This window comes from Triticum aestivum, chromosome 7D (assembly GCF_018294505.1).
Source record: "Triticum aestivum cultivar Chinese Spring chromosome 7D, IWGSC CS RefSeq v2.1, whole genome shotgun sequence".
In the NCBI taxonomy this organism is placed as follows: Eukaryota; Viridiplantae; Streptophyta; class Magnoliopsida; order Poales; family Poaceae; genus Triticum; species Triticum aestivum.
Genome location: NC_057814.1, coordinates 483539500 through 483611588, shown reverse-complemented (window position 1 = coordinate 483611588; position 72089 = coordinate 483539500). Strand labels below are relative to the sequence as shown.

At 44.2% G+C, this 72089-nt stretch overlaps 2 protein-coding genes and 1 long non-coding RNA gene across 3 annotated transcripts; 1 reads left to right on the top strand and 2 right to left on the bottom strand.

Moving 5' to 3' along the window:
* The first annotated feature begins 34283 nt into the window (after positions 1 to 34283).
* Positions 34284 to 42859, top strand: LOC123164019 (uncharacterized). The gene is made up of 7 exons (XM_044581441.1): positions 34284 to 34643; positions 39661 to 39879; positions 40488 to 40574; positions 40746 to 40892; positions 41689 to 41715; positions 42214 to 42309; positions 42410 to 42859. Exons 1-7 carry the CDS (start codon positions 34299 to 34301, stop codon positions 42608 to 42610), a joined length of 1122 nt encoding a protein of 373 aa, XP_044437376.1. The 5' UTR covers positions 34284 to 34298; the 3' UTR covers positions 42611 to 42859.
* LOC123164020 (uncharacterized) lies at positions 37327 to 38539 on the bottom strand. Its single transcript, XR_006482134.1, has 2 exons — positions 38020 to 38539; positions 37327 to 37693 (listed from the first exon to the last, which is right to left on the bottom strand). It is a non-coding gene; the product is annotated as an uncharacterized lncRNA (long non-coding RNA).
* A 214-nt stretch (positions 42860 to 43073) lies between the features above and the next one.
* LOC123164018 (nudix hydrolase 15, mitochondrial) lies at positions 43074 to 46376 on the bottom strand. Its single transcript, XM_044581440.1, has 4 exons — positions 46167 to 46376; positions 45098 to 45240; positions 44094 to 44213; positions 43074 to 43760 (listed from the first exon to the last, which is right to left on the bottom strand). Exons 1-4 carry the CDS (start codon positions 46333 to 46335, stop codon positions 43536 to 43538), a joined length of 657 nt encoding a protein of 218 aa, XP_044437375.1. The 5' UTR covers positions 46336 to 46376; the 3' UTR covers positions 43074 to 43535.
* Between the last annotated feature and the right edge of the window lie 25713 nt (positions 46377 to 72089).

Here is a 72089-nt window from a genome sequence, read left to right as displayed (position 1 = left end):
CTCCATGAGGCTCCCCTCTCAAAAATATCTTCCCGCTTCAAGGGTTTTTCTGTTTCATAACACACGGTTGTTATCTCCGGACCGTGTGCGATGTTTCTTGTTCCCAATCCCGCCTGCATCAAAAATATCTGCCCGCCTCAAGGGTTTTTCTTTTTCATAACACACGGTTGTTATCTCCGGACCGTGTGCGATGCACTATCATCAAAATTTTCAATAGCCCGGCATTTCACTCCCGCGTAGTAAAATTTTCAGTACCCGCGTCATTTCCTCAAACACCCCCCCTCCACACACACACACACCACACCAAAACCTCCTCGGGCGTGCGCGCACACACACACACCCTCCCTCGCTCGAAACCCTAGCAAAGTCCCCGCCGCCGCCACTGCCAGGCCTCCATTGTCAACATCTGCCGGTTTGCCCGTGCAACTTACCCACCAATCTCCGTACCCAGGCCGCCTTGAGTTTCTTAGATGACGCCTGCCAAACGCCCCCTTTCCCACAGATCCCCATCCCCCACTCCAGAGCGTCCCAGCCTAAGCCCGGCTACACTTCCCGTGGAGCTCGAGGAGCGACTGGCCCAAAAGAGGTGTATAGCGGTCTCTTCGCCCGACGTCGCCGAGGAGGCTGACAACCATTACTGGCGGCAGGCACTCAAGCAGCGGGCTAGAGTATGCGGGCATGTCTCGTCCGCCGGCTATGACAACGAGGTCATCAACAGCGACGCCCTGAGGCGGGCTGTGTCACAGGTTAAGTGGCCCACCCCCAACCCCTCGGGTTCAACCGCTGTCGATCTCATCCATGGCCCCGCCGCTGATCTCCTCTGGCTCGCTGTCAACAATTTGCCATTCTACATCACCGTCGAGCCCCTTTTGTCATTTCTGAAGGACATGTTCTGCAACGCTGGCTTGGAATCCATAGCTTCCAAGTGAGACCTCATCGACGGCGACCACGAGGAGGGCACCCTCTCGGGCTCTTCCAAGGGGAAAGAGTCCATCTGCTCTTCCAAGGTGAAAGCGCCCGTCTGCAACATCAGGGAGGGCACCCTACAGCCGTGATCTTCCAAGGGGAAGGAGCCCATCTGCGACAACATGGAGCACGTCCAGGGTCCGTGCTCTTCCCACGGGAACGAGCCCATCTGTGACAAGTGAGGAAACCCATGATTTGTTTATTTCAATTGTTCACAATGTGATGCTCTATATGTGCAATTATTTACTGTGCAATACATTTCATCAATCCAGTTTTAAACATACCGATAGGAATGCATATATTTGCTTGCTGTTAAGCCTGTTATAGCTAGCATATGCCTCTTTTAAAGTTTTTTTATTGTTCGGTTGTTTGTAGTTAGCATATGTTCAGTTTCAAATGCTATCTTTGGTTGTTCGTAGTATGCCTTGTTTATTCCAGTTATTCACAACGTGATTTTCTATATGTGCAAGTATGAACTGTGCAGTTCAATTTCATTAGTACCAGTTTCAACAATACCACTATGAATGACTATATTTGGTTGCTGCATCTTGTAGTTAACACGCCTTTCCATTTTTATTTAACCATAACCAGTGTACTTAGACCGGCACAATACCAGTTTGAATGACCATGTTTGCTTGTTGTTAAATGTTAGGCCTGTTGCAGTTAGCACACCTTTCCACTTGTTTTGCTTTACTAGCGTGCTTAAACCTGCACACTGAAGCTATCTTTTGGAGATTATTTTGTCTGCCATGTGTAATTTTGGTTGATGTTTAGCCTGTTGTGCTTAACATGCTTCTTGATGTACCTACACAGGACAATTTTGGGAACGACTGTTGTTTTCCATCGAGGTTAGTTTCATCCCAAGGCTTACATCTGCTCACTGTTCAGGATATCCGTAGCTGGTACCGTATAGGCTGGCAGCTGATAAGGGACTAATCGGTGAATCGGACTTTTAACTGAATATATCTGCAACCCATTTTTCCTTAGGTTAACTAGGGCCATATGTAATATATCTGAGGCTACATAGCAACATGCACTATACTTAATGTCTAAATATGCAATCCTAGGCTACATAGCAACAAGGAAGAGTGTTACATTAATGTTCTAATGATGTCTAGATATACATAGAAGAGTGATACGTCCATTTTGCATCATGCTTTTATATCGATATTTATTGCATTATGGGCTGTTATTACACATTATGTCACAATACTTATGCCTATTCTCTCTTATTTTACAAGGTTTACATAAGGAGGGAGAATGCCGGCAGCTGGAATTCTGGGCTGGAAAAGGAGCAAATATTAGAGACCTATTCTGCACAACTCCAAAAGTCCTGAAACTCCACGAAAGTTATTTTTGGAAATAATAAAAAATAATGAGAGGAAGAAATACGTCAGGGGGGCCTCCACCTGTCCACGAGGGTGGGGGGCGCGCCCTACCCCCCTGGGCACGCCCCCTGCCTCGTGGGCCCCCTGTTGGCCCTCCGGTGCCCATCTTCTTCTATATGAAGTCTTTCGTCCGAAGAAAAATCATAAGCAAGCTTTCGGGACGAGACTCCGCCGCCACGAGACGGAACCTTGGCGGAACCAATCTAGGGCTCCGGCAGAGCTGTTCTGCCGGGGACACTTCCCCCCGGGAGGGGGAAATCATCGCCATCGTCATCACCAACGCTCCTCTCATCGGGAGAGGGCAATCTCAATCAACATCTTCACCATCACCATCTCCTCTCAAACCCTAGTTCATCTCTTGTATCCAATTCTTGTCTCTAAGTCTGGGATTGGTACCTGTAGGTTGCTAGTAGTGTTGATTACTCCTTGTAGTTGATGCTAGTTGGTTTATTTGGTGGAAGATCATATGCTTAGATCCTTTATGCATATTAATACTCCTCTAATTATGAACATGAATATGCTTTGTGATTAGTTACGTTTGTTCCTGAGGACACAGAAGAAGTCTTGCTATTAGTAGTCATGTGAATTTGGTATTCGTTCGATATTTTGATGAGTGTTGTCTATCCTCTAGTGGTGTTATATGAACGTCGACTACATAACACTTCACCATTATTTGGGCCTAGAGGAAGGCATTGGGAAGTAATAAGTAGATGATGGTTTGCTAGAGTGACAGAATCTTAAACCCTAGTTTATGTGTTGCTTCGTAAGGGGCTGATTTGGATCCATATGTTTCATGCTATGGTTAGGTTTACCTTAATACTTTTGTTGTAGTTGCGGATGCTTGCAATAGAGGTTAATCATAAGTGGGATGCTTGTCCAAGTAAGGGCAGCACCCAAGCACCGGTCCACCCACATATCAAATTATCAAAGTACCGAACGCGAATCATATGAACGTGATGAAAACTAGCTTGACGATAATTCCCATGTGTCCTCGGGAGCGCTTTTCTCTATATAAGAGTTTGTCCAGGCTTGTCCTTTGCTACAAAAAGGATTGGGCCACCTTGCTGCACTTTATTTACTTTTGTTACTTGTTGCTCGTTACCAATTATCCTATCACAAAACTATCTGTTACCTATAATTTCAGTGCTTGCAGAGAATACCTTGCTGAAAACCGCTTATCATTTCCTTCCGCTCCTCGTTGGGTTCGACACTATTACTTATCGAAAGGAATACGATAGATCCCCTATACTTGTGGGTCATCAAGACTCTTTTCTGGCGCCGTTGCCGGGGAGTGAAGCGCCTTTGGTAGGTGGAATTTGGCATGGAAAAATTTATTTAGTGTGCTAAAATTTACTGTCATGTGTTACTATGGAAAGTAATCCTCTGAGGGGCTTGTTCGGGGTATCTTCACCCCGACCAGTAGAGCAAAGAGTTGCTCCTCAACCTACTGAACCTACTGAAGATGAAAATGTCTAATTTGAAATTCCTTCGGGTATGTTAGAGAAACTGCTAGCTAATCCTTTTGCAGGAGATGGAACAATGCATCCTGATGAGCACCTAATCTATGTGGATGAAGTTTGTGGATTATTTAAGCTTGCAGGTATACCCGATGATGTTATTAAGAAGAAGGTCTTCCCTTTATCTTTGAAGGGAGATGCATTGACATGGTATAGGCTATGTGATGATACGGGGTCATGGAACTACAAACGATTGAAATTGGAATTTCATCAGAAGTTTTATCCTATGCATCTTGTTCATCGTGATCGCAATTATATATATAATTTTTGGCCTCGCGAAGGAGAAAGCATCGCTCAAGCTTGGGTGAGGCTTAAATCAATGTTATATTCATGCCCCAATCATGAGCTCCCAAGAGAAATAATTATTCAAAGTTTTTATGCTCGGCTTTCTGATAACATCGCACCATGCTCGATACTTCTTGTGCTGGCTCTTTTATAATGAAGACTATTGAATTCAAATGGAATTTATTGGAAAGAATTAAATGCAACTCTGAAGATTGGGATCTCGACGAAGGTAAGGAGTCAGGTATGACACCCAAGTTTGATTGTGTTAAATCTTTTATGGATACCGATGTTTTCCGTAAATTTAGCACTAAATATGGACTTGACTCTGAGATAGTAGCTTCCTTTTGTGAATCTTTTGCTGCTCACGTTGATCTCCCTAAGGAGAAGTGGTTTAAATATCATCCTCCCATAGAAGTAAAAGTAGCTGCACCTATTAAAGTTGAAGAAAATACTATCACTTATAATGATCCTATTGTTCCTACTACTTATGTTGAGAAACCACCTTTCCCTGTTTGAATAAAGGATCATGCTAAAGCTTCAACTGTGGTTCGTAAAAGCAATATTAGAAATTATACACCTCCTGAGCAAGTTAAAGTTGAACCTAATATTGCTATTGTTAAAGATCTCTTGCCTGATCATATTGATGGGCATGTTATTCATTTCCGTGATGAAACTGCTAGAATTACCAAACCTTGTGCTAAAGATAAACATAGACCTATGGTAGGCATGCCTGTTATTTCTGTTAAAATAGGAGATCATTGTTATCATGGCTTATGTGATATGGGTGCTAGTGCTAGTGCTATACCTCATGACTTATACAAAGAAATTATGCATGATATTGCACCTGCTGAGATAGAAGATATTGATGTTACCATCAAGCTTGCCAATAGAGATACCATAGCACCCATTGGAATTGTTAGAGATGTTGAAGTCTTGTGTGGGAAAACTAAATATCCTGATGATTTTCTTGTTCTTGGTTCCCCACAAGATAGCTTTTGTCCCATTATATTTGGTAGACCCTTCTTAAACACTATTAATGCTAGGATAGACTGCGAAAAGGATGTTGTTACTATTGGTCTGGGTGATATGTCTCATGAGTTTAATTTCTCTAAATTTCGTAGACAACACCGTGAAGAGGAATTGCCTAGTAAGGATGAAATTATTGGTCTTGCTTCTATTGCCGTACCTCCTAGTGATCCTTTAGAACAATATTTGCTAGACCATGAAAATGATATGTTTATGAATGAAAGAAGGGAAATAGATGAAGTATTCTTTAAACAGGAACCTATCCTGAAACTCAATTTGCCTGTTGAAATCCTAGGGGATCCTCCTCCACCCAAGGGTGATGCCGTGTTTGAGCTTAAACCGTTACCTGATACTCTTAAATATGCTTATCTTGATGTAAAGAAGATATATCCTGTTATTATTAGTGCTAACCTTTCAGAGCATGAAGAAGAGAGATTATTGAAAACTCTAAAGAAGCATCGCGCTGCTATTGGATATACTCTTGATGATCTTAAGGGCATTAGTCCCACTCTATGCCAACACAAAATAAATTTGGAGAAAGATGCCAAACCAGTTCGTGATCACCAACGACGGCTGAATCCTAAGATGAAAGAAGTGGTAAGAAAGGAAATACTAAAGCTCCTTGAGGCAGGTATAATTTATCCCGTTGCTGATAGTCAGTGGGTAAGTCATGTCCATTGTGTCCCTAAGAAGGGAGGTATTACCGTCGTTCCTAATGATAAAGATGAATTGATCCCGCAAAGAATTATTACAGGTTATAGGATGGTAATTGATTTCCGCAAATTAAATAAGGCTACTAAAAAGGATCGTTACCCCTTACCTTTTATCGATCAAATGCTAGAAAGATTATCCAAACATACACATTTTTGCTTTCTAGATGGTTATTCTGGTTTCTCTCAAATACATGTGTCAGCCGATGATCAATCAAAGACCACTTTTACTTGCCCTTTCGGTACTTTTGCTTATAGACGTATGCCTTTTGGTTTATGTAATGCACCTGCTACCTTTCAAAGATGCATGATGGCTATATTCTCTGACTTTTGTGAAAAGATTTGTGAGGTTTTCATGGACGATTTCTCCGTTTATGGATCCTCTTTTGATGATTGCTTGAGCAACCTTGATCGAGTTTTGCAGAGATGTGAAGAAACTAATCTTGTCTTGAATTGGGAGAAGTGCCACTTTATGGTTAATGAAGGTATTGTCTTGGGGCATAAAGTTTCTGAAAGAGGTATTGAAGTTGATAAAGCCAAGGTTGATGCTATTGAAAAGATGCCATGTCCCAAGGACATCAAAGGTATAAGAAGTTTCCTTGGTCACGCCGGTTTTTATAGGAGGTTCATTAAGGACTTCTCAAAAATTTCTCGGCCTCTGACTAATTTATTACAAAAAGATATACCATTTGTCTTTGATGATGATTGTGTAGAAGCATTTGAAATACTTAAGAAAGCATTGATCTCTGCACCTATTGTTCAGCCACCTGATTGGAATTTACCCTTTGAAATTATGTGTGATGCTAGTGATTATGCTGTAGGTGCTGTTCTAGGGCAAAGAGTTGATAAGAAATTAAATGTTATCCAATATGCTAGTAAAACTCTAGACAATGCTCAGAGAAATTATGCTACTACTGAAAAAGAATTCTTAGCAGTTGTATTTGCTTGTGATAAGTTCAGACCTTATATTGTTGATTCTAAAGTAACTATTCACACTGATCATGCTGCTATTAAATATCTTATGGAAAAGAAAGATGCTAAACCTAGACTTATTAGATGGGTTCTCTTGCTACAAGAATTTGATTTGCATATTATTGATAGAAAGGGAGCTGAGAACCCCGTTGCAGACAACTTGTCTAGGTTAGAAAATGTTCTTGATGACCCACTACCTATTGATGATAGCTTTCCTGATGAACAATTAAATGTCATAAATGCTTCTCGTACTGCTCCATGGTATGCTGATTATGCTAATTACATTGTTGCTAAATTTATACCACCTAGTTTCACATACCAGCAAAAGAAAAAGTTTTTCTATGATTGAGACATTACTTTTGGGATGACCCACATCTTTATAAAAGGAGTAGATGGTGTTATTAGACGTTGTGTACCTGAGCATGAACAGGAACAGATCCTACGCAAGTGTCACTCCGAGGCTTATGGAGGACACCACGCTGGAGATAGAACTGCACATAAGGTATTGCAATCCGGTTTTTATTGGCCTACTCTCTTCAAGGATGCCCGTAAGTTTGTCTTGTCTTGTGATGAATGTCAAAGAATTGGTAATATTAGTAGACGTCAAGAAATGCCTATGAATTATTCACTTGTTATTGAACCATTTGATGTTTGGGGCTTTGATTATATGGGACCTTTTCCTGCCTCTAATGGATACACACATATTTTAGTTGCTGTTGATTACGTTACTAAGTGGGTAGAAGCTATTCCAACTAGTAGTGCTGATCATAACACTTCTATTAAAATGCTTAAAGAAGTTATTTTTCCGAGGTTTGGAGTCCCTAGATATTTAATGACTGATGGTGGTTCACATTTTATTCATGGTGCTTTCCGAAAAATGCTTGCTAAATATGATGTTAATCATAGAATTGCATCTCCCTATCACCCACAGTCTAGTGGTCAAGTAGAATTGAGCAATAGAGAGCTCAAATTAATTTTGCAAAAGACTGTTAATAGATCTAGAAAGAATTGGTCCAAGAAACTTGATGATGCATTATGGGCCTACAGAACTGCATATAAAAATCCGATGGGTATGTCTTCGTATAAAATGGTTTATGGAAAAGCATGTCACTTACCTCTCGAACTAGAACATAAGGCATATTGGGCTATTAAAGAGCTCAATTATGATTTCAAACTTGCCGGTGAGAAGAGGTTATTTGACATTAGCTCACTTGATGAATGGAGAACCCAAGCCTGTGAGAATGCCAAGTTGTTTAAAGAAAAAGTTAAAAGATGGCATGATAAAAGAATACAAAAGCGTGAGTTTAATGTAGGTGATTATGTATTGCTATTTAAACTCTCGTTTAAGATTTTTTGCAGGAAAACTTCTCTCTAAATGGGAGGGCCCTTACGTTATCGAGGAGGTCTATCGTTCCGGTGCCATAAAAATCAACTTCGAAGGCACAAATCCGAAGGTGGTGAACGGTCAAAGAATCAAACATCATATCTCAGGTAATCCTATAAATGTTGAAACTAATGTTATTGAAACCGTAACCCCGGAGGAATACATAAGGGACACTTTCCATAACGTTTCAGACTCCGAAAAGGAATAGGTACGTGGTATGGTAAGTAAACCGACTCCAAAACAGTTCTAATGGCAATTTTTCTCCGTTTTCGAATATTTAGAAAAATAGAAAAATAAGAAGCAGTCCGGGAAGGACACGAGGGCTCCACGAGGGTGGAGGGCGCGCCCCCTACCTCGTGGGCACCTCGTGTGCTCTCCGGACTCCGTTTTCTTGCACGTTACGTATTTTGGTCGGTAAAAATTCATTATATATTCTCCCGAAGGTTTTGACCTCCGTATCACGCAAATATCTCCTGTCTCTATTTCGAGCTGTTTCTCTGACAGATCTAAATCATCATGACGTCTCCAAGCGCCCCCAAGGACAAGTTCTTCGAGAAGGTCATCAACCCCTACCTCGCGGAGGTGCTGCAACACCCTCAAACCATTGAGATGCGTGATGGGTTGCTGCACATCCGCGATGTTGAGGGACCACGGAGGACCGGAAGCGTGGAGACAAGGCTTGAAGCAATGGAGCAACAAGTTTTTAAGTGCCAGGAGATGGTGGAGCGTGGACTTGACTCCAATCACATAATGATCACGGAGTTCACCAACTACCACAAGCTGGATGCTAAGGACATTGGGGAGGCCATCTTCAAGCTCCACGAGAAAATCGAGCACCTCCAAGCCCAAATCTATGACCTGCAAAACCAAAACCGTGAGTATGAATATAGATTCAAAAGAATGAGTTTGGCTGCAGATTTAAGGATCCCGGAGACTCGATCATCCTTCTATGATGGTGAGCCTATGCCTTGGAAGATGGACGACAAGCCTACATCATCAACAATCCCTTCACCAGCAAAGGAGATATAATCACATGGGTATGGGCACTCCCCTTGGCAACTGCCAAGCTTGGGGGAGATGCCCCGGTATCGTATCACCATCACACTCCTATCTTTACCGTTTTTCTTACTTCGATCCTATTAGTAGTATCTTGATCTAGTAGAATAAAGTTTTGGTATGATCTAGTTTTGAGTTTTGCTTTATGATCCCTCTATGTAATCGAGTCCGTGAGCTATATATATAATAAAGATTAGTGTTGAGTCAAGGGCTTGATTATTTTGCTATGATCTTGAGTGAATAAAAGAAAAGAGAAAAGAATAAAAAGAAATAAAAAAGAGATCATATTGATCTTATTGAGAGTAATGACTTCACATAGAAAGAGTATGATGATTAAAATTGTTGAGAGTTGACAAACATAGCTTTGGTCATCGTTGCAATTAATAGGAAGTAATAAAGAAAGAGAGGTTTCACATATAAATATACTATCTTGGACATCTTTTATGATTGGGAGCACTCATTAAAATATGAAATGCTAAAGAGTTGATGTTTGACAAGGAAGACAACGTAATGGGTTATGTTTTCTTATATCTGAGATAAAGTATATTGTCATGGATCATCCAACATGTTGAGCTTGCCTTTCCCCCTCATGCTAGCCAAATTCTTTGCACCAAGTAGAGATACTACTTGTGCTTCCAAAAACCCTTAAACCAGTTTTGCCATGAGAGTCCACCATACCTACCTATGGATTGAGTAAGATCCTTCAAGTAAGTTGTCATCGGTGCAAGCAATAAAAATTGCTCTCTAAATATGTATGATTGATTGGTGTGGAGGAAATAAGCTTTATACGATCTTGTGATGTGGAAGAAATAAAAGCGACGGACTGCATAATAAAGGTTCATATCACAAGTGGCAATATAAAGTGACGTTCTTTCGCATTAAGATTTTGTGCATCCAACCTGAAAGCGCATGGCAACCTCTGCTTCCCTCTGCGAAGGGCCTATCTTTTATTATTATCTTCTTCCTTATGCAAGAGTCATGGTGATCTTCACCTTTCCCTTTTACATTTTATCCTTTGGCAAGCACAGGATGTTGGAAAGATCCTGATAGATATATCTAATTGGATGTAAGTTAGCATGAACTATTATTGTTGACATTACCCTTGAGGTAAAAGGTTGGGAGGCGAAACTATAAGCCCCTATCTTTCTCTGTGTCCGATTAAAACTCCGTAACCACAAGTATTGCGTGAGTGTTAGCAATTATGAAAGACTAAGTGATAGTTGAGTATGTGGACTTGCTAGAAAGCTCTGACATAGACTCTTTCTGATATTATGATAAATTGCAATTGCCTCAATGACTGAGATTATAGTTTGTTAGTTCTCAATAAAGTTTCTGATTCATACTTTGCATTGTGAATAGATTATTACTTGAGCATAAGAAATCATATGACAATATCCATATATGTTGCTGTTATGAGAATAATCATGATGCCCTCATGTCCGTATTTTATTTTATCGACACCTCTACCTCTAAACATGTGGACATATTTATCGTTATCGGCTTCCGCTTGAGGACAAGCGAGGTCTAAGCTTGGGGGAGTTGATACGTCCATTTTGCATCATGCTTTTATATTGATATTTATTGCATTATGGGATGTTATTACACATTATGTCACAATACTTATGCCTATTCTCTCTTATTTTACAAGGTTTACACAAGGAGGGAGAATGCCGGCAGCTGGAATTCTGGGCTGGAAAAGGAGCAAATATTAGAGACCTATTCTGCACAACTCCAAAATTCCTGAAACTCCACGAAAGTTATTTTGGAAATAATAAAAAAAATGAGCAGAAAAATATGTCAGGGGGCCTCCACCTGTCCACGAGGGTGGGGGGCGCGCCCTACCCCTTGGGCGCGCCCCCTGCCTCGTGGGCCCCCTGTTGGCCCTCCGGTGCCCATCTTCTTCTATATGAAGTCTTTCGTACGAAGAAAAATCATAAGCAAGCTTTCGGGACGAGACTCCGCCGCCCGAGGCAGAACCTTGGCGGAACCAATCTAGGGCTCCGGCAGAGCTGTTCTGCCGGGGACACTTCCCTCCGGGAGGGAGAAATCATCGCCATCGTCATCACCAACGCTCCTCTCATCGGGAGAGGGCAATCTCCATCAACATCTTCACTAGCACCATCTCCTCTCAAACCCTAGTTCATCTCTTGTATCCAATTCTTGTCTCTAAGTCTGGGATTGGTACCTGTAGGTTGCTAGTAGTGTTGATTACTCCTTGTAGTTGATGCTAGTTGGTTTATTTGGTGGAAGATCATATGTTCAGATCCTTTATGCATATTAATACTCCTCTGATTATGAACATGAATATGCTTTGTGAGTAGTTACGTTTGTTCCCGAGGACACGGGAGAAGTCTTGGTATTAGTAGTCATGTGAATTTGGTATTCGTTCGATATTTTGATGAGATGTATGTTGTCTATCCTCTAGTGGTGTTATGTGAACGTCGATTACATAACACTTCACCATTATTTGGGCCTAGAGGAAGGCATTGGGAAGTAATAAGTAGATGATGGGTTGCTAGAGTGACAGAAGCTTAAACCCTAGTTTATGCGTTGCTTCGTAAGGGGCTAATTTGGATCCATATGTTTCATGCTATGGTTAGGTTTACATTAATACTTTTGTTGTAGTTGCGGATGCTTGCAATAGAGGTTAATCATAAGTGGGATGCTTTTCCAAGTAAGGGCAACACCCAAGCACCGGTCCACCCACAAATCAAATTATGAAAGTACCTAACGCGAATCATATGAACGTGATGAAAACTAGCTTGACGATAATTCCCATGTGTCCTCGGGAGCGCTTTTCTCTATATAAGAGTTTGTCCAGGCTTGTCCTTTGCTACAAAAAGGATTGGGCCACCTTGCTGCACTTTATTTACTTTTGTTACTTGTTGCTCGTTACCAATTATCCTATCACAAAACTATCTGTTACCTATAATTTCAGTGCTTGCAGAGAATACCTTGCTGAAAACCGCTTATCATTTCCTTCTGCTCCTCGTTGGGTTCGACACTCTTACTTATCGAAAGGACTACGATAGATCCCCTATACTTGTGGGTCATCAAGACTCTTTTCTGGCGCCGTTGCCGGGGAGTGAAGTGCCTTTGGTAGGTGGAATTTGGCAAGGAAAATTTTATTTAGTGTGCTGAAATTTACTGTCACTTGTTACTATGGAAAGTAATCCTCTGAGGGGCTTGTTCGGGGTATCTTCACCCCGACCAGTAGAGCAAAGAGTTGCTCCTCAACCTACTGAACCTACTGAAGATGAAAATGTCTACTTTGAAATTCCTTCGGGTATGTTAGAGAAACTGCTAGCTAATCCTTTTGCAGGAGATGGAACAATGCCTCCCGATGAGCACCTAATCTATGTGGATGAAGTTTGTGGATTATTTAAGCTTGCAGGTATACCCGATGATGTTATTAAGAAGAAGGTCTTCCCTTTATCTTTGAAGGGAGATGCATTGACATGGTATAGGCTATGTGATGATACGGGGTCATGGAACTACAAACGATTGAAATTGGAATTTCATCAGAAGTTTTATCCTATGCATCTTGTTCATCGTGATCGCAATTATATATATAATTTTTGGCCTCGCGAAGGAGAAAGCATCACTCAAGCTTGGGGGAGGCTTAAATCAATGTTATATTCATGCCCCAATCATGCTCAGACTAGCCCTCATGTTTAGATATACTTTAGGGCTATTTGAGCCCGAACTAGCTCAAACTAACTGTAACCCGTGGATACAACAACAGATAATTTTTAAGAACGAACTAAACTCCTTCCGGCCCATAATATAAGATGTTAATTCATTTAATATGTGAGTATATTAGATGTTATAAGATACTCCGTTCGTTCCTAAATATTTGTCTTTTAGAGATTTCGAATGGACTACCACATACGGATGTATATAGACATATTATAAAAGAGTGTTGTACTACATCATTGTGCCATTGCTGTTTAGCTTCTAATATTAACTTGGTGCTTTTAGGTACATATGTCATTGGTAAAGATCCGCGTTTCGACCCTTTCTGCGTATGGTGCAATGAGATATCGATGAACCAGCATCAAGTGAGGAAGCTGATAAAGATTGTTAGTAAAATGGGTCCAAAGATGGCAATTAAACTATTTGTTTACACTTTATCCAAGACAACAGTGAACTGCAGGATGGTAAGTAAGAACTCTGCAGCCTTCTTTTTACTGCCCATAATGAGTTGTGTTAGATGACAATGTCTGAAAGCTTATTCCTTTGCAGTGGTTGCCAAAGCAGTTTACTCAAGATTACCTCTCAAACTACATGATTGGTGGGCATGCAAAGGTTAAAGTATTTCTACCAGAACACGATGATTATCTAGATGTTTTCATGAAGACCGTGAAGGATGGGCGGTCGGCCATCACAAGGGGTTGGACTAGAGTCGTGCGTGCCTTCTGCATGGAGGAGGGCACAATATGGGCATTCCGCTTCACCTTGTTCAGCAACCAGAATATATTTCGCCTCTTTCTTTACCGTCTTTAATAGTACAAGTATACAACTGTGGTTCATCATTCTTTATTTGGTTCTTATGTAATTCTTGAACATATGTACCTATGAATCGAATAATGCATTGGTTGTTTGAACCTGATGGATATGAATAAAGCTGTAGCATACATTCAAATTCAAATCCAAATCCGATACAATTTGGAAAAGCAGCAATTAAATTACGGTGAAATTACTCTCTCCAGGTTGTTACGGCACACACGGTTGGTAAAACACAAACGTTTGCGATATGCACCATAATCCGAGACGGTTCACAGAGAGGAAATGTGTGCAAGCATGCACACAGTTGCCGTTTGCAAAGCGTGTGCGATGTCAGACAATATCACAAACGGTGCGGGCAAACTAAACGTTTGTGTTAGTTGCCTTATCGTACACGATTCGCAACCATGAACTATTTCTGATGAAGTATGCATCGTAAATGTTGCACCAGAGAATAGCGTGTGCGGTAGTTGTCGTGTACGACGATGTTACGACGGTCCGACGTTTCGTAATCCTGTCCGACACTCGTACGATGATTAGCTAATCTTCTTAATGGTGAACCGTTTGTGATGGGCCGCGCATCGTAAACGTAGCACCACAGAATACCGACTGCGATGGCTATGAGAGCAGAAACGAGTAGGAGTACTGTAGGGGCCCTATCCCCGACAGTTTCTGGGTCGTGTGGGAAGGACCCCCCTATGGCCCACACTCACTTGGCGACGGTTCCAAATGCCGTCATGGAAAGGGGTTTTAAACCGTTTGTTTAGGACCGACGCGCACAAGTGACCGTAAGATCGAACCCACTACCGGGCACCTCTTCCCATTGCAAGATAAATAGATCAAGTTGGCCAAACAAAACCCAAATATCGGAGAAGAAATACGAGGCTATAAGAGATCATGCATATAAGAGATCAAAGAAACTCAAATAACTTTCATGGATATAAAAAGATATAACTAATCATAAACTCAAAGTTCATCACATCCCAACAAACACATCGCAAAAAGAGTTACATCATATGGATCTCCAAGAGACCATTGTATTGAGAATTCAGAGAGAGAGAGAGGAAGCCATCTAACTACTAACTACGGACCCGAAGGTCTACAAAGAACTACTCACGCATCATCGGAGAGGCACCAATGGAGGTGTTGAACCCCATCCAAGATGGTGTCTAGATTGGATCTGGTGGTTCTGGACTCTGCGGCGGCTGGATGAATATTTCGTCGACTCTCCTAGGATTTGTGGATTTTTGGGGGCATTTATAGAGCAAAGAGGCGGTTCGGGGGGCACCCGAGGTGGGCACAACCCACCAGGGTGCGCATGGGCCTCCTGGCGCGCTCTGGTGGGTTGTCCCCTCCTCGGGACTCCCCCAGGTGCAACCAGGGCCCAACTTCTTCCTTTTGGTCCATAAAAAATCATCGTGAAGTTTCGTTGCATTTGGACTCCGTCTGATATTGATTTCCAGCGATGTAAAAAACATGGAAAAAACAACAACCGGCACTTAGCACTATTTCAATAGGTTAGTACCAAAAAAATGATATAAAATGATTATAAAACATCCAAGATTGATAATAAAACAGCATGGAACAATCAAAAATTATAGATACGTTGGAGACGTATCAGGGACTCACAAACCTTAACACAAGTATTTCTCAAATTCACAACTACTTACTAGCATGACTCTAATATCACCATCTCCATATCTCAAAACAATCATAAGGAATCAAACTTCTCATAGTATTCAATGCACTTTATATGAAAGTTTTTATTATATCCTTCTTGGATGCCTATCATATTAGGACTAAATTTATAACCAAAGCAAATTACCATGGTGTTTAGAGACTCTCAAAATAATATAAGTGAACTGCGAGAGTTCAACAATTTCTATAAAATAAAATCACCGCCGTGCTCTAAAAAGATATAAGTGAAGCACTAGAGCAAATTTGTCTAGCTCAAAAGATATAAGTGAAGCACATAGAGTATTCTAATAAATCACGATTCATGCGTGTCTCTCTCAAAAGGTGTGTAGGATGATTGTGGAAAACTAAAAAGCAAAGACTCAAATCATACAAGACGCTCCAAGCAAAGCACATATCATGTGGTGAATAAAAATATAGCCTCAAGTAAAGTTATCGATAGACAAAGACGAAAGAGGGGATGCCTTCCCGGGGCATCCCCAAGCTTAGGCTCTTTGGCCTCCTTGAATATTACCTAGGGGTGCCTTGGTCATCCCCAATCTTAGGCTCTTGCCACTCCTTATTCCATAGTCCATCAAATCCTTACCCAAAACTTGAAAACTTCACAACACAAAACTCAACAGAAAATCTCGTAAGCTCCGTTATTATAAGAAAATAAATCACCACTTTGGTTACTGTTGTGAACTCATTCTTTATTTATATTGGTGTAATATCTACTGTATTCCAACTTTTTCATGGTTCATACCCTCCGATACTAGCCATAGATGCATCAAAATAAGCAAACAACACGCGAAAAACAGAATCTGTCAAAAACAGAACAGTCTGTAGTAATCTGGATGTTTCGAATACTTATGCAACTCTAAAAATCCTTAGAAATTAGGAAGTCCTAGGAAATTTGTTTATTAATCTTATGCAAAAAGAATCAGTATTTTATCATGCTCCTGCTAAAAATGATAATTGTTTTTGTGAGCAAAAAAATTTCTGTTTGTCAGCAAGATCAAATCAACTATCACCGTAAGCTATCACAAAAGTCTTACTTGGCACAAACACTAATTAAAACACAAAACCACATCTAACCAGAGACTAGATGAATTATTCAAAGCAAAACAGAACCTAAAAAGCAAAAACATAAAATAAAATTGGGTTGCCTCCCAACAAGCGCTATTCTTTAAAGCCTTTTTAGCTAGGCATTGAGATGCTCACCTGAAAGGCAAGAAATGAAGCACAAAGAGAGCATCATAAAACATGTGACAAACACACTTAAGTCTAACATACTTCCTATGCATAGGCATTTTATAAGCAAACAAATTATCAAGGCAAGTAAAAACTAGCATATGCAAGGAAGAAGAAAGAAACGATTGCAATTTCAACATGAAGAGAGGTAATTTAATATCATGAAAATTTATACAATCATATTTTCCTCTCTCATAATAATTACATGTAGGATCATAAGCAAATTCAACAATATAGCTATCACATAAAATATTCTCAACACGATCCACATGCATGCGAAGTTGACACTCTTTCAAAATAGTGGGATTAACATTAGCTAAAGTCATGACCTCTACAAACCTACTTTTATCAAAAATTTCATAAGATTGAACATTCTCCAAAATATGTGGGATCTAAAGTTGACACTCTTCCAAACCCACTTTCAATATTATTGTAAACACTATTATCAATCTCATATTCATCATGGGGCTTAAATAAATTTTCAAGATCATAAGAAGAATTACCCCAATCATGATCATTGCAACAAGTAGTGGACATAGCAAAACTAGCATCCCCAAGCTTAGGGTTTTGCATATTATTAGAACAATTGACATTAATAGAATTTATAATAACATCATTGCAATCATGCTTTTTATTCAAGGAGCTATCGTGAATCACTTTATAATTTTCTTCTTTCAACACATCATCATAATTTTCAGATTCACGAATTTCAAGCAAAACCTCATAAAGATAATCTAGTGCACTCAACTCACTAGCAATTGGTTCATCGTAATTGGATCTCTTAAAAAGATTAGCAAGTGGATGAGGATCCATAAACTTTTAGCAAGTGAAGATGTAAGCAAAAGGAAGGCACATGGTAACACAAGCAAACAAAAGATCGAATGGAAAGAAGGCGAATAAAAAGGCAAGTCTTTTTGAAAATCGTTTTAGAAGTGGGGGAGAGGAAAACGAGAGGCGGATGGTGAATAATGTAATGCGAGGGATGAGAGTTTATGATGGGTACTTGGTATGTCTCGGCTTGGCGTAGTTCTCCCCGGCAACGGCGCCAAAAATTCTTCCTGCTACCTCTTCAGCTTGCGTTGGTTTTTCCCTTGAAGAGGAAAGAGTAAGTATTTCCCTCAGTTTTTTAGAACCAAGGTATCAATCCAGTAGGAGACAACGCGCAAGCCACCGAATACCTGCACAAACAAACACCAACTTGCACCCAACGCGATAAAGGGATTGTCAATCTCTTCACGGTTATTTGAAAAGTGAGATCTGATAGAGATGGATAAACGGTAAAGTAATATTTTTGGTATTTTTGGTTTTGGAATGAAAAGTAAAAGATTGCAAAATAAAGGAACCGCGACAGAAATTGGAAAGTTAACGAGAAACTAATAAGATGTAAAATAGACCCGGGGGCCATAGGTTTCACTAGAGGCTTCTCTCAAGATAGAAATTATTGCGGTGGGTGAACAAATTACTGCCGAGCAATTGATAGAAAGTGCAAAGTTATGACGATATCTAAGGCAATGATCATGAACATAGGCATCACGTCCATGTCAAATAGACCGAAACGATTCTGCATCTACTACTATTACTCCACACATCGACCGCTATGCAACGTGCATCTAGAGTATTAAGTTCATAAAGAACGGAGTAACGCATTAAGCAAGATGACATGATTTAGAGGAATTAACTCAAGCAATATGATGAAAACCCCATCTTTTTATCCTCGATGGCAACAACACAATACGTGCCTTGCTGCCCCTACTGTCACTGGGAAAGGACACCGCAATATTGAACCCAAAGCTAAGCACTTCTCCCATTGCAAGAAAAACCAATCTAGTTGGCCAAACCAAACCGATAGTTCGAAGAGACTTGCAAAGATATCAAATCATGCATATAAGAATTCAGAAAAGATTCAAATAATATTCGTAGATAAGCTGATCATAAATCCACAATTCATCGGATCTCGGCAAACACACCTCAAAAGAGTATTACATCGAATAGATCTCCAAGAATATCGAGGAGAACTTTGTATTGAGAATCAAAGAGAGAGAAGAAGCCATTTACCTACTAGCTATGGACCTGTAGGTCTGTGGTAAACTACTCATGCTTCATCGGAGAGGCAATGGTGTTGATGTTGAAGCCCTCTGTGATCGAATCCCCCTCCGGCAGGATGCCGGAAAAGGCCCCAAGATGGGATCTCACGGGTACAGAAGGTTGCGGTGGTGGAGAAGTGGTTTCGTGGCCCCCCTGGAAGTTTTTAGGGTATTTGAGTATATATAGGAGGAAGATCTAGGTCAGGGGGTCACCGAAGGGCCCACAAGGTCGGGGGGCGCGCCCTACCCCCCTGGGCGCGCCCTCCACCCTTGTGGCCGCCTCGTGACTCTTCTGACTTGCACTCCAAGTCTCCCGGGTGTCTTTTGGTCCAAGAAAAATCACCGTGAGAGTTTTATTCCGTTTGGACTCCGTTTGGTATTCCTTTTCTGCGAAACTCAAAAATAAGGAAAAAACAGGAACTGGCACTAGGCTCTAGGTTAATAGGTTAGTCCCAAAATCATATAAAATAGCATATTAATGCATATAAAACATGCATAACAGATAATATAATAGCATAGAACAATAAAAAATTATAGATACGTTGGAGACATATCACGCCCTCCTCCCCCTCCTCCTCTCTCCTCTCTCCTCCTCCTCCCTCCTCCCACCCCCTCCTCCCTCCATCTCTCCTAAACCCTAAACTTCTTTTACTGTTCTTGTGTAATGTAGTTTTTTTACTGTTTTTTAGTGAGTGATTAATAGAAATAGTTTATTTAGGAAGTGGTTAATAGAACTAGTTTAATTATAGTAAGTGCTTAATAGAACTAGTTTATTTATAGTAAGTGCTTAATAGACTAGTGAATAGGTTTTTTGAATGTAAAAATGTTTAGTAATAAAGAAATTAGGTATTGGAATGCTATAATAGTAAGTGCTTAATAGACTAGTGTATAAAAAAATTAGGTATTGGAATGCTAAAAATTTTAGGTATTGAATATAAAAAAGTTTATTTATAGTAAGTGCTTAATAGACTAGTGTATAAAAAAGTTTAGAAATCTATTGGGATGCTATATGAGAAATTTTAGGTCTCAAATTTAGTAATAAAAAATTTTAGTAAGAAAATTTAGGTATAGAATTTTTTGTAATTTTGTTTTTAATATAGAGTATTGTAAAATTTAATTATTTTTATGTCATTATCACTTTGTCATCAAAGAATGTTATATGAGATTTGATGATCTAAAATTTTACTCGGTGGAATATGCAGGCTTTGTAGAGTCATGTCTCCTTGGAGTGATCGTCATCCGAGCTACCTCTACTTCCTCTACACCCGAGTCGGTGAGCTAAAAGTCCACCTCCTCCTTCTCTACTCCTCGGTATTGAATAGAGTAGAACTAGGGTATTTAGTTATGCTTCTTAACCAAATGAAATGTTCAGGTTATAAGATATATTGAAATGTTTTTGTCAATATTGAACCATTGAAATGCAATGAGCACCAGTTTAAGCATCGTTGTATGTGTATCGGCATCTTTGTATCGCAGGGAAAATTTGAGTGGCCTATGTTTTGACGGAGTGTTGATTCATTTCCGTTCCGGCAAATTTCAGGCGCTCGATATGGCCTATTTTAGCAAAGGTCATGCCGGATTTTTCCGTGAATTTAAGAATGACTTGTGCTAGAATATGTAGGAAATATCGAGTGCCCCGGATTTGCTAGAAAGAGAATTAAACGACATTTCAAGTTGACGTTAAGTCTGTCGGGGCTCCATACATGACAGTCAAAAAATCAGTGAGGGAGAGTCTCCACCATATATGAGAGAAGAAGAATGCCGACTGTTGTCGTGGGGGTCGCTTCTCCTTCTTCTCTTTGTCCTAGACCTTTGTTATGCACCAGGGGAAGAAGGAGTAGCGACCATCATCGACGGTCGAAAAAATCGGTGAGGGAGTGTCCACCATATATGAGAGAATAAGAATGCCGACTGTTATCGTGGGGGTCGCTTCTCCTTCTTTTCCTTGTGCTAGATATTAGCGACCATCACCGACGGTCGCAATATCAGAGAGGGAGTGCTCACCATATACGTGAGATAAGATTTTAGGAAGGAAGACTCGACAGACCTAAAGTCAACCCGTTGCATATTGACTGATAGTGATCTGTGTGTTGAGTTTCCTGGTAGTTGCCTTCGATCAATTTTCAATTAATGTTTCAACTATGAACATAGGAATGTCTGACGACGAAAGGGAATTCGTTATGTGCGAATACTGCGAAGATGAGAGCGGCCTGTGCGACAGGCCTCACCAAGTTGGTGGTAGGCGCTTCAGCATCATGCTGGATGAGAACTTCGAAGTGGATACAGTAAGTCACAACGACAAGTCTTTTTTCGTAATTAAGCATGACTTCTGCTTCTTTTGCTTCAACTTATAATTTTAATTTTTTACAATTCTACTAGCGTATCCCCTGCCATGCAAGAACTTATGTCTTGGATAAGATTGGTTTCAGTACTATTCAAAGTATGGAGGTAAAGAGAGTTCACTTGATGACCGAGCATGGTTATACTTTTGCCGTAAAATTATACAATGCAGACACCTACTCCTATTTTGAATGAAAAATTAGAGAGCACTATGGAAGGCTTATGCATTTGAGCCTAATATGCTTATCACCTTTGATATTCGTCCGGAAAATGAAATTGAAGGTAATATCGACATCTGGGTCGATGTGCAGACACCTCCAGTTCTACCATTATGTGAGTTTCTCAACCATATTTATTAAGTAGTTTATATTGTTTATTTAAAAGTAGTTGACAACTAATTTCTATTGACAGCTTATTTCCATTCAAGCAAACATGTCCGGCGCTTGGTAGACAACACCTACTACTGTCCCGGGGTTGAACTAAAGTGCGAGGAGATAACTCATTATGTTTCATGGCTTGAGGATCTTGATACTGTCAAGACAGGTTATTTTCTTGGACTTCGAAATATTAGTACTCAATACGTGCGACCACTAGTGTGCGTATTGAACTACGGTCATATCTATTTAGGAAAGATGGTAAGATTTTTACTATTTGTCCTCAGTTGCATTCATTATTTTTAAGCTTTGCTAAGTATGTTACTACGATGTTCTTCAAAAGGGACTCCCAATGAATGTTGTGCCTCGTTGGATCGAGCCTAAAGGTCGTATGACAATGGTTAGCTTACGGCCAAGACATCTTACATTGCACATGAGTGCATTCATGATTTCTCGAAGCGAGCAAGTCTTAATAGTGAAAGACTGGAGCAAAATTATGAAGGATCACAACAGAGAAGTACTAGGGGGCAGCAATCGGAAGCGCGGCCCACAATTAGGAGACAGGTTCATCTGCATTCTCCAATATGATGAAGCAGGAGTGCTACACATGTTTTGTGCTATTTTACCTGAGAGAGAGAGCAGCAGGAGTGATTAGCTAGCTAGAATGAGTTTGAAGATGATGATGTGCTACACTATGACTATGATGATTAAATAGCTAGTGTTGGTGGTAAAGACTAAGTTGATTATTATTAGCTAGTGTTGGTGGTGATTAGATAGCTACACTATGACTATGATGATTAAATAGTGTTGGTGGTAATGACTATGATGATTATTAGCTAGTGTTGTTGGTGACGATATGATGCAAGAGTTTTTATATTAATATGATGATGATGTTGATCATGATTATCATGATGATTTGTTATTATGATCATGATTAGTTATTATATCATTGGTGGAAGGAATGCAGATTAGATTCATGTGGATGGATCAAAAGTGACCAAAAGTTGAATTAGTAGGATCGTCGTCCTAATTCAACTTTTGATTCATCCAAATGAATCTAATCCATGTTTCTTCCTCACAATGATATATTAATTCATCATGAACATAATGATATAACAACCTCTTAATTGGTACTGTATCAAAATTTATATAATGGCGTATAAATACACTAAAAAAACTAAATACTAGTAGCGCTGGACACGCAGCACGCTACTCCTAATTATATTAGCAGTAGCGCACAGCTGCAAGGCGACCGGCCGAAATTTCGGCCTGCGTGTTAGAGCAACTCCAATGGGGCGACCCATTTCGTCCGTCCCCATCTGTTTGGGTCGGTGCGGACAAAAGAGGAGGCCGAATGCGCTGACCCAAACCCAAATCGAGTCCGCTCCGCGTCCGCGCCGACGCATTTGCGGCCCAAATTTGCTCCCCAATTGCGTCGGCGCGGACGCGGAATGGACGCCACACGCGCCTTCTCGGTGTCCGCCATGTCCCCACCAGGCGGTCGTCCAACTACCCGCTGCCTACCTGGTCAGCTTAATTTATGACCTCAGGCCCACGTGTTAGCGACGACGGTCGTCCTTTTTTAAGCCGACCATGCGGCGAGGCCGTCCTCATCCGCTTCCAGCCAGCTCCCGTCCCCATCTAGCCACACTCGCTCCCCCGTCGCCGGCAAACCCTAGCCACCCCAGCCACCCCAGATGGGGCTCTTCTCCGGCGCCAGCAGCAGCAAGGCCAAGGGCAAGTCGCCCGCCATTCCTTTTCCCCCGGAGTTTCTCCCGCCTCCAGCGGCTCCAGCTTGCCGACCGAGGCAGCGCATGAACGTGCCGGTGCACCAGGCGGAGTGGCACTGGCAGAACCGCGTGCCTCTCTCGTACCCCGACGCCACCCTGCCACACGACTGACACTTGGATCCAGAGAGGATCCCAGTGCCGGCGGCGCCACGGTCGGCTAGGGCGCACGCGGAGGAGGTGCGGCACCGGCGGGCGCTCCTGATGCCGGAGCAGCGCCGCGACCCCGCCTACGCATCCGACTCGCCCAACTGGGCGCGCTGGTTCGCCTTCAAGCACGAGGAGGCAAGGCGACGCGGCGTCCGCGAAGTCGACCGCACCGTGCCACCGCCCCCGCTCATCGTCCGCGAGGAGGACCAGACGGCGGAGGCCGCCTACAGGCTGCCCTTGCGGCGGTCTACCAGGAGAGTGAGGAGGACGAGCGGCGCAGGGCGGCGGGGGCCAAGGAAGAGGAGGCGGCGTATGAGGCGGCCATGGCCCTCTCCACGGCCGGCGACTGCGTCCTGCCGCCGGTGACCCCGCCGTCCCCTGTGAAAGCCGAGCCGGAGCCGCCCCCCATCGAGCGCTACTCCTGGACGGGAGTAGTGTGCGAGTGGGTCAGCACGCCACCGGTCTGGCTTGGGGCGACGCCGGCGCAGGAGGCGGCGTACCTCGAGCATTGGCGCCAGCGGCGGCTGGCCGAGGAGCGCCGCCACGGCGAGTACCTCGAGATGCTCGAGCACGACGCCGAGGACGAGCAGCGCAAGGCCGAGGAGGAGGCGCGCCAGGGCGCGGCGGTGTTGGGGATCGTAGCAGAAATTTAAAATTTTCTACGTATCACCAAGATCAATCTATGGAGTCATCTAGCAACGAGAGAGAGGGGAGTGCATCTACATACCCTTGTAGATCACGCGCGGAAGCGTTCAAGAGAACGGGGTTGATGGAGTCGTACTCGTCGTGATCCAAATCACCGATGATCCTAGCGCCGAACGGACGGCACCTCCGCGTTCAACACACGTACGGAGTGGGGACGTCTCCTCCTTCTTGATCCAGCAAGGGGGGAGGAGAAGTTGATGGAGATCCAGCAGCACGACGGCGTGGTGGTGGAAGTAGCGGGATCCCGGCAGGGCTTCGCCAAGCGCAAGCGGGGAGGAAGAGGTGTCACGGGAGGGAGGGAGGCGCCAGGGCTTGGGGTGCTGCTCCCATGCGCCTCCCCACTATATATAGGGGTGGAGGGGGCTGGTTTCTTGCCCTCCAAGTCCATTGGGGTGTTGGCAAAGGTGGGGGAAAGAAATCCCATCATTTCCCTTCCCCACTGATTGTTATCCCCCTTTTTTAGGGATCTTGATCTTATCCCTTCGGGATATGATCTTATTCCTTCTAAGGTGGGATCTTGGTGCGCCTTGACCAGGGGTGTGGGGCCTTGCCCCCACTACCCACGTTCATGTGGGTCCCCCCATGTAGGTGGGCCCCACTTCGGAACCTTCTAGAACCTTCCCGGTACAATACCGAAAAATCCCGAACATTTTCCGGTGGCCAAAATAGGACTTCTCATATATAAATCTTTACCTCCGGACCATTCCGGAACTCCTCGTGACGTCCGGGATCTCATCCGAGACTCCGAACAACTTTCGGTTAACCGCATACTAATATCTCTACAACTCTAGCGTCACCGAACCTTAAGTGTGTAGACCCTACGGGTTCGGGAGACATGCAGACATGACCGAGACGACTCTCCGGTCAATAACCAACAGCGGGATCTGGATACCCATGTTGGCTCCCACATGTTCCACGATGATCTCATCGGATGAACCACGATGTCGAGGATTCAATCAATCCCGTATAGAATTCCCTTTGTCTATCGGTATGTTACTTGCCCGAGATTCGATCGTCGGTATCCCAATACCTTGTTCAATCTCGTTACCGGCAAGTCTCTTTACTCGTTCCGTGACGCATGATCCCGTGGCTAACTCATTAGTCACATTGAGCTCATTATGATGATGCATTACCGAGTGGGCCCAGAGATACCTCTCCGTCATACGGAGTGACAAATCCCAGTCTCGATTCGTGCCAACCCAACAGACACTTTCGGAGATACCTGTAGTGCACCTTTATAGCCACCCAGTTACGTTGTGTCGTTTGGCACATCCAAAGCACTCCTATGGTATCCGGGAGTTGCACAATCTCATGGTCTAAGGAAATGATACTTGACATTTGGAAAAGCTCTAGCAAACGAACTACACGATCTTGTGCTATGCTTTGGATTGGGTCTTGTCCATCACATCATTCTCCTAATGATGTGATCCCGTTATCAATGACATCCAATGTCCATAGTCAGGAAACCATGACTATCTGTTGATCAACGAGCTAGTCAACTAGAGGCTCACTAGGGACATGTTGTGGTCTATGTATTCACACATGTATTATGATTTCCGAATAACACAATTATAGCATGAACAATAGACAATTATCATGAACAAGGAAATATAATAATAACCATTTTATTATTGCCTCTAGGGCATATTTCCAACAGTCTCCCACTTGCACTAGAGTCAATAATCTAGTTACATTGTGATGAATCGAACACCCATAGAGTTCTGGTGTTGATCATGTTTTGCTCTAGGGAGAGGTTTAGTCAACGGATCTGCTACATTCAGGTCTGTATGTACTTTACAAATATCTATGTCTCCATTTTGAAAATTTTCATGAATGGAGTTGAAGCAACGCTTGATGTGCCTAGTCTTCCTGTGAAACCTGGGCTCCTTGGCAAGGGCAATAGCTCCAGTGTTGTCACAGAAGAGAGTCATCGGGCCCGACGCATTGGGAATAACTCCTAAGTCGGTAATGAACTCCTTCACCCAGATTGCTTCTTGTGCTGCCTCTAAGGCCGCCATGTATTCCGCTTCACATGTAGATCCCGCCACAACGCTTTGCTTGCAACTGCACCAGCTTACTGCCCCACCATTCAAAATATACACGTATCCGGTTTGTGACTTAGAGTCATCCAGATCTGTGTTGAAACTAGCATCGACGTAACCCTTTACGACGAGCTCTTCATCACCTCCATAAACGAGAAACATATCCTTAGTCCTCTTCAGGTACTTCAGGATATTCTTGACCGCTGTCCAGTGTTCCATGCCGGGATTACTTTGGTACCTTCCTACCAAACTTACGGCAAGGTTTACATCAGGTCTGGTACACAACATGGCATACATAATAGACCCTATGGCCGAGGCATAGGGGACGACACTCATCTTTTCTCTATCTTCTGCCGTGGTCGGGCATTGAGCCGTGCTCAATTGCACACCTTGCAATACAGGCAAGAACCCCTTCTTGGACTGATCCATATTGAACTTCTTCAATATCTTGTCAAGGTACGTACTTTGTGAAAGACCAATGAGGTGTCTTGATCTATCTCTATAGATCTTGATGCCTAATATATAAGCAGCTTCTCCAAGGTCCTTCATTGAAAAACACTTGTTCAAGTAGGCCTTTATGCTTCCCAAGAATTCTATATCATTTCCCATCAACAGTATGTCATCCACATATAATATGAGAAATGCTACAGAGCTCCCACTCACTTTCTTGTAAACACAGGCTTCTCCATAAGTCTGTGTAAACCCAAATGCTTTGATCATCTCATCAAATCGAATGTTCCAACTCCGAGATGCTTGCACTAGCCCATAGATGGAGCGCTGGAGCTTGCATACCTTTTTAGCATTCTTAGGATCGACAAAACCTTCCGGCTGCATCATATACAATTCTTCCTTCAGAAAGCCGTTAAGGAATGCCGTTTTGACGTCCATTTGCCATATCTCATAATCATAGTATGCGGCAATTGCTAACATGATTCAGACGGACTTCAGCTTCGCTACGGGTGAGAAAGTCTCATCGTAGTCAACCCCTTGAACTTGTCGATAACCCTTAGCGACAAGTCGAGCTTTATAGATGGTAACATTACCATCCGCGTCTGTCTTCTTCTTAAAGATCCATTTGTTTTCTATCGCTCGCCGATCATCGGGCAAGTCTGTCAAAGTCCACACTTTGTTTTCATACATGGATCCTATCTCGGATTGCATGGCTTCAAGCCATTTGTCGGAATCTGGGCCCGCCATTGCTTCTTCATAGTTCGAAGGTTCACCGTTGTCTAACAACATGATTTCCAAGACAGGGTTGCCGTACCACTCTGGCGCGAAACGTGTCCTTGTGGACCTACGAAGTTCAGTAGGAGCTTGATCCGAAGTACCTTGATCATCATCATCATTAACTTCCTCTCTAGTCGGTGCAGGCACCACAGGAACATCTTCCTGAGCTGCGCTACTTTCCGGTTCAAGAGGTAGTACTTCATCAAGTTCCACTTTCCTCCCACTTACTTCTTTCGAGAGAAACTCTTTCTCCAGAAAGGACCCGTTCTTGGCAACAAAGATCTTGCCTTCGGATCTGAGGTAGAAGGTATACCCAATGGTTTCCTTAGGGTATCCTATGAAGACGCATTTTTCCGACTTGGGTTCGAGCTTTTCAGGTTGAAGTTTCTTGACATAAGCATCGCATCCCCAAACTTTTAGAAATGACAGCTTAGGTTTCTTCCCAAACCATAATTCATACGGTGTCGTCTCAACGGATTTCGACGGAGCCCTATTTAAAGTGAATGCGGCAGTCTCTAAAGCATAGCCCCAAAATGAGAGCGGTAGATCGGTAAGAGACATCATAGATCGCACCATATCCAATAGAGTGCGATTACGACGTTCGGACACACCATTTCGCTGAGGTGTTCCAGGCGGCGTGAGTTGTGAAACTATTCGACATTTCCTTAAGTGTGTGCCAAATTTGTGACTCAAATATTCCCCTCCATGATCTGATCGTAAGAACTTTATTTTTCTGTCACGTTGATTCTCAACCTCACTCTGAAATTCCTTGAACTTTTCAAAGGTCTCAGACTTGTGTTTCATTAGGTAGACATACCCATATCTACTCAAGTTATCAGTGAGAGTGAGAACATAACGATAGCCACCACGAGCCTCAACACTCATTGGACCGCACACATCAGTATGTATGATTTCCAATAAGTTGGTTGCTCGCTCCATTGTTCCGGAGAACGGAGTCTTGGTCATCTTACCCATGAGGCATGGTTCGCACGTGTCAAATGATTCGTAATCAAGAGACTCCAAAAGTCCATCTGCATGGAGCTTCTTCATGCGTTTGACACCAATGTGACCAAGAGGGCAGTGCCACAAGTATGTGGGACTATCATTATCAACCTTACATCTTTTGGTATTCACACTATGAATATGTGTAACACTACGCTCGAGATTCATTAAGAATAAACCATTAACCAGCGGGGCATGACCATGAAACATATCTCTCATATAAATAGAACAACCATTATTCTCGGATTTAAATGAGTAGCCATCTCGAATTAAACGAGATCCTGATACAATGTTCATGCTCTGGCACTAAATAACAATTATTGAGGTTTAAAACTAATCCCGTAGGTAAATGTAGAGGTAGCGTGCCGACGGCGATCACATCGACCTTGGAATCATTCCCGACGCGCATCGTCACCTCGTCCTTTGCCAGTCTCCGTTTATTCCGCAGCTCCTGCTTTGAGTTACAAATATGAGCAACCGCACCGGTATCAAATACCCAGGAGCTACTACGAGTGCTGGTAAGGTACACATCAATAACATGTATATCACATATACCTTTGGTGTTGCCGGCCTTCTTGTCCGCTAAGTACTTGGGGCAGTTCCGCTTCCAGTGACCACTTCCCTTGCAATAAAAGCACTCAGTCTCAGGCTTGGGTCCATTCTTTGGCTTCTTCCCGGCAACTGGCTTACCGGGCGCGGCAACTCCCTTGCCGTCCTTCTTGAAGTTCTTCTTACCCTTGCCTTTCTTGAACTTAGTGGTTTTATTCACCATCAACACTTGATGTTCCATTTTGATCTCCACCTCCGCTGATTTCAGCATTGAATATACCTCAGGAATGGTCTTTTCCATCCCCTGCATATTGAAGTTCATCACAAAGCTCTTGTAGCTCGGTGGAAGCGACTGAAGGATTCTGTCAATGACCGCGTCATCCGGGAGATTAACTCCCAGCTGAGTCAAGCGGTTGTGTAACCCAGACATTTTGAGTATGTGCTCACTGACAGAACTATTTTCCTCCATCTTACAACTGAAGAACTTGTCGGAGACTTCATATCTCTCGACCCGGGCATGAGCTTGGAAAACCATTTTCAGCTCTTCGAACATCTCATATGCTCCGTGTTGCTCAAAACGCTTTTGGAGCCCCGGTTCTAAGCTGTAAAGCATGCTGCACTGAACGAGGGAGTAATCATCAGCACGCTGCTGCCAAGCGTTCATAACGTCTTGGTTCTCTGGGATGGGTGTGTCACCTAGCGGTGCTTCTAGGACATAATCTTTCTTGGCAGCAATGAGGATGATCCTCAGGTTCCGGACCCAGTCCGTATAGTTGCTGCCATCATTTTTCAGTTTGGTTTTCTCTAGGAACGCGTTGAAGTTGAGGGCAACATTAGCGTGGGCCATTTGATCTACAAGACATATTGTAAAGATTTTAGACTAAGTTCATGATAATTAAGTTCATCTAATCAAATTATTCAATGAACTCCCACTTAGATAGACATCCCTCTAGTCATCTAAGTGAAACATGATCCGAGTCAACTAGGCCGTGTCTGATCATCACGTGAGACGGACTAGTCAACATCGGTGAACATCTTCATGTTGATCGTATCTTCTATACGACTCATGCTCGACCTTTCGGTCTTCCGTGTTCCGAGGCCATGTCTGTACATGCTAGGCTCGTCAAGTCAACCTAAGTGTATTGCGTGTGTAAATCTGGCTTACACCTGTTGTATTCGAACGTTAGAATCTATCACACCCGATCATCACGTGGTGCTTCAAAACAACGAACCTTCGCAACGGTGCACAGTTAGGGGGAACACTTTCTTGAAATTATTGCGAGGGATCATCTTATTTAAGCTACCATCGTTCTAAGCAAATAAGATGTAAAACATGATAAACATCACATGCAATCAAATAGTGACATGATATGGCCAGTATCATATTGCTCCTTTGATCTCCATCTTCGGGGCGCCATGATCATCTTCGTCACCAGCATGACACCATGATCTCCATCATCGTGTCTTCATGAAGTTGTCACGCCAACGATTACTTCTACTTCTATGGCTAACGTGTTTAGCGATAAAGTAAAGTAATTTACATGGCGTTATTCAATGACACGCAGGTCATACAAAAATAAAGACAACTCCTATGGCTCCTGCCGGTTGTCATACTCATCGACATGCAAGTCGTGATTCCTATTACAAGAACATGATCAATCTCATACATCACATATATTTCATTCATCACATCCTTTTGGCCATATCACATCACAAGGCATATGCTGCAAAAACAAGTTAGACGTCCTCTAATTGTTGTTGCATGTTTTTACGTGGCTTCTATAGGTTTCTAGCAAGAACGTTTCTTACCTACGTAAAACCACAACGTGATATGCCAACTTCTATTTACCCTTCATAAGGACCCTTTTCATCGAATCTGATTTGACTAAAGTGGGAGACAGACACCCGCTAGCCACCTTATGCAACTAGTGCATGTCAGTCAGTGGAACCTGTCTCACGTAAGCGTACGTGTAAGGTCGGTCCGGGCCGCTTCATCCCACGATGCCGCCGAAACAAGATAAGACTAGTAGTGGCAAGAAAATTGACAACATCTACGCCCACAACAAGTTTGTGTTCTACTCGTGCATAGAAACTACGCATAGACCTAGCTCATGATGCCACTGTCGGGGATCGTAGCAGAAATTTAAAATTTTCTACGTATCACCAAGATCAATCTATGGAGTCATCTAGCAACGAGAGAGAGGGGAGTGCATCTACATACCCTTGTAGATCACGCGCGGAAGCGTTCAAGAGAACGGGGTTGATGGAGTCGTACTCGTCGTGATCCAAATCACCGATGATCCTAGCGCCGAACGGACGGCACCTCCGCGTTCAACACACGTACGGAGTGGGGACGTCTCCTCCTTCTTGATCCAGCAAGGGGGGAGGAGAAGTTGATGGAGATCCAGCAGCACGATGGCGTGGTGGTGGAAGTAGCGGGATCCCGGCAGGGCTTCGCCAAGCGCAAGCGGGGAGAAAGAGGTGTCACGGGAGGGAGGGAGGCGCCAGGGCTTGGGGTGCTGCTCCCATGCGCCTCCCTACTATATATAGGGGTGGAGGGGGCTGGTTTCTTGCCCTCCAAGTCCATTGGGACGTTGGCAAAGGTGGGGGAAAGAAATCCCATCATTTCCCTTCCCCACCGATTGTTATCCCCCTTTTTTAGGGATCTTGATCTTATCCCTTCGGGATATGATCTTATTCCTTTTAAGGTGGGATCTTGGTGCGCCTTGACCAGGGGTGTGGGGCCTTGCCCCCACTACCCACGTTCATGTGGGTCCCCCCATGCAGGTGGGCCCCACTTCGGAACCTTCTAGAACCTTCCCGGTACAATACCGAAAAATCCCGAACATTTTTCGGTGGCCAAAATAAGACTTCCCATATATAAATCTTTACCTTCGGACCATTCCGGAACTCCTCGTGACGTCCGGGATCTCATCCGAGACTCCGAACAACTTTCGGTTAACCGCATACTAATATCTCTACAACTCTAGCGTCACCGAACCTTAAGTGTGTAGACCCTACGGGTTCGGGAGACATGCAGACATGACCGAGACGACTCTCCGGTCAATAACCAACAGCGGGATCTGGATACCCATGTTGGCTCCCACATGTTCCACGATGATCTCATCGGATGAACCACGATGTCGAGGATTCAATCAATCCCGTATACAATTCCCTTTGTCTATCGGTATGTTACTTGCCCGAGATTCGATCGTCGGTATCCCAATACCTTATTCAATCTCGTTACCGGCAAGTCTCTTTACTCGTTCCGTAACGCATGATCCCGTGGCTAACTCATTAGTCACATTGAGCTCATTATGATGATGCATTACCGAGTGGGCCCAGAGATACCTCTCCGTCATACGGAGTGACAAATCCCAGTCTCGATTCGTGCCAACCCAACAGACACTTTTGGAGATACCTGTAGTGCACCTTTATAGCCACCCAGTTACGTTGTGACGTTTGGCACACGCAAAGCACTCCTATGGTATCCGGGAGTTGCACAATCTCATGGTCTAAGGAAATGATACTTGACATTTGGAAAAGCTCTAGCAAACGAACTACACGATCTTGTGCTATGCTTAGGATCGGGTCTTGTCCATCACATCATTCTCCTAATGATGTGATCCCGTTATCAATGACATCCAATGTCCATAGTCAGGAAACCATGACTATCTGTTGATCAACGAGCTAGTCAACTAGAGGCTCACTGGGGACATGTTGTGGTCTATGTATTCACACATGTATTATGATTTCCGGATAACACAATTATAGCATGAACAATAGACAATTATCATGAACAAGGAAATATAATAATAACCATTTTATTATTGCCTCTAGGTTATATTTCCAACAGGCGGCACAGCCCGCGGCCACGGATCCTGCGGCGGCATTGCCCGCGCCCGACATAAACGCCCTCTGGAACACGGCGTTCCCCTGGGCCGGCTCGGCGCCGACGCTCATCAACCTCACGGACCCCGAGGACGATGACGACGCCAAGGGCAGCGCGCCGCCGCGTAGTTTAGTTTGTTTTTATTTTTCTTAAATGCAAATATGGACGCATGGACTCTCGCCGGCCTTCGTGACCGGCTTTAATGTTTAATTAATGTTGTTTTTATTTTAAATATGCATGCATTTTTTTCTAGCGCCGTTAAAATGGGTCGGGCCAATGTTGGGCGCACGCGACAGACCCAAACACGGAAACGGACGTTCGTGTCCGCCTGACCGACCCAAACGGACAAAATCGCCATCCGTTTAGGTTGGGCCGTTGGAGTTGTTCTTATCACCCGTTAAAAAAAACAAAAATGTTAACGCCCACATGTGTGGGCGTCTGGCAACTCGCCCACACGCATGGATCCTCGTCCAACCAATTCTGCACGAATCTTGGCGCGTTTTAGCAGTTTTTGTGTGCCACGTAGGACTAAGCTGGTGTGTGGGCATTCATACGGTCGCCCACACGTCCTTTTTTCACCACACAGGGGGCTGGTGTGTGGGCGTTTAACAATTCGCCCACACACTAGTTTCACGCACGCAGAGGGGGCTGGTGTGTGGGCGTTTATCACTTCGCCCACACGCTCGTCTCCTAGCCCACACCCAAAGCTGGCAGTTGCCATGTGTTTCTGCAGGTATATGGCAACTGCCCTAGCTTTGCTTGTAAGCAGATGGCAACTATCTTTTACCCGAGTTGCCATGTGTTTTTGCATGGTACATGGCAACTGCCGTAGCGTGCACGTAAGCAGATGGCAACTCTTTCTTTTACATGGCAACTGCCCTAGCGTGCTTGTGAGCACATGGCAACTCTCTCTTTTACCCGAACATGTTTTTTTGTCATGCCTTCTTGTAGTGCTACATGGCAACTGCTAGTGTTTAGTGGGTGGCAACTCCTAAAGTTTTGAAATCATGGCAACTGCAGTAGATCAGATCATACATGGCAACTGTAGTTGAGCAACCATGGCAACTGTAGTTGTCCGACATGGCAACCGAAGTTCAGCGACATGGCAACTGCAGTTAAACGAACATGGACGAGGGTCTGGACCATGGCAACTGCGGGACGCGCGGTGACTGTCACGCGGGTATGCGGGACCACGAGGTACGAGGCCTGACGTACGGGGTGTGTGGGCGTTATCTATTTCCCCACACGCACGCGTGTGAAAGGGATCGGGAGGGAAAAAAGAGGTGTGTGGGCATTACTTTTTTTCCCACACGTGGGTGTGTGGGCTGTTTCTCTTATACACCACACAAAATATGTGGACAGCCCCCTAACGCCCACACGTGTGGCACGTATCTGCGTCCTAAAAAAAATGCAGAAGAAGCCAGCACTTGAACCGTTGGTCATAACACTTCCTCACAAATCCGTCGGTTTTCGTGTCTGTGGACCTGCTCGGCTCCGCGTGGAAGAGATGATACTGGGAGGATCGACCTGCTGCTGCTTCACCCAGCTGCATCCCGCCGCCGCCGCCAGGCTGCGCTTGCCGCCGGCTCGCGCCGCGAACACCTCCTCCGAGCCGACCGCCGCGCGCCTGAGGGCGGTGCTCGAGCAGGTGGACGACGAGCTGCGGAAGGGGAACGACGAGGCCGCGCTGTCCCTCGTGCGCGGCTCGCAGGGGGAGGGCGGCGGGCTCCGGTGCTTTGGCGCCGCGAGGCAGGTTGGTGTTCTCTTGATACTGCGTATCATTCCTCGTGGCCTCGTTTTGCCTTTGCTCTCAACGCAATTGTTCACGTTCGATCGTCTCCGAATTAGAGTGGGGATGAACTGATGAACAGAGAGAGGGTGCGGTGCGAGAGATGCGAATGACACCTTAGTTCATTTGTAATTTTGTGAAAAAACCCTTCCACCTTTTAAACTGTTGCTAATCAGCCCCCCACTGCTTCTTCCTCCTTCCTCCGTCGCCCGCCCGCACCGTGGTCGCCCCAGCCACCACCGGCACCAGCTGTCGGGCCCAGAGCTCGACGACGGCCAACCTGCGCCGGCCACACAGAGACTGCTCAAGCTCCTGCTGCTCCGTGTTCATCGAGAAGAACTGGAGCCCCCACCAGCGAGGCCCTGGCCCCCGATCCGGACCCCAATCCGCCCCCCGGCAGCGAGGCCCTGGCCGTGCTCTTCCTCCGTGCCTCTGGACTGCCCGCGGACTTCGCCGCCGCCGGCCACGAGATCACCGGGAAAGACGAGGATGAGGGGTACGTGACGGCCGCGTCCAGGGGCGGGAGCAGCACGGCCGCGTCCCGGAGGAGGGAGGAGTTCCAGGGGCTCGAGGAGTAGGACGGCTGCAGCGACGCCGGCCCGCCCAGTCCCAGCAGCAGCGGCTACGCCGGCGAGCAGGGGAAGAAGAAGGTCCTGCTCTTGCTGCTGTTGCTCCTCCGCCCGGAGCTCCTCTGCAGGACCGTCGGCTGGTGGTGGTGGTGGTGGTGGACGCCTCTGCTGCCACCCCTCTGCCCGTGCACGTGGCAGTGCTGCTACTCCTCTGCCCTGCTCCTTGTGCTGCCGCTAGAGCTTGTGTTCCTCAGGAAGAAGAAGGATGTAAAATTCAGTTAAAATTTCAGGGTTCAATTAATCTGTACTCCAAAAATTTACTGTGTAATTTCAGCAATGCAGCATTGAGCCTGAACCTTTTTGACAGTACACAAGTTTGAATTGTGAGTAATATCCTAATCTGTATAGTGACTGTAAATTGTCCCAGTGATGCATTCCCAAGTTTCAGAAATCCCAGAAACAGTTAACAGTTTCAGTTAACTGTTTTTCAGACAAAACGGAATTTACCAAGTTGTTGCTGCACCCGTTTAGTCCTATTATCATCACTTGTCACTAGATCTAGTGGTAGATCAAATTTCAGTCACGATGTTTATATTAATAAGAAAACAAAAAGGAACAAGTCTGTGAGGATGATATCTCTACTGCTTGCTTTACGTCAATGTTTTAAACTTTTGTTAGCTCGCAGCTCCTGAAGGTTCAGACTTTTGTTGGATTAAAAGCTTCTTGCTAAATTATTGGATTAGATTATAATGCCATGCAACTTCTTGGATTAAGAAGTTGACTAAATTATTCAGCTGTAGTAATTTGATGTTGACCCTCCTCCTACATGACACTGGACAATTGAATTGTTGTTGACCCTCCTCCTACATTACATTGGACAATTGGACATGTACTGAAGGAGTACTCCAGTAGGAGTGCATGTACAGGTTCAGTAAAGTGCTATGGTTGTCGAAAGTGTTAGGAAAAAAGTGCTATGGTGATGGACTAAGCAATCAACCTGAAATTAAATCTCCTTTTATGCCTTTTAATGCTCCCTGTGTGCATTCTTTTGTAATCTTGATCAATTGATCAATCTTACTGTTATGACCGGCATATTAGGGGCTTAGCCCAGTGGGCTGTGGCCCAAGTTATCTTATTGTTATTAGGGGTTTAGTCCAATTATCTTATCGTTATTAGGGTCGTTTGCTTAGGAGTCAAGTAAACTTCTCTATATAAGGGGAGGAGATGTATCAATCTAATCAAGCAAGAAGCAATCATTATTTGCTCGGCTTCCCTTAGGGAGCCGAGAGACCTAACCCTAGCCGCCTTTTGCGCCGCCACCGCCTCTTCTCCACCACGCAAGGACGACGCCCAAGCCGCCGGCCGCCGCGCCCTCGTCCTCGTCTTCCTCCATCTTTCCCCTACAATCTCCGCCCTAGAACCGGCAGAACCCTAGCTCCTAACACTTACACACTGAGCATTGTACCATTTGGTCAGTTCAGACTTTATGCATTTCCACACTCCATTTGTACAGACTCCATTTCCATAATTGCTCCAGGAACAACCATTAGAAAGAAGAAAATGTTTAGGTTCTGTTAACAATCAGGTTCTGTTAACTGAGCATGTTTAGGTAATTTATTTGAATTACTTGGAATTATTTGGATTTATTTGAATTACTTGGAATTATTTGAAAAGACTAGCCCTACTGCAAAAAATTCATTACATGAGTACACTGTGGGACAACATTAATCAAATTTCATTACATGACCTTTCTGAATTTTGTCATGGTTTCAGACCTAACTAGCACAACTTGACCCATTCACCACAACTGTCCCAATTCAAACAATTTGGAATTTCTTAATTCATCTACAGAGTGGCCACACTAGGAGTACTTGCTTCTTAATTTTGGCATTTTCTAATTTTTTACTAGGACTAGTTTCTAATCTGAATTTTTATGTCTTAACTTGGGCTGCTTGAGCCTTCCACCATTTTAACACAAAAGGATAAATAAATCCTTCAAGGCGTCCAAATTAACATCAGCATCAGTACTGTCAATACATTAACGGCAACACTTTTTTTCTTTCTGAAATCAATACTCAAACTTTCGAAGAACAGCCTATATGTTTTGTTCAATACACAGATGAATATGCGTTGACAATTGAAATGCAGAAACACAAAATGGCAGAATCTTACTGCACATTATTTTGCTTCAGATACACAAAATGGCAGAATCTTACTGCACATAATGTTAACATAATGGCAGAATCTTACTGCACTAAATGGCAGAATCTTACTGCACATTATTTTGCTTCAGAGACAAATGGTTCCAAAAAGATCAAAATTCCAGACTTTGGGCACGAGGAGAAGGACCTACAGACTTGCAGAGCACTTGGGCACTTGGACATGGAGGAGGAGCCTGGGATGTTGAGGAGGAGCCGTCGTCGTCAGGGTTATGCGCATGATTGACTGAAATGATATGCGCATGGGCATCAGCATGGGAATTAACTCACTTCCATAGCAGTAACTTAAAAGAAACATTTGTTAATTAACTAAAATTAAGTTAACAAAAAGGAAGGCATGGGCATGGGCAAGTTAACTCAAAAGGAAAGTACAGTAAGGAGTCATCTCAAAATTCTAACAGTTGATACAATGCTCACACTAGTGAACTGGGATTAAAGATTCAGTTTTTATGCACTGTACTGACATTGTCATTGTGGTTTCACTGAAATAAAGGTTCAATGTTCATGGCCTATAGGAGTATTCAGTGTCATTGGGATCAGACTACCACTAACCACGGGTAGGTCGGCTGGAAGGACGGCGCGACGGCGGCGCCGTTCTGGTGATCCAACCTGCTCAGCTCGCTCGCCACAGACATCTTCCATGGGCTGTTGCAGGAAGGGAAGACCGGAGGATCCACAGGTCAATGGGGATCCGCACCCGCATCCCAAAAGGAGAGGGGATAGGATGATAGCGCAGCTCGTTGGTGAATCCATGAGCGACCCCGTGTCGTCCGTAGCACGGCGACGTCAGCAACGAGGCAGTCGAGGAAGGGGATGGGGAAAAGGTGGGAAATTTAGGGATGGGGAAAGGGGAACGGGGGAGGTGCGTGGGGGAGAGGGGAGCTGCGCGGGGAACGGTGAAGCTTCGCGGCGCGGCGTGGTGGAGCTGCAAGGTGTCGCCGGCGTCGCGGAGAAACGGTGGAGCGGCGCGGCGGAACGGCATGGTGGTGCTGTGCGAAGTGGAGCTGCGCTGTGTCGGAGACGATGGACCGCGGGTTTGGTCGGAGAAAGCTAAAGGGTTTTTTCGCAAAATGACCACGGTGACAACTTTTTCCGGACGGAGGGAGTACGATTTTACTTGTATGGTTAGTGTGCAGTTTATTTGTAGTTTGTTTGACGTAATGATCAGTTGCATATGCTTTAGAAGTTTAGAACGACCACATAATTTTGGATAGTTTGAAACTTAAAAAAAAGGTTCTTCCACGGCATGCTCTTATAAAGCCTTCCTCCGTCTGGCCCGAATCCGAATCCGATACTAGTATAGTGGAGTACCATATAGGACTGTTTTGTTGGATGGAATTAGTAAGAGTTTTTACGGTCCATGATTTGGATATTGGGCATGGGAATTTGATGTTCCAAATCTTACCATTTTTTTCCGAAGCCTTGTCACATAGTGGGGACCTCCCACAACTGCATACAAAAGAAAAGAACTGATCCATTTTTACAAGGAAAACCGGACCTGAAAAACACACAAGGCTCCGTTTATTACAGAAAACTGAGCGAAAACCACCATAACTCCACGGGCTGTGGCCACATCACCTACCTGTCGCCTATAAAGTCTGATCTAGATTTTTTTTTCCATCACTGTATGGAGGGCATTTGTGAATATTTCTACACTGTGGAGTATATTCAAATTACATGGAAAAACTATTGATGGTGTCTAGTGCCAGTCTGCTACATATTTGGCTAGCAAACAATGCAACTTTTAAATTAATTTGATTGACGACAATGTAACTTTGCTAGTATTGACTAGCAAACGAAGCAACTTTGTTAAAAGTTACAGTTGTTTTACTGTTGATAAACCAATGTGAATAATCTGCACGAATGTACAATGAGTTGATTTTCATGCTATCATTTATCCAAAATAATGCTTGAAATATTCTCCACCATTGCATGGCCAGCAACTGCAAGTATTTCTATGTTGAAGGTTATATTCAAAACAATTACATGGAAAAACTATTGTTGATGTTTAGTGCCAGTGCACATATTTGACAAGCAAACACTTCAACATTTCTTCTTTGTGCCGCGTCATTTCTATCTGTTAGAATGTGCTACATTTCGATAAGGAGGAAAGTGAAGCTTTACCTTTATCCTTTTTTTGAGAATGTTATGTAGCATACTAACTCTGCTGTTTTATACCAAAATCTCTATTAGGTACCTCAAAGGCTTTATAAACTAGATGAGCTTAAGCTAAATGGGATCGATACTTCTTCTTTCCTATCTCCTGTGGATCAGACTTTGGGATCAATTGAGAGAAATCTCCAAATTGCCGCGCTTCTTGGAGGGCTTTCTGTTTCATTTGCGTTTGAGCTGTCTCAACTCCAAGCTCTGCTTACCTTTGTAGGCCTGCTATTCGTGTGGTCTGTTGATTTGGTGAGTTACTATTTACTTGACTACTCATCCTTGTAGATCATCTGTTACATATCTTGTTGCTAACTATTTAATTGACTACTCGGCCTTGTGTATCATCTGTTACATGTCTTCTTGGTGACTGGCTGTTGAACTGTTACTATTCGCGTGGTGTTGTTATTTCAAAGCATATGCTTGGGCCATGGGTGCTTTGTGGCTACCTTGTTGCAGTTTTTAGCAACAATCTTTGATTTTTCATCTCTTAAGAGGAAAACTCAATTATCAAAGGTAGTGAATAGATACTCTCTGCAGAACCGATCTGTTCATCTTGTTGTGTGCTTCTTTGGTGCCAATTAGCTTGAGTTTTATTCAATTTCGAACTAAGCAGTCCTATTAGTTTGCATGCATAAACATCCAACATCATAGCTTCCTAGTATGTTTCTTGGAAGTGTGGTTGATTCAGCAAAGTTTATATGTACTTGCAGCCATTTAACTGATTCTTAGGATCACTTGGAGAAAAATCCATATAAAGTAATGTAGAACATTAGTAATTATAAATTTCCCCACAGAAATGGTATAATCACTTGAGTCAGCCATCTGTTGCTTGAACTTACATGGCTACAGCTTTCTAGATATATTACAATGGAGGGGCGAGAAACTTGGTTCTTGACACAATTGCTCACAGTCTCAGCGAGAAGTACCACAACAGAGTTATTGAGGTATACAAACCTCAATTTCAATAATATTCCATTCTCGAACAATTTCTTGAACAAACTTTCAATAATATGCCATTCTTGGACATTACAAGCAAACTGTTTGTATACTTTTTCAAGTGTGGTTTAGCATACATAATCTAAACAATTAATATCCTACATATGGAATATGTGAAGCATGAAGCTGGTCACTTCTTGATAGCATACTTGCTTGGAGTGCTTCCGAAGGAATATACTATCACATGTTTAGATACACTTATGAAACAAGGATCACTGAACGTGCAAGCTGGGACAGCTTTTGTGGACTTTGAGTTTGTTGAAGAGGTTAGTTTTCTAACTCAATTCTTAATATTGTGATAATCTTTGAAGTGCTATTATTCTTAATATTGTGATAATCTTTGAAGTGCTATTATTCTTAATTGACACACACAATACCTGCCTAGCATTGTTTGCTCCTTTATTCTACTAGATGCACTTATCTCCCTGTCAGTGTTGAGTGTTCATGGCACACCTTCTAAACTATTGAATTTAGTAATAAATTTTATATTCATGAAATAATCTGTGGCCCTAGTGTTACTGTCACTGTGACCAAGCAGTACAACTCTTCTGTTCTACTAATTAGTCAAATCTAATTCTGTGCAATAAAAGAATCTGTTAACACTATTTGCTCTTTAAGCAGTAGTCAGATTAGTGAAGGGTAAAAAACAGAGATCAATTATTCATAATATCTGCAGCCCCCAAATCTTGTACTCCCTTCGTTCCATAATGTTGTACTAAAACCATGACAAGAATTATGGAAAGGAGGGAGTATCTTTCTCCATTCTTTTGTAATGTAAAACATAATGTTTATATCTCAGTACAGAGTGAGATGCTCTTCTTTTGCAATTTCATGATACATACAATTCGACTGAACATGGGCAAATGGACGAGCATTGTAGATGAAATGTTTATTGTTAACCACCAACTACTTTGCTAATATAAAAAACGATTGTCTGCTACAGAAAGCCAGTATGGAACACCTGCTACTCTGCTTTACATTTTCTGTTGTTAAGCTGTTGTTCTATATATTTTCCTACAAAGAAGTTAGTTATATGTGCCTAATTGTTATTTTCATTTTCAGATCAATACAGGCAAACTGTCTGCGAAGGTGAGAGTCTCTAAATTATTATTGTTTGCAAAGCACGTAAAAATGATGTAAGATGTTATCGCTGTTCTTCAAGGTCTACTTCCAAATCCTGGCAAAAAATAGAGGTCTGCTTCCAACTATATATTGGCATCAGAACTCACAGCTGCCACAATGGATACACTGATTATGTGCTTTCACCGAAGTTAAAATTTAAAGATGATCAAAATAGTGTTGGGTCATTTCAAATATGGAAAAGCTTTATTGATGTAAAAACACACACTAGGCAACTAGTAATCCCCATTCCAAAGCTCTCTACTTGGTTTAATTCGACCTAAAGCGACTACCATTTTAACACATAATTAGCATATTCTGGGATGGGCACAATTATTGCGAACCCATGAACTACTGCTTTTTCAGTGATTAGATATGTACAAAGTCATAAGGTATTACATGATTGTTGTCTTCTGATAGCGATTCAGATTTGTGATTGACCTGGCAATAAGTTGGATCTAATGGCAGATGCTGAACAAGTTCTCATGTATTGCACTGGCCGGAGTAGCAACTGAATATCTTCTGTACGGATACGCCGAAGGAGGACTAGATGACGTTAACAAGGTTTTTCGGCATTAGTTTACTTACGTTCTAAGTTGACAAACATATGTAACCCAATCCTCTAATTATCTGCTCTGTGCTTTCGTGTTTCTTCCATTAACAGTTGGATGGACTGTTCAAGAGCCTGGGTTTTACCCAGAACAAAGCTGATTCACAGGTGAGGTGGGCTGTGCTAAACATCGTTCTGATCCTGCGCCGCCATGAAAAGGCTAGATCGAAGCTTAAGGAGGCAATGTCTTCTGGGAGGTCAGTTGGATCTTGCATCGAGGTCATAGAAGAGAACATAAACCCCGAGGATATTTGATAGCTGATGGGAACTCTGAACACTGGAGACAGTGCACACTGGTGCTGGATCATACAGATTGCAGTCGTATAAACCTTTGTAGTGTATTTGTCTTTGTACTGTATATTCAGTTTGTAATTTGACAATGGAGGCCGAGTCTACAATTTCTTGGCCTCGACTACAACGCAGAAACACAGTTGGTAATCGGTGCGACGCTGTAACCCCAAAGCATTAACCAAACGGAAGTTGGACTTCATTTTCAGATAACAATTCTAATGTAGTGCAGTTCCGTTGACACCCGGAAATGTTTGAACTGAAGTTAATCGCCAATTCCACTTCTCATGGAACTGCAAAATGGTGGTGGTGAATTCCATTTTATCTATGGTTTAAGGTGTTTTCAGTGTAGACTGTGTTGCAGTGACAAAAATAGTAGACAATAATTTGGGAATCTCTGTTGCAGTGACAAAATAGTAGGCAAAAATTGTGCTCTTAGCCTCACCATTTTCAGATTGGTGAGCAAAAGACAGGGGAAATAATAACGTGCAACAAAGGGGCAACCATAGTACAGAAGCAGCGGAGCAATGATTGGAGTGTACTCAGGCTATCACCAAACGATTTTCTGAATGTTTAATGTTCTTATACTGGACTATTATGCAAAGAATAGTCAAGAAATATGTTTGTCGAACGTTCAATATTTAGTCGCTGTGTGTGGCAAGCTGCACACCATCAAATGCGCCGTAATCCGTTGCTTGATGTGGCACGGCCTCCATGATCATCGTCGTTGCTGAACCACCAGAGCGTCGCGCTTCACATAAATCGCGGGGACGTGGCGCATCGAAGAACAGCACATGATTTGGAAACCTTTTAAATTCTATACCATTTGTGGTGTATGTAGTCTTCTGTAGGCTGAATCAGGTACGTAACTGAGCATGCATCCTAATCCTGATCATGGCATTGGAGAAGGCTCCTTTGAGCACTTCGGCAGGTTGAATTGTACTCTTCGCTCCGCAAAGTCTGGTGGCCGCTGGTATACAACTGAAGCCGCATGAATCAAGATGCCGGCAGTCAGACCCCAGATTACATACGTCTTGTCGCCTTTCTCATAATCAAAGTGGTGAAGTGTGAACGCCTGCCCCATCCATTCTCGCTCCTCGGATCTCCTGCGCTCATCCTGGCAAAGGGATCCAAGGGAAAACGGCTTTCAGTGCATTCTAAGATTTCAAGAAAAAAAATTCTTGCGCCACTACTGCTGCGTAAGACCTATCATAGTTAGCTACTATCGCTAAGTATTTTTCAGTATACATATTATTGTAGCACAATACGTCACACAGCATGGTAATTCATGTGGTTCACTTCTTTCCAGTTGACTGGTCATTTTCGTGGTAAATTGCAAATATCACAAACACGCAACCCAGGCTTACATAAGTACCATAGCCTAAAAACCTAAATAAAGATTGTCTATAGCCCATTAATTAGCATGTGAAAACATACTGATAGCACTGACCTTGAGGAACATCTCTAGGGGTACATCAAAAATGTCGTCCACCTCATCAACATCAAGGACAGGTTTGAAAGCCTGTATATCTGAGAGTATGCCAACAACAGGAACAACTACCAGAAGATGCTGCCAAAGAAATGGAAAATATTAATCTCGAAGGAAGTTTATCACTTCAAAACACCAAAACGGTGAGAGGCACAATAATTTGTAGTGGGCTTGGAAAGTGCTAAGAGACAAAACAAAGGGAGCTCCTGGCCTAAGGCCTATGTCTTAGCCATTTTACTACAACGAATTCAGTGATGAAACAAGGCTTCCTCTGCAGCAGGTGATATGCATTTCAATTCTAGGAAGTTGACTTTATATTATTCATCGAGAAATTAGCATTATTTTCTTCTATATATTTCACATCAACATCATGTAATGAAATGGCAGAATTAAAGTAATCTTCAGAGGCATGTGACAAGTGCGGTCAAAGGCCACATGTGTTACATAACATCAAAAACAGTGCCTAGATTGTAACACAATCCTTAGTGCAATCAAATCATAAACAAGACCATTAAGAATGCAAAAATGATCACGTGCACCACCTTGAAAAGCAAAAGATAACATATACGACCTAAACAAGCTGCCTAGCCCCAAGTTAAATTGTGGTACACTTTTGGTCCATTTCAAATTACAGTCAATTTTTTTCATCTTTCAGATTAATGTTTCACTTGCTATGCAACTTTCCAAGAGAGCTCATGACATTAATTTGAGATATGAAAAGGACAAAAAGATAACATTCTATCCAGCAAAAGAGGACTGTAAAGAACAGCCTGCTACATGATCCTCAAAACATCTATAAGTAATAAGCATATCCTAAATCTTAGCTGGATGCATGCGTTTTTTTGAAGTTTAAGAAGAAGAAAAGAAACTAACATGCCTTTCAGTGATGCACTTAAATAATCTGTCCTGCTGTACGATGTGATTTTTTGAGTAGGGGTATAAGCGAGAACCCATAGACATTTTACCTTGGACAAGAAGTGCTCAAGCGAGGAGACGACAGTGACCAAGGTTGGATCAAGCCCAATCTCCTCCTTTGCCTCCCTTAATGCCGTTGCTGCATCATCAGCATCACCCTCCTCTGCCTTTCCTCCGGGCAATGCAACCTCCCCTGCAAATCTCAAATGGGGAAAACAAAATCAGACAGGGTTTATCAAGCTCGTGTCTGGGTTGGCATCCATTTGTTAACTTGATTGTTCAAATATAAAAGCTAAGACAAGCCAAACCAGCGCTGAACAGAGAGCTAGGTTAAAAATCTAAATTTTCTTGTAAGAATATTGGGTATTAGTAGGAACCTTAAGATTTTTGCAGTATATTATGGAACTTGTAGCCTTTTCTGGGGGAAAATATTCATATACACTAAAATGATTCAAATGGCGACTATTAAATTAGAATGATGTAGAATGCATATTTACCAAGGGACTATCAGATTTTATATACCAAGGGATTTCTCCAAATCGTGCTGCACTAACCAAAACCTCAGGACCAGCATGTGTGTGCTTAGCCCATGTACATAACAAGTTCTAAATATCTAGGCCACTGTACTTACCTGGTCTAATAAGAGACAAAACATCATGGTAGCATAAAGTAACTGAACACCATGGTAGTATACCTACTCGCAAGGAATATTTAAAGAGCTTGCTAGAAGAACCGGGAGCCAATGAATTAAGATTAATGATAAACAACAGTCGTTATACGTAGTTTACTAGATTAAAACCCGTATGGGCTCAGCAGTACAAACATCTGAATTCTGAATGCTGCTAAACACCAACGCTTTCAACTAGATTCTGCTTCAACTTCCAACCAGAAGCCGAATTCTTCGCTTGAATTCCCCTTGATAAAATTCGGAGTACAAAAGCGAAATAGCAATTCAGACACCTATGGACCGTAAAATCGAACCTGAAAGCGAAATGTAGGATGCTTCAGCCCCTGAACCCCAACTTGCGCATACACCGACATTCCCCTAAATTTTTTTACCGGGGCGCCACGATTCGGATCGATCAAAAGCTGCCACGAAGAAGCGAGCGAGCTGCTCACCGGAGTGGGTGGAGAGTGAGGAAGCGCGCTTGGTGAGGAGGACACGGAGCTCGCCGGCAGCGTCGTGGAAGAGGCAGACCAGCACGGCGGCTCTCCGCGGCTGAAACAGGTTGGCTGCGGCGGGGGTCGCCGCTGTTGAGGGATCGCCCGTGTCTGACACCTTCTCCATGGAAGCTTTGAGGGATAGGGGGGGATTTGATGATAACCCCCCCCCCCCCCCCTGTTGGTCTGCCTTTGATCTTAAGCCCCTTTTGTGAGAGGGCCGAAACAGTGCAGCACAGTGTGTAGGGGCTTATGATCGAGAGGCAGACCAATAGGGGGGGTTATCGTCAAATCTTTCGAAGGATAGATCGGAGGTATTGGGGAATGGGGGATGCTGTAAAGACTTGTTGGCTGCTTGAGCTTGCTACTTTTTTTTTCACAGAAACCCGTAGGGGAGGAGAAAAACAATGAAACACAAGCGAGCATTAATCCAACGAACATGAAACAAATGCTAGATGTAAAATTTACATCATTAAAAAAACAGCAAACTCCAAAAACTAGTGCTCCAATAGATATTGATGTAAAACTAGTTCAACTACTACATCATTGCAAACATAATTCAAACATAGCAAATTCATTTGAAGCAAACATAGTTCTTAAAACATAGTTCAAACTACTACATCACACAAACTACTACTACTCCAAGTCTACTTCAACATCCAACACTACTTCGGGAAGTTCATCTCGTGCCTCGGCTGGACGTAATGCCACGCGGCGATGTCATACGCATGCATAGCCTCGTCGGCGGAGTCGAACGTGCCAATCCAGTAGCGATAGCCATCGCACTGGAACTTGCTACTTGTGTGTTGCGTTGGAATTTCCCCGAAGAGGAGGGGATGATGCAGTACAGTAGAGATAAGTATTTCCCTCAATTAAAAATCAAGGTTATCAGTCCAATAAGAGAACCACGCAACAACTCGTTAGCAACACCTACACACAAAATAAAAAATATTTGCACCCTACGCCAACAAAGGGTTGTCGACCCCTTGGCAGTTAATTGCAAGGATCAAATCTCATAGTGAGAGATGGATAAATAAAACACAAAATAAAATAAGTAAATAAAAGTGCAGCAATATATTTTTGGATTTTAATATATGATTTAGATAGACCCGGGGGCCATAGGTTTCACTAGAGGCTTCTCTCTTGAAGATAACATACGATGGTTAAACAAATAACTGTTGGGCAATTGAGATAAAAACGAATAATCATGACAATATCTAAGGCGATGATCATGTATGTAGGCATCACGTCTGAGACAAGTAGAGCGACTCCTGCCTGCATCTATTACTATTACTCCACACATCAACCGTTATCCAGCATGCATCTAGATTATTAAGTTCATAAAGAACGGAGTAACGCCTTAAGCAAGATGACATGATGTAGACAAAGTAAACTCGATTAATATGAATAAACCCCATCTTTTTATCCTTAATGACAACGATACAATATGTGTCATGTCCCTTTCTGTCACTCGCGTTGAGCACCGCAAGATCGAGCCCATCACAAAGCACCTCTCCCATTGCAAGAAAAATCAATCTAGTTGGCCAAACCAAATCAATAGATCGAAGAGAAATACAAAGCTATAATAATCATGCATAAAAGAGTTCAGAAAAGACTCAAATAATCTGATCATAAACTCACAATTCATTGGATCCCAACAAACACATCGCAAAAAGTGATTACATCAAATAGATCTCCAAGAACATCAAGGAGAACATCGTATTGAAGATCAAAGAGAGAGAAAGAAGCTATCTAGCTACTAGCTATGGACCCGAGTCTATGGTAAACTGCTCACACATCATCTGAGAGGCAACAAGATTGATGTAGAGCCCCTCCGTGGTTGATTCCCTCTCCGGCCCCAGATGGGATCTCTCGAGAATAGGAACTTACGGCGGCGAAAAAAGGGTTTCTAGTGGCTCTTTGTTGGTTTCCTGATTTTAGAGAATTTATAAAGGATGAATTAGGTTAAAAGGGTGAATTTGGGCCCCACAAGCCACCTGGTGCCCCGTGGACTCCTCCTTCATATTCTGGTCTCGTCCCGAAGCTTCTAGGGTCTCTTTTGTCCAGAGAAAAAATCTCCAAAAAGTTTCATGGCAATTGGACTTCGTTTGATACTGATATTCTGGAAAACTAAAAACAGAAAAAAAACATCAACTGACACTTGTCACTAAGTTAATAGGTTAGTCCCAAAAATAATATATAGTTGCTTGTAATTGCATATAAAACATCCAAGATTGATACTATAATAGCATGGAACAATAAAAAAATTATAGATACATTGGAGACGTATCAAGCATCCCCAAGCTTAATTCCTGCTCGTCCTCGAGTAGGTAAATGGTAAAAGTAGAATTTTTGATGTGGAATGCTACCTATCATATTCATCATGTGATCCTCTTCTGTGGCATGAATATTAAGATCCGGATGATTCAAAGCAATAGTCTATAATTTGACATAAAGACATAAATACTCAGGCATACCAACAAACAATCATGCCTTTCAAAATATCAAGGCTAAAGAACGTTATCCCTACAAAATCATATAGCCTTGTCATGCTCCATATTCTTAACACAAAAGTATTTATCATGCACTACACCGATGACAAGCCGAGCAATTAGTTCATACTTTTTAACGTGCTTCAGCTTTTTCAGCCCTCACACAATACATGAGCGCAAGCCATGGATATAGCACTATGGGTGGAATAGAATATGATGATAGGGGTTGATATAGAGAATACAAAAAAGGAGAAAGTCTCACATCGACGAGGCTAATCAAAGCGCTATGGAGATGCCCATCAATTGATGTCAATGCAAGGAGCAGGGATTGCCATGCAACGAATGCACAATAGCTATAAGTGTATGAAAGTTCAAAAAGAAAACTAAGTGGGTGTGCATCCAATTTGTTTGCTCATGAAGACCTCGGGCATTTGAGGAAGCCCATCATTGGAATATAAAAGTCAAGTTCTATAATGAAAAATTCCCACTAGTTATATGAAAGTGAAAGCATAAGAGGCTCTCTATATGAAAAGCATGGTGCTACTTTGAAGCACAAGTGTGGAAAAGGATAGTAACATTGCGCTTCTCTCTTTTTCTCTTTTTTTGTTTTTTTGTTGGGCTCTTTTTTGTTGGACTCTTTGTGTCCTCTTTTTTTCTTTCCTCACTTGGGACAATGCTCTAATAATGAATATGATGATCATCACACTTCTATTTACTTACAACTCAAAATTAACACCTCGATACTAGAACAAAATATGACTCTATATGAATGGCTCTGGCAGTGTACCAGGATATGCACTGATCTAGCGTAACATATATAAAAAATGATGAACGGTGGCTGATCCACAAATACCATGTAGCTATATGATCATGCAAAGCAATATGACAATGATGATGTGTGTCATAAAAATGGAATAGTGGAAGTTGCATGGCAATATATCTCAGAATGGCTATGAAAATGCCATAATAGGTAAGTATGATGGCTGTTTTGAGTAAGATATAAGGAGGCTTATGTGTGATTGAGCGTATCATAGCACGGGCTTCGGATGCACCGGTGAAGTTTGCACCACGTCTCAAAGTGAAAAAGGGCAATGTGTGGAACCGAAGGGCTGACAAATTGCGGAAAGGTGAGAGTGCATATAATCCATGGACTCACATTAGTCATAAAGAACTCACATACTGCTACTTCTCGAGCTTGCGTTGGTTTTTTCCTTGAAGAGGAAAGGGTGATGCAGCAAAGTAGAGATAAGTATTTCCCTCAGTTAGAGAATCAAGGTATCAATCCAGTAGGAGACAACGCACAAATCACCAATACCTGCACAAACAATCAAACAACTTGCACCCAACGCGATAAACGGGTTGTCAATCCCTTCACGGTTACTTGCAAAAGTGAGATCTCATAGAGATAGATGAAACTAAACAAACGATAAAGTAAATATTTTTGGTATTTTTTGTTTATAGATTAGAAAGTAAAAGATTGCAAAATAGTAGATCGGAAACTTATATGATGGAAAATAGACCCGGGGTCATAGGTTTCACTAGAGGCTTCTCTCAAGATAGCAAATAATACAGTGGGTGAAGAAATTACTGTCGTGCAATTAATAGAAAAGCGCAAGTTATGACGATATCTAAGGCAATGATTATGAAATATAGGCATCACGTCCGTGTCAAGTAGACCGAAACGATTCTGCATCTACTACTATTACTCCACACATCAACCGACTCCTGCCTGCATCTAGAGTATTAAGTTCATGAAGAACAGAGTAACGCATTAAGTAAGATGACATGATGTAGAGGAATAAACTCAAGCAATATGATGTAAACCCCATCTTTTTATCCTCGATGGCAACAATACAATACGTGCCTTGCTGCCCCTACTGTCACTGGGAAAGGACACCGCAAGACTGAACCCAAAGCTAAGCACTTCTCCCATTGCAAGAAAAACCAATCTAGTTGGCCAAACCAAACCGATAGTTCGAAGAGAATTACAAAGATACCAAATCATGCATAAAAGAATTCAGAGAAGATAGAAATAATATTCATAGATAAGCTGATCATAAATCCACAATTCATCGGATCTCGACAAATACACCGCAAAAGAAGATTACATCGGATAGATCTCCAAGAACATCGAGGAGAACATGGTATTGAGAATCAAAGAGAGAGAAGAAGCCATCTAGCTACTAGCTATGGACCCGTAGGTCTGTGGTAAACTACCCACGCTTCATCGGAAGGGCGGTAGAGTTAATGTAGAAGCCCTCTGTGATCGAATCCCCCTCCGGCAGGATGCCGGCAAAAGCCCCAAGATGGGAACTCACGGCTACATAAGGTTGTGGCGGTGGAAAAGTGTTTTCGTGGATACTTCTGGTGGTTTGGGAATATTTGTGAATATATAGGCCCAAGAATTAGGTCAGGGGAGTCACGAGGGGCCCATAAGGCAGGGGGCACGCCCTCCCCCTTGTGGCTCCTACGACTTGATCTCCAAGTCTCCGGGGTGTCTTCTGGTCCAAGAAAAATCATTGCGAAGGTTTTATTCCATTTGGACTCCGTTTGGTATTCCTTTTCTGCGAAACTCAAAAACAAGGAAAAACAGAAAACTGGCAGTGGGCTCTAGGTTAATAGGTTAGTCCCAAAAATAATATCAAATAGCATATTAATGCATATAAAACATCCAAAACAGATAATATAATAGCATGGAACAATAAAAAATTATAGTGTTAGTCCTCGAGTAGGTAAATGATAAAAACATAATTTTTGATGTGGAATGCTACCTAATATATTTATCCATGTAATTTTTCTTTATTGTGGCATGAATGTTCAGATCCATAAGATTCAAAACAAAAGTTTAATATTGACATAAAATAATAATATTTCAAGCATACTAACAAGGCAATTATGTCTTCTCAAAATAACATGGCCAAAGAAAGCTTATCCCTTCAAAATCATATAGTCTGGCTATGCTCCATCTTCATCACACAAAATATTCAAATCATGCACAACCCTGATGACAAGCCAAGCAATTGTTTCATACTTTTGATGTTCTTAAAAATTTTCAACTTTCACGCAATACATGAGCGTGAGCCATGGACATAACACTATAGGTGGAATAGAATATGGTGGTTGTGGAGAAGACAAAAAAAGGAGATAGTCTCACATCAACTAGGCGTATCAATGGGATATGGAGATGCCCATTGTCGGTGTCAAAATCGGCCGATCTCGGGTAGGGGGTCCCGAACTGTGCGTCTGAGGATCGAAGGTAACATGAGACATGGAGACACGATGTTTACCCAGGTTCGGGCCCTCTTAATGGAGGTAATACCCTACTTCCTGCTTGATTGACTTTGATGAGTATAGGGGTTACAAGAGTCGATCTACCTCGAGATCGTAATGGCTAAACCCTAGCTGTCTAGCCTATGCAAATTCTGATAGCCTCTATGGACTAAACCCTCCGGTTTATATAGACACTGGAGGGGCCTAGGGTTGTACAGAGTCGGTTTACAGAGAAAGTAAACTACACATCTGGACACCAAGCTTGCCATCCAGGCAAAGGAGAGTCCCATCCGGACACGGGGGAAGGCCGCCTTCTATCTTGTATCTTCATGGCCCATCAGTCCGGCCCATGCTACACAGCCCGGACACCTGATGACCCCATAATCCAGGACTCCCTCAGTAGCCCCCGAACTTGCCTTCAATGACGACGCAGTATTTGGCTCATGTCTTCGGCTTTGCAAGGCGGGTTCTTTATTATAGTCCGGACCAGTGACAATCCGGTGATAACCTCGATGTCTTTTACGATTCCTCCCCTGCCGACGCTTCGATTTTCGCACGCCGGGCGAATATGAACGACGGTCTATGCCTTTTTTGCAAATAAACTCCTCATTACGCTTGGATGGCACCTATATAAGGAGATGTAGATCTCCAAATGTCATCTCACATCACGCAGAAGGAAAACCACCAAGTTCAGCCACAAGCAAATCCTTCCATCATGGCTAGTGCCCCAGGCTCCTCTTCGCGCCCCCATGGCTCTCAAGAGGTTGATTGGCAGAGTTGCTCCGTGCCTCATCTTCAGCTAAGCCGACTCCATACGCAGGGTTACCTCCCCCTCGCGGATCTAGTCTCTGTTCGAGCGGGCTTGTATTCAATCGGCAACGATGCGATGGCTGAGAACTTCCCCAAGCCCAATAAGGAGGAGAGGGTGTGCTTCATCCCATTTCTGCTGAGGGGCCTGGGATTTCCAATCCATCCCTTCCTCCGGGGGTTATTGGAATTTTACGGCATCCAACTACACAACCTCACCCCAGGTTCGATTCTGCACATCTCAGGTTTTGTTGCGCTCTGCGAGCTATTCTTAGGCATCGAGGTCCATTTTGAATTATGGAGGAAATTCTTTTGCCTCGTTCCCCGCCACCAAGGAGGTTCCATATTTGAAGTAGGTGGTGCCGAAGTATGGCGTATAGCCAGATCCGGATACCTTGTAGGAACACCTAAAGAGGTATACCCGCAGTGGTCCTCAGAACGGTTTTATATGGACGACGTCCCGCTGCCGGACCCAGTTCGGCATGGTCTCCCTGAATTTTCCAATGCTCCTTTAAGGAAGCGCCTCAACTAGCGTCCCCGCAGTCCCATGGAAGAGGACAGTGCGGAAATAAAGAGGTTGGTCAGCAAGGTCAGGTTGCTAGCCCATACCAAGCTCTCAATAGTTGAAGTCATGGCCATTGCAATAAAGAGGTGTGTCCAGCCTCTTCAATCCAGAGTAACTCCCTTATGGTGCTACAACGGAGAAGACGACGCGTCTCGCTACAGACGGAAGGGTCCGGATACCCCATCCGAACTGGCCTCAATTTTGGCCGATCTGTATAAAGGCGAGAAAGAAGATTTTCTCCGATTAAACTGCCGTGAGGCTTATTCTATGTACACCCCTATTGAATGGGTAAGGTCTCGATCGTCTGTGCTTATTTCATTGCATTGCAGACACTAATCGAATTTACTATTTGTTTGCCACCAACAGTCATGGAGGAGGATGACCGAGGACGTCCACTGTCCTGCTCCGCAGCCAGAGGATCATAATCATGATAAAGATCCTGGCTTTTGCGAGCACTACAAAAAAAAGACACATCTGTGACATTTTGGGCCGAATGAATTTTTTTCCTGTCATACTTATGACACTTCTATGACGATAATTGTGACAAAACCCGGTATTAGATGTGGTGGGATCCTACTTCTATGACAAAAAATCATGATAGAAAATGGGCTTTTCGTCCTGGGCGGGCCGGAGACGCAGATGCATGACATTCTTTGGGCCGTCCATGACGGAAAAAACCGTGGTAGAAGCGAGGGCGAGAAAAATATCGGGGAGTTCCCGGTTACGGTGGGTGGTCGGGGGCCGAGCGATGCGCGTTTCTCTCGTACGTATGCGTGTGTGTGCGAGGCATTGGGCTCTAACCGAACCCGAGCGATTGCACTGCAGGCTACGCGTTACTGAACCCGAGCGATCGATCGATGGCTGTTAACTGAACCCGATCGAGTGATTCCTTCGCTACTGCTGCTAACTGAAGCCGATCGATGCTGCCTCTGGATGAACAGTGAGCGTTGTTGGGGGGTTTGGATGAACAGTTCCCGGTGAGGGTTGGATGAACAGGAACCTGTGGTAGTAGAGGCCGTTGCCGCTGGATGAACAGTACCCCGATCGATCGAGCCGGTGGATGAACAGGACCCCGTGGAGGGCTGGTTGAACAGTAGCCGGTGGAGGGCTGGTTGAACAGTAGCCGGTGGAGGGCTGGATGAACAGTAGCCCATGGAGGGGTGGTTGAGCAGGACCCGTGGAGAGGGCTGGTTGAACAGTAGTCGGTGGAGGAGCGCGCGGTGGAGGTTGGATGAACAGGAGCCCGTGGATGAATAGTCGCAGGTGGAGGCTGGAGGAGGTCGACGGTGGATGAACAGTAGCCCGTGGAGGCTGGAGGAGGTCGACGGTGGAGATGAACAGTATCCCATGGAGTCCCGTTTTGCGGTATGCCACACCCCTCCCGATGAACAGGACCCCCGTTTCGACCGTAGCGCTCCAACACAAGTTCGTTTCCTCCGTTTTGCGGTACGCCCCACCCCTCCCGATCAACAGGACCCTGTTTCTACCGTAGGAGGCCCGTTTCCTCCGTTTTGTGGTACGCCAGACCCCTCCCGATGAACAGGATCCTGTTTCCACCGTGGCCGGTCGAACACAAGGCTGTTTCCTCCGTTCTGCGGTATGCCGGGCCTCGTTTCCATCGCCTGTTCCGTCCAAGCCGGTTGGCTCCCGATGAACAACACACGTTTTGTTGCCTCCCGATGAACACGACGCGTTCCATTGCCTCCCCATGAACACGACGACGACGCAGTTTCTTCGTTCTGACCCAGCCACAGCCATGTACACGAGCCCTGGCCGTACGTATGCGCGAGTAGGCGTTCGAGACCCCGCCCGTACGTACGTACGTGACCGTATTTACTTTCTTGCACCCTGGCCGCTGTACGTACGTGTACATGCTACGTGCGCGCCTCTACATCGACCAGTATGTACGTACACGTTCGCGACCAGAATGACATCGCTACGTAAGCTTCGACCAGGTGGGTCCCGACTGTCAGGCACTTCCTTGCGTGCGAAGATGTAACTGGTGGGTCCCAGCAGTCAGGGGGGAAACGTTTTTTTCGCGAAATACGGTGGCCCGTCCGGTGGGTCCCTGCTTTCAGGTGGAGGAATCATTATTTTGCGCGTAATAAGGAAGCATTTCCTTGCTGCGACCGTGGACCCAGCTGTCAGCCTCTTATGTACAGTACTCTTTCGATGGAAGTCGTTCGTTGACCACATTGACCACGCCGCGCCGAGAGCACCAGGGCGGTGGACGACAGCGAGGCCTAGGAAGGGACGACGCGGAGCCGGGGAAGTGATACGTCTCCAACGTATCTATAATTTTTGATTGCTCCATGCTATTATATATTCTGTTTTGGATGTCGAATGGGCTTATTTATACACTTTTATATTATTTTTGGGACTAACCTATTAACCGGAGGCCCAGCCCAAATTGCTGTTTTTTTTTCCTATTTCAGTGTTTTGCAGAAAAGGAATATCAAACGGAGTCCAAACGGAATGAAACCTTCGGGAGAGTTATTTTTGGAACAAACGTGATCCAGAGGACTTGGAGTGGACGTCAAGCAACCAACAAGGAGGCCACGAGGCAGGGGGTGCGCCTACCCCCCCTGAGATCCACCGTCGCAACCTTCTGTACCCGTGAGATCCCATCTTGGGGCCTTTTCCGGCACTCCGCCAGAGGGGGCTTTGATCACGGAGGGCTTCTACATCAACACCATAGCCTCTCCGATGATGTGTGAGTAGTTTACCTCAGACCTTCGGGTCCATAGTTATTAGCTAGATGGCTTCTTCTCTCTCTTTGGATCTCAATACAAAGTTCTCCTCGATTCTCTTGGAGATCTATTCGATGTAGTCTTCTTTTGCGGTGTGTTTGTCGAGATCCGATGAATTGTGGGTTTATGATCAAGATCATCTATGAAAAATATTTGAATCTTCTCTGAATTCTTTTATGTATGATTGGTTATCTTTGCAAGTCTCTTCAAATTATCAGTTTGGTTTGGCCTACTAGATTGATCTTTCTTGCAATGGGAGAAGTGCTTAGCTTTGGGTTCAATCTTGCAGTGGTCGATCCCAGTGACAGTAGGGGAAACGACACGTATTGTATTGTTGCCATCGAGGATAAAAAGATGGGGTTTATATCATATTGCATGAGTTTATCCCTCTACATCATGTCATCTTGCTTAAAGCGTTACTCCGTTCTTATGAACTTAATACTCTAGATGCATGCTGGATAGCGGTCGATGTGTGGAGTAATAGTAGTAGCTGCAGGTAGGAGTCGGTCTACTTGTCACGGACGTGATGCCTATATACATGATCATGCCTAGATATTCTCATAATTATGCACTTTTCTATCAATTGCTTGATAGTAATTTGTTTACCCACCGTAATACTTATGCTATCTTGAGAGAAGCCACTAGTGAAACCTATGGCCCCCGGGTCTATTCTCCATCATATTATCTCCCGTCAACAAGCTATTTCTGGCGCCGTTTATTTTGCTTTCTTTACTTTTAGTCTTTATCATAAAAATAGCAAAAATATTATCTTATCATCTCTATCAGATCTCACTCTTCCAAGTGGCCGTGAAGGGATTGACAACCCCTTTATTGCGTTGGTTGCAAGGTTCTTATTTGTTTGTGTAGGTACGAGGGACTTGCGTGTGGCCTCCTACTGGATTGATACATTGGTTCTCAAAAACTGAGGGAAATACTTACGCTACTTTGCTGCATCACCCTTTCCCCTTCAAGGGAAAACCAACACATGCTCAAGAGGTAGCAAGAAGGATTTCTCAGAAACTGCTTGATGTCTACTACACAACTGTGACTCCCCCGATTTGACCGTACACTAATCATGCATGCAAATGTGTACGATCAAGATCAGGGACTCACGGGAAGATATCACAACACAACTCTAAAAGTAAAATAAGTCATACAAGCATCATATTACAAGCCAGGGGCCTCGAGGGCTCGAATACAAGTGCTCGATCATAGACGAGTCAGCAGAAGCAACAATATCTGAGTACAGACATAAGTTAAACAAGTATGCCTTAAGAAGGCTAGCACAAACTGGGATACAGATCGAAAGAGGCGCATGCCTCCTGCCTGGGATCCTCCTAAACTACTCCTGGTCGTCGTCAGCGGGCTGCACGTAGTAGTAGGCACCTCCGGTGTAGTAGGAGTCGTCGTCGGCGGTGGCGTCTGGCTCCTGGGCTCCAGCATCTGGTTGCGACAACCAGGTAGAATGGAAAGGGGGAAAAGAGGGAGAAAAGCAACCGTGAGTACTCATCCAAAGTACTCGCAAGCAAGGAGCTACACTACATATGCATGGGTATATGTGTAAAGGGCCATATCGGTGGACTGAACTGCAGAATGCCAGAATAAGAGGGGGATAGCTAATCCTGTCGAAGACTACGCTTCTGGCCACCTCCATCTTGCAGCATGTAGAAGAGAGTAGATGGTAAGTTCACCAAGTAGCATCGCATAGCATAATCCTACCCAGCGATCCCCTCCTCGTCGCCCTGTTAGAGAGCGATCACCGGGTTGTATCTGGCACTTGGAAGAGTGTGTTTTATTAAGTATCCGGTTCTAGTTGTCATAAGGTCAAGGTACAACTCCGGGTCGTCCTTTTACCGAGGGACACGGCTATTCGAATAGATAAACTTCCCTGCAGGGGTGCACCACATAACCCAACACGCTTAATCCCATTTGGCCGGACACACTTTCCTGGGTCATGCCCGGCCTCGGGAGATCAACACGTCGCAGCCCCACCTAGGCACAACAGAGAGGTCAACACGCCGGTCTAAATCCTATGGCACAGGGGTCTGGGCCCATCGCCCATTGCACACCTGCACGTTGCGAGGGCGGCCGGAAGCAGACCTAGCCTAGCAGGCGTTCCAGTCCAATCCGGCGCGCGCCGCTCCGTCGCTGACGTCACGAAGGCTTCGGCTGATACCACGACGTCGAGTGCCCATAACTGTTCCCTTGTAGTTGGTTAGTGCGTATAGACCAAATGGGCAGACTCAGATCAAATACCAAGAACTCGTTAAGCGTGTTATTTTTAAGTATCCGCGGACGCCGACCAGGGCCAGGCCCACCTCTCTCCTAGGTGGTCTCAACCTGCCCTGTCGCTCCGCCACAAAGTAACAGTCAGGGGCCGTCAGGAACCCAGGCCCACCTCTACCGGGATGGAGCCACCTGTCTTTTCAGCCCCCTCATCAGAATCACTTGCGGGTACTCAACGAACTGACCCGACTTTAGTCACCACATGTGTCATGTATATAAAGTATATAGTATATACCCGTGATCACCTCCCGAGTGATCACGGCCCGATAGTATAGCATAGCAGACGGAAAAGAGTGTAGGGCCACTGATGGAACACTAGTATCCTATACTAAGAAGTAGGATAGCAGGTAAGGGTAACAACTGTAGCAACAATGACAGGCTATGCAGCAGAATAGGATTAACCGAAAGCAGTAACATGCTACACTCTTCTAATGCAAGCAGTATAGAGAAGAATATGCGATATCTGGTGATCGAGGGGGGGGGGGCTTGCCTGGTTGCTCTGGCAAGAGAAGAGTTCGTCGTCTATGTAGTCGATCATAGGGGTACCGACAGCGGTCTCGGGGTCTACCGGAAAGAAGTAACTGAGGGGGAACACAATAAATAACAGAGCAATCAAAGCATCACAAAGCATAACATGGCAATATGCGGTGCTAGACGTGACCTAACGCAGTACTAGGTGATATTGGCAAAGGGGGAAACATCCGGGAAAGTATTCCCGGTGTTTGACATTTTCGGACAGATGAACCGGAGGTGGATTGTTGCATGTTCGCTATGCTAGGGACATGTGGTGAACGAACAGACTGCGTATTCAGATACGTCTCGTCGTTCTGAGCAACTTTCATGTACAAAGTATTTTCATCTGATAAACTGTTTATTTTATATCATTTTTCAAAGATTTAAACAATTTTCTAGAATTTACTGGATTAAGTATTAATTTGAAATAAATGAATAAAATGCTACGGGTACCCAGGATTGTACCCAGTTGTTCAGCACAAAGGCTGACAATGGGCCCAGTTGACTTGGTCAACCAGCCTATCAGCAGAGGCTGACATGTGGGCCAGAGGGTCTAGTCAGCAGTTGACTAGGTCAACGCTGACTAGTCAAGTCTGACCGGTGGGGTCCATTTGTCATACTCTGATGTTAATCTAAATTAGTTAGTTAAATTAATTACCTAGGTGGGGCCCCACTATCGGTGTCATATTTAACTGAACCATTATTTAACAGACTTATTTAGCTATGAACTAATCTAATTAGCTAGTGGGCCCATAGGTCAGTGGCACACAGGGGGGTGATTTGGGGTTAAGGATGTTCCACATCAGCAAGGAAATGACGGCGAGGCGGAATGCATTGGCGACGGTCGTGCGCTCGCCTCCGGCGACCGTTCGAGCGGCGGTTGGCACGGACCGGTCGAGGGCCTCGCCGCGCACTCACTGGAACAAACCGTAGGCGCGGGGACGGTCGAAATCGACCACCATGTCGGCGGCGAGCAGCGGCAGAGGCACAGCCTCGTCGGTCAGGCGTCTACGGGGGACGTGGAAGAGAGGGAAGAGGCCAGGGGAGCCAGATGCTCACATCGTTGTAGAGGAGAGCTCGGGGAGGCCGGAGGAACCCTGTCGACGAGGTCCGGCGGCCGGACGGGGCGGCAGGCGCGAGGTAGAGCAGAGGGCTTGGGGAGGCGCGATGCGGGGCGACGGACTCAGCACGGGGCGAGGAGGAAGTCGCGGCACGCGAGGTGGTGGCGAGCTTCAGCGGGGCGGGGCGCGGCGATGACGGTGGCGGCCGGTGGTGCTGCAGGCGCGGTGCAAGGACGACGAAGAAGCTGCGGGGCGGAGGCGGCAGTCCTCGAGCGCGGGCGTGCTCGCCGAGGCCGCGAGGAAGAGATGGGGACGGGGTGCGGCGACGGATGACGACGAGGTCGAGGCGGCGAGGGGCTCCGGCGAGGTCGCCGGCAGGACGCGCGAGGCTGGGGGGGGGGTAGGAGGCGCACGGGGTGGCGTCAGTCCGATCCCGATCTGGATCGGGGGAGGGGCAGAGGGAGGACACGAGGGAGAGGGGGATCGTGGGGGGTTCGTGGGGGGTGTGCGCTAGGGTTTGGGTATAGGAGTGGGGTTATCCGGCCGGGGTGGGCTGGCTGGGCCGCGTGCGTGGCCAGCTGGGCCAAGAGGCCCAGTGGGGGGGGGGTCTTTTGTTTTTTCTTTGTTTGTTTTCTGTTATTGTTCCTTTTCCTTTTTATTTATTTATTTTTTACCGTTTTCTTTTATTTTACTTTTGTTAGTTTAGTTTCTTTAAATTACCAAGTTAGCACCTAAATTAGTATTATCAAAATAGGCCACTGCCAAACCTAGTTTGGACCCAAAATTATTTAGTTTAATATTTTTATATTTTCAAAAGCAAATAAATTATTATTTTAGCCATTGTTTTTAATTAGTTCAGGGCATTTAAACACTTTGTAAAAGGTTGGTTCCACCATCAAAACTAGTTAGGGATTATTGGCCACATTTTGAACATTTTAGTTTTAATGTTTCAAAAAAATTGTTGTTGGCCCCTATTTCAAATTAGAATTTTGATCGGTTATGAACTGATGTGAGATTAGCAATAGTGATCGTGGTGACATGGCATCATTAGCAGGGTTTTACTGTAGCTCAATTACCGGGGCGTCACAATTCTCCTCCACTACAAGAAATCTCGCCCCGAGATTTAAGAGGTAGAGTAAGGGGGAAAGTTTGGTTACGAAATTCTAACGGATCTTCTCGGTCTTGGTTGCTTTTCTCGAAGAGGTCAATCCACTACGTTGATGTCTTCATTTCTCTGCTTCAGGTCATCATGACGAAGTTGTCGTCCTTCCTTCAGGAACTCCATCGTACTGACAAAAGAATAAAGGGTGGTTATTCCGGAAGAACGGACCTATGCAAGGTTGACTATCTGGTTGATAACATCGAGGAAGGTGGCGGAAAGTAACTCTCAAATTGAAACTTTAAGAAAATATCGAGAGCAAAGTTAGGAGGTATCATGGGGAGTTTCGAGCAGGCAGGCAATCGTTCGTCGCGTGAAATGGAGTGTGAAAAGGGGTTCAGAGCAACAAGAATAAGTATTGCGTCTGATACCAGTATAGGTCACTAGGAAGGTGGCTCGTGAATTACCTACGAGGTCACGCGCGAGGAACGACTATGGAAACAGGGGGTGTACATGAGAGTCAGGTTTCGATCATGTGGAACTGTGGGTTATGGGCCCACCATGTGGGTTAAAAGTAGAAAGAGCGGTGACATCTTGCATGGTCATGATAGCAAGGCAGGTCAGAGGGTAGCCTGTCGATTATGTCGGCAACAACGTCGGTACCAAGGGCGAGGGATGAAGAGAACCATTTTCCTGCTCGTTGAAACGAGGCGGACCAATAGGCAAAGTTCTCGTCCATCGGTGGCTACCGGGATGTCATCAACAATAGTAACAGGGTCTTACTGACAGAGTGGTACAACCAGGTGTTTACATAAGTAGGGAAATATTACTGCTTACATTATATAGATCACAAGAAGGTTTAAACAAACCAATGGAAAGGAAAAGTGATTATCAGGTTTAAACAGAACAATGGAAAGGAAAATGTGTATACACACATTTTTCGGGGTATATCCTTCCCAAGGACAATGGTTAGAAGAGAACCATTTAGGTTAGGGAAGAGGAAGTTCATGACATTACCCAAACAATGGTGTTTGAATAATTGATAACAAAAATTTAGCATTGTGCTTCAAATGTTTTTATTGAAGATCAGAGTACCACAAACATGCTTCGAGATAGCATTGACATGGTCATTAGGTAAGATCAGGCTATGGATACACAAAGGATCCATCAGGAACAACTTATAGAGTAAGTCTTACAATTTCCTCATGGAAGAATAGCTAACCTTGCTAAAAAGGAAAACTTATAACAATAGGTCCTCCGGCCAGGTGTGTTAGGCATGACATCACCTTACCGGGTCATAAATAGACCAATGTTATAACTCTTGGAAATATGTTCTGACCATCATATCTGACCGAGATTCAGATCTGATTGGTGTCAGGATAACTCAGACTCAGGATGCCTGAGAAGAAAGGTGCAACACAAATTGTCGAAACGACATCGAAGATTCTCGGAGATGAACTATGGAAGCGAGTTCCGAACAAGGGTTCATCATTAAATCAAGGAGAGGTGAGGAGGTGACTGATTGACTCAGCGACAATCCATTGAGATTTCCAAAAGATGGATTTCCACAACTATGTGAACAAGGAGATAACATTAGCTAGATCGAATGACTTAATGATGTATGCTCGAGGAAAACATACACAGTTAAACATTGGTTGAAATGTGCACCCAAAATATGGGCTAGGCAGCATGATCAATGTTTGAATGATGATTCATTAAGCCATAGACGTAGAATGAAACTATAGACCAATAACTTCAAAGCAATAGAGTTGCTAGAAGTTTAGAATTTACACATCACAGACCATTTGTCGGTATTTCGTTTAGAAACAACACGGGGACCAAGAAAGAATGGTGATGGTGAGAAGTATCACTGTACCAAGAATTCTTAAGAGGTGGAGTAATGCTCATGACATTCTTGACATCAAAGATGGTAATACTCCACGGTAGAACATAACATAAGTTGGATAGCAGGGAAATCAAGATACAACACAAAATATGAACAAGTTTGTGTTGGGGGGAGGCAAGAACGTTGTCGATGATAACACAATTCATCGAGGGGCAAGGATGGTATTTCTCATCCTGAATTTCGACACACAACTTGGAAGAAGTCAAATTGTTGACAATGATCACGACAAATTTGTTGAGAGGTTTTCAAGAAGATGTAATTGATCGACGATGACATCAAGTCAAAGGAATGATGAAAGCGAAAGGTTATTGGCACCATGGGTAGGACACAAACTCGAAATCAAGTTTGCTGTTCAAGGAGAAGTGATATGACGAGGAAGATCGACGCAAGATTAGCTCACTGTCGAAATTTGTGCGCTGGGAAGGTCCAGGTAGCACAGTTAAAATTGACACGATAATGACATAGCCGAGCAGGCTAGGAATGACTTGAAGGATTATTAAACTCGTAAGCAACAAAAATTACTTAGAGTTATTGAATCGGAGTGCGGAATTGATTCACTTATTGGTGTCCTTGAGGGGTTCTAACAACTCAGAACCCGTTGGAAAAATGGAATCGGCAAGAATATTAGTTGATGAAGAACTCATAAGAAGTTAAGTAGTCCCTTGGCATTCTCGAGATACCAGGGGGGTAATACTCGACGACAGACCAAAGTAGAGGTTGGACGGGGGTATTGCTCTGTAGAGGACAAGTGCTTAAACTTGCACGAGAAATGGTATTTAAAGGAGAAATGTTCAGAACCACGATTGAAAAAGGCCAGATCCCAGATATAAGATGAACTTATACCCAGGGAATAATTAATTTAAGAGAAGCTTTAATGATAAGATCTACATCGTGTCCATGGGCATGAACACAAAGTTCAAGGTCGACTCCCACTTCTCCAATGCATAACCTTTCATTCACTTCTCGCATTCGATGAAGTTGTATGGTAGAAAATTATCTGGTAAAATACCAGAAGGGTATGGCTTGTGAAAACCTTCGGGTTCATACGGTTTTTAGGGAAGGTATAGGTTCAATCCATCGGGGCACCTTAGAAACATATACCTCAAACTTCAAGAGTAAAATCACCAGCTCAAAAGTAGAGTATGGTTATCAAGCAGAGGATACAAATTACCAAAGGCATTATATATCCATGGAAATGATCACAAGGTTATTGAATATGAAGGACACTGTCGGATAATAACCCAACGAGGGGTCTTGTGGTCTACAACGGAGCTGATGCGAGTATCGGTACTCTATCAGAGGAAGAAGGAACGAAAGGGCATCAGACTATAAAAAGAACTGAGTAATTCAAAGCCCAAATGCAAAGGAATTATCATTTCCAAATCAAGGGATCAGAAGCCAATGTTCTGATTAAGAATGGATAAGTTGAATAGACTTAGGGGTACAATCGATGACAATTTGATTGGTCGATAACCAGTTCACGTTTCAAATGACGTCTGAGCCGGAAGGATGAATTCTAGGCTCTGATTGAGGATTGCGAGCATTCGCAACAAATTGAATCAACGGACTCAAAAGGATAATGACAAGAGATGCCAATAAGATTACGAGACTTAAGATTAATCGTAATGCAAGTAAGCAAGAATTTCAAGAGCAAAAAGGCTCCTGAGGATTTTCGGAAGATCGAATGGTATTTTGAACACTTTTTTGAAATACTTGAATCAACTGGGGATGAGCGGATACTCGGTAAGTGCGAGAATTATCCATAGGGGTATTCAGGTGACAAAGAACAGCAAGGCAGTAAGCTCAAAGGATTCTCGGAACAACAGAGAGAATTTCGGGGTATCTTGTAATAACAAGATCAACTGGGAAACATTGTATGAATGGCGAGTATACGTGGTTATCCATAGGAGTTTATCGATGAAAGGGAATTGCAAAAGCGATGAACACAAGTTCTCAGGTTATCAGCGGAGAGTATCTTCAGGGTCTTCACGTGCAGCAGACGATCATCAGTAATAAGGGGCTCTCCGGGTGAAAGTGATAATGAGATCCTAATGTTAGATTTAGCAAAATTCACTTAACCCGAATAGAAGAGAGATCAGAGTCCCAGAGTATAGACAAGGAGTAAAAGGTCCTAATACCACCCAATGGCGACGTGGGCCCATAAGACACACAGCCATGTTAGTAAAAGTTTTTCAATGACTAGACTCGACTTCGGTCAAGGAGTTGGAAAGGGGGACTCCTACAGGCAGTTGGCTCTGATACCAACTTGTGACACCCCCAATTTGACCGTACACTAATCATGCATGCAAATGTGTACGATCAAGATCAGGGACTCACGGGAAGATATCACAACACAACTCTAAAAGTAAAATAAGTCATACAAGCATCATATTACAAGCCAGGGGCCTCGAGGGCTCGAATACAAGTGCTCGATCATAGACGAGTCAGCAGAAGCAACAATATCTGAGTACAGACATAAGTTAAACAAGTATGCCTTAAGAAGGCTAGCACAAACTGGGATACAGATCGAAAGAGGCGCATGCCTCCTGCCTCGGATCCTCCTAAACTACTCCTGGTCGTCGTCAGCGGGCTGCATGTAGTAGTAGGCACCTCCGGTGTAGTAGGAGTCATCGTCGGCGGTAGCGTCTGGCTCCTGGGCTCCAGCAGGTGGTTGCGACAACCAGGTAGAATGGAAAGGGGGAAAAGAGGGAGAAAAGCAACCGTGAGTACTCATCCAAAGTACTCGCAAGCAAGGAGCTACACTGCATATGCATGGGTATATGTGTAAAGGGCCATATCGGTGGACTGAACTGCAGAATGCCAGAATAAGAGGGGGATAGCTAATCCTGTCGAAGACTACGCTTCTGGCCACCTCCATCTTGCAGCATGTAGAAGAGAGTAGATGGTAAGTTCACCAAGTATCATCGCATAGCATAATCCTACCCGGCGATCCCCTCCTCGTCGCCCTGTTAGAGAGCGATCACCGGGTTGTATCTGGCACTTGGAAGAGTGTGTTTTATTAAGTATCCGGTTCTAGTTGTCATAAGGTCAAGGTACAACTCCGGGTCGTCCTTTTACCGAGGGACACGGCTATTCGAATAGATAAACTTCCCTGCAAGGGTGCACCACATAACCCAACACGCTTGATCCCATTTGGCCGGACACACTTTCCTGGGTCATGCCCGGCCTCGGGAGATCAACACGTCACAGCCCCACCTAGGCACAACAGAGAGGTCAGCACGCCGGTCTAAATCCTATGGCGCAGGGGTCTGGGCCCATCGCCCATTGCACACCTGCATGTTGCGAGGGCGGCCGGAAGCAGACCTAGCCTAGCAGGCATTCCAGTCCAATTCGGCGCGCGCCACTCCATCGCTGATGTCACGAAGGCTTCGGCTGATACCACGACGTCGAGTGCCCATAACTGTTCCCGCGTAGTTGGTTAGTGCGTATAGACCAAATGGCTAGACTCAGATCAAATACCAAGAACTCGTTAAGCATGTTATTTTTAAGTATCCGCGGACGCCGACCAGGGCCAGGCCCACCTCTCTCCTAGGTGGTCTCAACCTGCCCTGTCGCTCCGCCACAAAGTAACAGTCGGGGGCTGTCAGGAACCCAGGCCCACCTCTACCGTGATGGAGCCACTTGTCCTTTCAGCCCCCTCATCAGAATCACTTGCGGGTACTCAACGAGCTGACCCGACTTTAGTCACCACATGTGTCATGTATATAAAGTATATAGTATATACCCGTGATCACCTCCCGAGTGATCACGGCCTGATAGTATAGCATAGCAGACAGACAATAGTGTAGGGCCACTGATGGAACACTAGCATCCTATACTAAGAAGTAGGATAGCAGGTAAGGGTAACAACTGTAGCAACAATGACAGGCTATGCAGCAGAATAGGATTAACCGAAAGCAGTAACATGCTACACTCTTCTAATGCAAGCAGTATAGAGAAGAATAGGCGATATCTGGTGATCAAGGGGGGGCGGGGGCTTGCCTGGTTGCTCTGGCAAGAGAAGAGTTCGTCGTCTATGTAGTCGATCATAGGGGTACCGGCAGCGGTCTCGGGGTCTACCGGAAAGAAGTAATGGAGGGGGAACACAATAAATAACAGAGCAATCAAAGCATCACAAAGCATAACAGGGCAATATGCGGTGCTAGACGTGACCTAACGCAGTACTAGGTGATATTGGCAAAGGGGGAAACATCTGGGAAAGTATTCCCGGTGTTTGGCGTTTTCGGACAGATGAACCGGAGGTGGATTGTTGCATGTTCGCTATGCTAGGGACATGTGGTGAACGAACAGACTGCATATTCAGATACGTCTCGTCGTTCTGAGCAACTTTCATGTACAAAGTATTTTCATCTGATAAACTGTTTATTTTATATCATTTTTCAAAGATTTAAACAATTTTCTAGAATTTACTGGATTAAGTATTAATTCGAAATAAATGAATAAAATGCTACGGGTACCCAGGATTGTACCCAGTTGTTCAGCACAAAGGCTGACAATGGGCCTAGTTGACTTGGTCAACCAGCCTATCAGCAGAGGCTGACATGTGCGCCAGAGGGTCCAGTCAGCAGTTGACTAGGTCAACGCTGACTAGTCAAGTCTGACCGGTGGGGTCCATTTTTCATACTCTGATGTTAATCTAAATTAGTTAGTTAAATTAATTAGCTAGGTGGGGCCCCACTGTCGGTGTCATATTTAACTGAACCATTATTTAACAAACTTATTTAGCTATGAACTAATCTAATTAGCTAGTGGGCCCATAGGTCAGTGGCACACAGGGGGGTGATTTGGGGTTAAGGATGTTCCACATCAGCAGGGAAACGACGGCGAGGCGGAACGCATTGGCGACGGTCGTGCGCTCGCCTCCGGCGACCGTTCGAGCGGCGGTTGGCATGGACCGGTCGAGGGCCTCGCCGCGCACTCACTGGAACAAACCGTAGGCGCGGGGACGGTCGAAATCGACCACCATGTCGGCGGCGAGCAGCGGCAGAGGCACGGCCTCGTCGGTCAGGCGTCTACGGGGGACGTGGAAGAGAGGGAAGAGGCCAGGGGGAGCCGGATGCTCACATCGTTGCAGAGGAGAGCTCGGGGAGGCCGGAGGAACCCTGTCGGCGAGGTCCGGAGGCCGGACGGGGCGGCAGGCGCGAGGCAGAGCAGAGGGATTGGGGAGTCGCGATGCGGGGTCGACGGACTCAGCACGGGGCGAGGAGGAAGTCACGGCACGCGAGGTGGTGGCGAGCTTCAGCGGGGCGGGGCACGGCGATGACGGCGGCGGCCGGTGGTGCTGCAGGCGCGGTGCGAGGACGGCGAAGAAGCTGCGGGGCGGAGGCGGCAGTCCTCGAGCGCGGGCGTGCTCGCTGAGGCCGCGAGGAAGAGATGGGGACGGGGTGCGGCGACGGATGACGACGAGGTCGAGGCGGCGAGGGGCTCCGGCGAGGTCGCTGGCAGGACGCGCGAGGTCGGGGGGTAGGTGGCGCACGGGGTGGCGTCGGCCCGATCCCAATCTGGATCGGGGGAGGGGCAGAGGGAGGACACGAGGGAGAGGGGGATCGTGGGGGGTTCGTGGGGGTTGTGCGCTAGGGTTTGGGTATAGGAGTGGGGTTATCCGGCCGGGGTGGGCCGGCTGGGCCGCGTGGGTGGCCAGCTGGGCCAAGAGGCCCAGCGGGGGGGGGTCTTTTGTTTTTTGTTTGTTTGTTTTCTATTATTGTTCTTTTCCTTTTTATTTATTTATTTTTTACTGTTTTCTTTTATTTTACTTTTGTTAGTTTAGTTTCTTTAAATTACCAAGTTAGCACCTAAATTAGTACTCCCTCCGTAAACTAATATAAGAGCGTTTAGAATACTAAAGTAGTGATCTAAACGCTCTTATATTAGTTTACAGAGGGAGTATTATCAAAATAGGCCACTGCCTAACCTAGTTTGGACCCAAAATTATTTAGTTTAATATTTTTATATTTTCAAAAGCAAATAAATTATTATTTTAGCCATTGTTTTTAATTAGTTCAGGGCATTTAAACACTTTGTAAAAGGTTGGTTCCACCATCAAAACTAGTTAGGGATTATTGGCCACATGATGAACATTTTAGTTTTAATGTTTCAAAAAATTTGTTGTTGGCCCCTATTTCAAATTAGAATTTTGATCGGTTATGAACTGATGTGAGATTAGCAACAGTGATCGTGGTGACGTGGCATCATTAGCAGGGTTTTACTGTAGCTCAATTACCCGGGCGTCACAACAACCTTCTTCCTGTAGACGTTGTTGGGCCTCCAAGTGCAGAGGTTTGTAGGACAGTAGCAAATTTCCTCAAGTGGATGACCTAAGGTTTATCAATCCGTGGGAGGCGTAGGATGAAGATGGTCTCTCTCAAGCAACCCTGCAACCAAATAACAAAGAGTCTCTTGTGTCCCCAACACACCCAATACAATGGTAAATTGTATAGGTGCACTAGTTCGGCGAAGAGATGGTGATACAAGTGCAATATGGATGATAGATATGAGTATTTGTAATCTAAAAATATAAAAACAGCAAGGTAACTAATGATAAAAGTGAGCGTAAATGGTATTGCAATGCTAGGAAACAAGGCCTAGGGTTCATACTTTCACTAGTGCAAGTTCTCTCAACAATAATAACATAATTGGATCATATAACTATCCCTCAACATGCAACAAAGAGTCACTCCAAAGTCACTAATAGAGGAGAACAAACGATGAGATTATGGTAGGGTACGAAACCACCTCAAAGTTATTCTTTCTGATCGATCTATTCAAGAGTTCGTACTAGAATAACACCTTAAGACACAAATCAACCAAAACCCTAATGTCACCTAGATACTCCAATGTCACCTCAAGTATCCGTGGGTATGATTATACGATATGCATCACACAATCTCAGATTCATCTATTCAAACCAACACAAAGTACTTCAAAGAGTGCCCCAAAGTTTCTACCGGAGAGTCAAGACGAAAACGTGTGCCAACCCCTATGCATAAGTTCACGAGGTCACGGAACCCGCAAGTTGATCACCAAAACATACATCAAGTAGATCACGTGATATCCCATTGTCACCACAGATAAGCACATGCAAGACATACATCAAGTGTTCTCAAATCCTGAAAGACTTAATTCGATAAGATAACTTCAAAGGGAAAACTCAATCCGTTACAAGAGAATAGAGGGGGAGAAACATCATAAGATCCAACTATAATAGCAAAGCTCGCGATACATCAAGATCGTACCACCTCAAGAACACGAGAGAGAGGGAGAGAGAGATTAAACACATAGCTACTGGTACATACCCTCAGCCCCGAGGTTGAACTACTCCTTCCTCGTCATGAAGAGCGCCAGGATGATGAAGATGGCCACCGGTGAAGGATTTCCCCCTCCGGCAGGGTGCCGGAACGGGTCTAGATTGGTTTTCGGTGGCTACAGAGGCTTGCGGTGGTGGAACTCCGATCTAGGTTATGTTCTGGGGGTTTCTGTATATATAAGAGGTTTTGGCGTTGAGAACAAGTCAGGGGGGTCTCTGGGCTGTCCACGAGGTAGGGAGCCGCGCCCAGAGGGGTGGGCGCGCCCCCCACCCTCGTGGGTAGCCCGAGACTCTTCTGGTCCAACTCTTTTACTCCATGGCCTTCTTCTGGTCCTAAAATAAGTTCCGTGAAGTTTCAGGTCAATTGGACTCCGTTTGGTTTTCCTTTTCTGCGATACTCAAAAACAAGGAAAAAACAGAAACTGCCACTGGGCTCTAGGTTAATATGTTAGTCCCAAAAATCATATAAAATAGCATATAAATGCATATAAAACATCCTAGATGGATAATATAATAGCATGGAACAATCAAAAATTATAGATACGTTGGAGACGTATCAAGCATCCCCAAGCTTAATTCCTGCTCGTCCTCGAGTAGGTAAATGATAAAAATAGAATTTTTGATGTGGAATGCTACCTAACATATTTATCAATATAATCTTCTTTATTGTGGCAAGAATATTCAGATCCATAAGATTCAAGACAAAAGTTTAATATTGACATAAAAATAATAATACTTCAAGCATACTAACCAAGCAATTATGTCTTATCAAAATAACATAGCCAAAGAAAGCTTATCCCTACAAAATCATATAGTTTGGCCATGCTTCATTTTCGTCACACAAAATGCTCCCGTCATGCACAACCCCGATGACAAGCCAAGCAATTGGTTCATACTTTTTAACGCGCTTCGGCCTTTTCAACCCTCACGCAATACATGAGCGCAAGCCATGGACATAGCACTATGGGTGGAATAGAGTATGATGATATGGGCTATGTGAGAAGACAAAAAAGAAGAAAGTCTCACATTGACGCGGATAATCAACGGGCTATGGAGATGCCCATTAATTGATGTCAATGCGAGGAGTAGGGATTGCCATGCAACGGATGCACTAGAGCTATAAATATATGAAAGCTCATCAAAAGAAACTAAGTGGGTGTGCATCCAACTTGCTTGCTCACGAAGACCTAGGGCATTTTGAGGAAGCCCATCATTGGAATATACAAGCCAAGTTCTATAATGAAAAATTCTCACTAGTATATGAAAGTGACAAAATAAGAGACTCTCTATCATGAAGATCATGGTGCTACTTTGAAGCACAAGTGCGGAAAAAGGATAGTAACATTGTCCCTTCTCTCTTTTTCTCTCATTTTTTTATTTTTTTATTTGGGCCTTCTCTCCTTTTTTTCTTTTGGCCTCTTTTTCTTTTCTTCTTCTTTCGTCCGGAGTCTCATCCCGACTTGTGGGGGAATCATAGTCTCCATCATCCTTTCCTCACATGGGACAATGCTCTAATAATGATGATCATCACACTTTTATTTACTTACAACTCAAGAATTACAACTCGATACTTAGAACAAAATATGACTCTATGTGAATGCCTCCGGCGGTGTACCGGGATATGCAATGAATCAAGAGTGACATGTATGAAAAATCAGCATGGTGGCTTTGCCACAAATACGATGTCAACTACATGATCATGCAAGGCAATATGATAGTGATGATGCGTGTCATAATAAACGGAACGGTGGAAAGTTGCATGGCAATATATCTCGGAATGGCTACGGAAATGCCATAATAGGTAGGTA

Coding starts and splice junctions, on each gene's coding strand:
- LOC123164019 (XM_044581441.1), top strand. CDS start 34,299: ATGCAGAAGAAGCCAGCACTTGAACCGTTGGTCATAACACTTCCTCAC. Junction 40,575..40,745: donor ACCACAACAGAGTTATTGAG/GTATACAAACCT, acceptor GAATATGTGAAG/CATGAAGCTGGTCACTTCTT. Junction 41,716..42,213: donor CAGGCAAACTGTCTGCGAAG/GTGAGAGTCTCT, acceptor ATCTAATGGCAG/ATGCTGAACAAGTTCTCATG.
- LOC123164018 (XM_044581440.1), bottom strand. CDS start 46,335: ATGGAGAAGGTGTCAGACACGGGCGATCCCTCAACAGCGGCGACCCCC. Junction 45,241..46,166: donor CTCACTCTCCACCCACTCCG/GTGAGCAGCTCG, acceptor TGAGATTTGCAG/GGGAGGTTGCATTGCCCGGA. Junction 43,761..44,093: donor CCCTAGAGATGTTCCTCAAG/GTCAGTGCTATC, acceptor TCCCTTTGCCAG/GATGAGCGCAGGAGATCCGA.